Source organism: Pezoporus occidentalis, unplaced genomic scaffold (genome assembly GCF_034315485.1).
Source record: "Pezoporus occidentalis ecotype Australia unplaced genomic scaffold, CSIRO_AGI_Poc_V1 ctg6, whole genome shotgun sequence".
Taxonomy (NCBI): Eukaryota; Metazoa; Chordata; class Aves; order Psittaciformes; family Psittacidae; genus Pezoporus; species Pezoporus occidentalis.
In genome coordinates this window covers 1,366,980-1,439,068 of record NW_026915943.1, presented here as the reverse complement: position 1 = coordinate 1,439,068, position 72,089 = coordinate 1,366,980, and the positions used below count along the sequence as shown (strand labels likewise).

At 42.9% G+C, this 72,089-nt stretch overlaps 2 protein-coding genes and 1 long non-coding RNA gene across 16 annotated transcripts in view; 1 reads left to right on the top strand and 2 right to left on the bottom strand.

Annotated features, from left to right (window-relative positions):
* Window positions 1-13,372: 13,372 nt before the first annotated feature.
* Window positions 13,373-52,554, bottom strand: EMSY (EMSY transcriptional repressor, BRCA2 interacting). 14 transcript variants are annotated; one of them, XM_062639079.1, is made up of 21 exons: window positions 52,457-52,554; window positions 51,348-51,461; window positions 47,741-47,840; window positions 47,071-47,145; window positions 44,990-45,165; window positions 43,674-43,826; window positions 39,332-39,591; window positions 34,717-34,993; window positions 32,226-32,507; window positions 30,081-30,230; window positions 28,438-28,611; window positions 26,112-26,248; window positions 24,481-24,654; window positions 23,408-23,606; window positions 22,020-22,184; window positions 21,612-21,770; window positions 19,636-19,695; window positions 18,174-18,328; window positions 16,914-17,477; window positions 15,504-16,016; window positions 13,373-14,028 (listed from the first exon to the last, which is right to left on the bottom strand). In XM_062639079.1, exons 2-21 carry the CDS (start codon window positions 51,376-51,378, stop codon window positions 13,834-13,836), a joined length of 3,999 nt encoding a protein of 1,332 aa, XP_062495063.1. In that variant the 5' UTR covers window positions 51,379-51,461; window positions 52,457-52,554; the 3' UTR covers window positions 13,373-13,833. The 14 variants fall into 14 exon arrangements, with proteins under 14 accessions (XP_062495063.1, XP_062495060.1, XP_062495062.1 ...); XM_062639076.1 differs by having other exon boundaries at window positions 51,353-51,461; XM_062639078.1 differs by lacking the exon at window positions 52,457-52,554 and adding an exon at window positions 51,594-51,877.
* A 9,553-nt stretch (window positions 52,555-62,107) lies between these two features.
* LOC134174326 (uncharacterized) lies at window positions 62,108-63,969 on the bottom strand. Its single transcript, XR_009968600.1, has 2 exons — window positions 63,800-63,969; window positions 62,108-63,083 (listed from the first exon to the last, which is right to left on the bottom strand). It is a non-coding gene; the product is annotated as an uncharacterized LOC134174326 (long non-coding RNA).
* Window positions 63,323-72,089, top strand: part of THAP12 (THAP domain containing 12) — a 15,196-nt gene continuing 6,429 nt past the window's right edge. Inside the window, exons 1-2 of the mRNA XM_062639139.1 lie at window positions 63,323-63,628; window positions 71,435-71,555. Of these exons, the coding sequence (XP_062495123.1) occupies window positions 63,540-63,628; window positions 71,435-71,555 (210 nt within the window). The 5' untranslated portion in view covers window positions 63,323-63,539. The remainder of the gene's footprint in view (window positions 63,629-71,434; window positions 71,556-72,089) is intronic.

Below are 72,089 nucleotides of genomic sequence, written 5' to 3'. Positions count from 1 at the left end.
GGTAGGTAGGTAGGTAGATAGAGAGATAGAGAGAGATAGAGAGAGATAGAGAGAGAGAGAGAGAGAGAGAGAGAGAGAGAGAGAGAGATAGATAGATAGATAGATAGAGAGAGAGAGAGAGAGAGAGAGAGATAGATAGATAGATAGATAGATAGATAGATAATCCTGAGATACATATAGGTACCATATAACCTAATAGCAAAATAAGGCTAAAAATAAGCACTGCCCATTATCGACTGCATCGGCTTCCTCCAAGGAGCAGATGGCGAGGGGAAAGCCCTGGAAGAGGACATCAGTCATGGGTTTATTGTTCAGGCATCACCCGGGGATGGCGCAGTGAACGGAGGAATCGTGCTGGAGGAAGAGGATGATTTGCCAATTAAAAGCTTCCAATTAGGGAGAGAAATTGCAGGGCCCTGCGGGGAGATGCTGATTGAGGACACCAGACAAGCAGCAGCTCGGGATGGCAAATGGGCCTGAGGAAAGACACAGCAGTTGGTTAATTACATGAGGAGGGGCCGGAGAGCAGAGGGACGAGTCTAGAAGATGCATTGGTCTATTTATCTATTTTCTGCTTAGCCCTAAGCACACACAGTATCCAAGCAACTCACAAGCACAAGTGGATTTTATCCTTGCGCTACCCTGTGGAGCAGGGAGATGGCCAAAAGCTCCGGGAGCCAAAGCAAAGAGCAGAGCAAGTGATTTATTTGCCTGAGGTCACAGGGACTGTCTAACCCAGATGATGTGAGCCCTAGCTTGGTGGCTTCACCACAAAGGCATGCTTTTCCCAAAGGAGGGAAGCTGGTCAGCAACCTGCTGGTACTTATTTAAGGAGAAAGGCCTGAGGATAAGAAAAATGCTAATAGAGGAGAGAAATTTCGTACATACCACAAGAAAAAGCCCCAAATCATCTTCTTATTATGAAAGTTTTCCAGTGGACAAAAAATACATTATATCTAGAATAGGAGCACTGTTGGGTTAGCTCATGGAGAGAGCAGTGGGATGGGTCCTAACAATAGGCAAGATGTTGGTCACTATGGCTACCCATGGTTTTTCCCATAGGCTGCATGAAAAGGAGCTCTGCATCCTTCCTGATCTGGAAGTCACAGGTTTCCCAGCTGTGATTTCCACCATCTGAATGGATTGGTGAGGGTAATGCATTGTCATCAACAGAGAAGCAGCTCTTTGTGGGTTTTAGACCGGCTGCTTAGCACCAAGACAAAGTCAACAAAGTCAATTCTAATCACTGGATGATGTCCTGCACACTTGGATCCAGTCTGGTCTTCCTTGCTTCAGCAAAAGGCTTTCATCCTTACAAGCTCTCTTACGAATGTCCAGCTGAAAAGGCAGAGTAGGGGAGATGCTGCAGTGATAGGACAAGGGGTAACAGATGACGGGTTCAAACTGAAACAGGGGAAGTTTAGATTGAATATAAGGCAGAAGTTCTTTACTGTGAGGGTGCTGAGGCACTGGAATGGGTTGCCCAGGGAGGCTGTGAATGCTCCATCCCTGGCAGTGTTCAAGGCCAGGTTGGACAGAGCCTTGGGTGAGATGGTTTAGTGTGAGGTGTCCCTGCCCACGGCAGGGGGGTTGGAACTGGATGATCTTAAGGTCCTTTCCAACCCAAACCATTCTACGATTCTATGATTCTATGCAACATCTATGCAAGAGCCAAAACTCATTCTCCTTGGCTATGGGTGTTCATTGCCACTTCTCCTGAATGAGAAGCTTTTAATCTTTCTCTTTTACATCATCTTCTGAAATGTAAGCTGGATGGCAACCTTGGAAACATTATAGACACCAAGACACTAACAGTGGCATCTGCATAACTCACAGCAAGTTCGTGCTTGGTTCCTTACAGGACACCCCATGGTTTTGCTCTGCCCAGGAGTCTTCATTATGGTTTCCACCACCTGCCCTTAGAGACAATTAGAATATAACAGAAAGTGCATTGGGCTAAGTAACGAGAAATATTATCTTTGCTCAGTTCCATCTCTCACAAAACCCCTGTGATGCTCACCACAGGAGATGCCATCCAAAACAAAGGTAACTGTATGCATGCAGGCAAGAAATAAATCATGATTTCCCTGTTCACATTCCCTCCGATACTGATTTCTTTCATTCACAGTCTCTTCAGTGGTTAGCATAAGTGCTCTATTCCATCACAGGAAACTACCATCCTTCCTCCTTCTCATATGGAGAAATAACAGGATTTTCCACACGTATTTTAAGCAGGGAACTCAATTCCATTGATTTTGGAAAACAATTTATTCAAGATGCTTCTGAAAAGAGTAAGAACAGGTTTTCTATCCCTATGTGTATCTATCCCTATGTGGATCACTTACAACATGTCACGCTTTAAGAGCTGCAAAACAAAACCCAAATATATGGAGAACTGAACTGGACTTTAACCAGAAGCTGGCTTTGTTCACTCTTGGTCACCACTTCAACTGGCAAGGCATGAACAGCGGAGTAAGAAACTAAATGCAGACTGGTAAAGAGCATCATTTCTCTCCTCAAGTTGAGTCTGGGAATCACAGAATGGTTTGGGTTGAAGGGACCTTGAAGCCCATTCAGTTCCAACCCCTGCCACGGGCAGGGACCCCTTCCACTAGAGCAGCTTGCTCCAAGCCCCTGTGTCCAACCTGGCCTTGAACACTGCCAGGGATGGGGCAGCCACAGCTTCTCTGGGCACCCTGTGCCAGCGCCTCAGCACCCTCATGGGGAAGAAGAAAGTGAAGAACCCAGATTGATGACATCATGGTTCATGGCGTGACCAGATTAAAGAATTTTGGGTATTTTCTGGTAGCAATTCGATGTTTTCCAGCTCTTTCCTTTGTCATGGAGGAGACCAACCTGCCGCCAACCTCAAACCACGACATGAAAGAGTGATTAAGTATTATTGCTCTTCACAGGAAGCTGTGTTTCCAGCGGGATGCAGTTTGTGCTGTTCCCATTCGGGATTGCTCTGGAACATCTGCATAGGGCTGTTTATACTCCTGTAAATCCAGAGCAAGCCTCCAGCACTGCTGCAGGAGCCTGGCTTCATTCCTAAAGAGCTTCATGCAGGTGGCATCCGATAAAGACACCTGACCCTTTGCTTTGCCTTTTACATCAATAGGTACAGGGCTTTGAGGAAGAGAAGGGGAAATCATGGGTTTAAATCAAAGCTCACGTATGTTTTCTGCCAGCTCAGTCCTTTGTCAGCCACAAAGGAAAAGCACAAACATACAACATCATGGACTCGTGCTTCAGAAATGAAGCATTAAGCAGCCTTTCCTGAATATTATAATCATTGATATTATATATATAAATATTCTAATCAAGTTCTATTATTTTGACTAAACATATATATTTTCTTAATGAAACAACAAATTCTCAGTAATTGAACCTAAAAGCAAGCAGAACTCGAAGCTGTGACAGAAATCAATTCAAATCCAAAGTAATGGTGGCCTTTAGTTTCTTGGTTTAACCCATTCATGCTCCGTGCAGCCATGAGCTCTTCATTGTCTTCAGTGCATTAGAAATCCCAGGGACCTCTTGCTTTTCCATTGCCACAAACCAGCAGCATCCCACATAGTTCAGAAGAGACTCGGACCACCTAAATAGAAATGGAAAACTAAAACTGTGTGCTAATACAAGACTGTAGGGAAGAGGAGCTGCAGGAGCTGAGTCCAGGGTTTCTTTCCCAAGCAACCTCCATGGTGACTCCTCTCCGGTCGGAAGAGGATGGATCAGCACAAGGCATTAAGAGGAAACATCTCAAACCCAGATGCTTTATGGAAGAACAGGATGAATCTGAGCACACCGCAACAGCAAAGTGGGAACGTCGCTGCCACAGGCTCGGAGGAACAAGACCGTAGCCAAGACACCGCTCAGCATGGAGCATGTTGTGTCAACACAACAGCGAGGCTGGGTCCCTGCCAAGCCAACCAGAAGGTATCTCCATTAAGCGCTCTTGGGCTGGATTATTTACGTTTTGGTGTTGAAATCTGACAAATAAACTGCACAATATTTATGGCGAGACTCCAAGAGTGGCAATAGCGAGCGTTACGCTAACGGCAGCTGCTGTTTACCACACCGCAGTACACAGCACGTCAGGGTGAGGGAAGCAGAAGGCAAGGCTGCTGGACGAGTGACACCGGACAGCACGGGCTGCAGAAGTGAGACTGCTCTGTTTCATTGGGCTTCTCTTAGTGGTTTGGTGGCAACGAGAGATGGATGTTCTCCATAAAGAGCGTGGTGAACGCAGACAAAGAGTACGGGTGGAATACAATAAACAGAGGGCTCAAATCAAATGCATTGGAATTCTGATAAAGCAGGAAAAAGTTAGGAACAGAACAAAGGAATCTTAATTCTGGAGGAGAAACAATCATCGTTTGCCACAGGACCAAAAGGAGGATGGAGCCAGGAGGGGCTGGGCTCTGCTCCCAAGGAACAAGGGATGGGACAAGAGGAAACGGCCTCAAGCTGCACCAGGGCAGGTTTAGATGGAGCTGAGGAACAATTTCTGCCCCAGAGGGTGCTCAGGCATTGGAACAGGCTGCCCAGGGCAGGGCTGCAGTCACCGTCCCTGCAAGGGTTCACACCCCATGGAGACGAGGCCTCAGTGCCATGGGGCAGTGGTGGGCTCAGCAGTGCTGGGAATGGTTGGACTGGGTGAGCTTAAAGGGCTTTTCCAACCTAAATGATTCTGTGATTCTATGAAATCCAGGCTATCCAAGTGCATCCTGACATTCCCACTGCCTGTGATCTTCCAGGAATAACAAGTGAGCTCAGAAACCTGTGCAGGAGCTGTCATTACTTCAAGGGACATTGCCATAGGCTGTTGTAGTAAATGGGGTGTCTGGGAAATCTTTTTGCAGTGTGGACTCACTTACTTGCAGAGAACAGAATAGTATCACCAAAGAGCCAGAACACGAGGAGAAGGATGAAGCCACATCAGATTCCTTTCAGGAAACTCTATGGGTTTGGGAGGTTTCAATCATCACTATCATAACGCAAAACTTCACCACATCTAGGACTCTTTGCACATCCCATGGGACAATGGTAGTGATTGCATGCTTAATGTCATCACACCTCTTGTTGGCATGATTGACAACCTGAAGTCTCCTGTGTCAATTCACCTGTAGATCCCACCGGCCCTAGGCTACAGAAGAGGTCCTCTTCCTTCCTTCCTGCTTCTCAATGGCCCCATGGGCTTCATCTGCCTGTGGGGTAGCTCATGTGTCTCCAAAGACAATGGACACATGCAATCCAACATCAACATCTTGATTCATCCCATGTAGACAGCACGCCACAAGCACTCCCAAACATCCCTCTCCCACCTCTCTTCTTTGTGGTGGTCTTCAAGACATGGGAATCCAGATCTTCTAGATCCATGGTGAGGGAATGGCCTGATGCTTTTCCAAGGCTGTCCTAACAAAGGAATTTCATGGGGATTTCCAAAGGAAACTTAAGATTTGACCTGAAAACCTCCATTCATTACATTACAGCCATCCCACTGTTCTCTGTGCTGTGGAGATCACTGCAGCATGACCACAAAGCCCAGGAGGAACAGGACAGAGGAGGGAAAGGAAAACCATGAAGTCCTTTGGCATCCACACAAAGGACATCCCTTCTGCCAGAACCAAGAGCAAGGGTGTGATTTGTGATGAAAACAAAGCTCACTCCCATAAGAAAGTTGTCAGACAGGAAAAGTGGGTTTCACTAACTAAGCATGAAGTTGGGGAATTCACCTTCTCGGGGTGGAAAGGGAGGAGGTAATGGGGTGATGAGTTTACTGTAGGAACTTGCTAACTTCGGTTTACTCCGAGAGCCTTTGTAAGCTTCCCAAACAAGCGTGACACCACCAAATCAAACACCTGGGTGCAAAGCAGGGCTAACCATGTCCCACAGGAACAGGAGCTGCAGCTCTCAGCAGGGGATTCCTGTAGTTCCCCCCTCCAGCTGTCCTGCTGGATCTGAAGTGATGAATGCCCCATCCCTGGCAGTGTTCAAGGCCAGGTTAGATGGGGCTTGGAGCGACCTGCTCTAGTGGAAGATGTCCCTGCCTGTGGCAGTGGGTTGGAACTGGATAAGCTTGAAGGTCCTTTCCATTCCAAACCATTCTATGACTTCCCATGTCTCACGCACCATCCGTAGATACCACACACATCCAAGTCAAGCAACTTCTCAGATCAATACTTCTGCTCAACTCTTGCAAGGAAACTCAAGCTCTAGGACCAGAGTTGTCCTCGTGTCTTCCTGCACCCTGACTGAGAGAATTGAATTGATGCAGGTTACATTTACCCTCAAATTCTAAGTTTTCGACCCCTCCTTCCCAACCCCTTTCAGCTTAAGACTCCTATTTCCAAAGATGGCCACAACAGTCTTCCATGAAGCACCTATGCTTATCAGCACAGTAACTAACCCAACAGCAGCTCCAAGCCCCATGGGACACTCAGAGCAGCTGACCAGACCAGGCAATCACTCACCGAGTCCATGTACTAGTATTAGTCTAACTGCATAACAACTATTTGCAATACAGCCCTATCCCATGCGCTCTGTACTCAGCCAGCTCTGGGTTGCAGCATCTTCCTGGGTCCTTTATGTTCAAATGCTTTAATAGATCTTTATTGTTATTTTGGTCTCCCCAGTCCCATCTATTGCAGAACTCATGCATCCCTCAGGACGAATTCAGAGGGAGGCACTGAAGCGGTATCAGCAGCCAAATGAGTTTGGGTGTCCTCAAGGCAAAGCTAGCTGGGCTCCATCCTGGCCAAAATCACTGTTGGGCAGTGAAGGCAGCCCTCCAGTTCTCAAGTTAGCCCTTCTGGGCTAGCATATTGCACATTTACATCACAGGTGTGAGCAGAAGCCATAAATCAGAGCTAAAGCTGTGCTGTGGTCATCTATGGATCAGTATTACATGTTTTCATGCAAAAAAAAGGGAGTTTGCAGAGCGCTCACTGCCAGCTTTTCCATCCAACCATAGATTGGTGCAGCGGAAAACAGACTTCTGAGCACCCACACCCTTCTCCAGGCACTTTCAGCATTAAGAAACACTAGAAAGTGGGAGGTCCCCGCAGTGCTTTGTTCACACCTTGCATCATCCCGCTCCGAATGCGGCTGCAGGGAGATCATACGAGTGAAAATCCGGAGAGGAAAACAAATATTCCTATTTCTGGGAACACCGCAGCTACAAGAGCTTTGTTCCCACTCGTGCTGCTTCCTACTTCGTGTGGTTTGTTCTCATGCTGGTTTTAACCTCTTCTCAGACCAATGCAGTGTTTGTGTGTCACGTCCAAAACAAACCAAGGAAGAAACAGAAAACACAGCATAAACTAGATGAGAAGAACATGCAGGTGGTCAAGCACTGGAGCAGGTTGTTGAGTTTCCATCATAGACTTCCAAAACCCACCTGGACATGGTGCTGAGCAGCCTGCCCAAGGTGATCCTGCTTTGAGCAAGAGGATGAGATGATCTCCAGAGGCTCCTGCCAACCTCATTGACCACACGAATGCATGAAGAACCCTTTGCTCTATTCAGGTCTTGGGCACTAAGAAGGTTCTTGCAAGGAAGTGATGCAAGCATTCCCATTCTGTCCATGGAAATCATGGAAGTCAGCTTTATCTTCTTGTAAGAAGAATGAGAGCAAGAAGAGATTACAGGTTGGAACTAAATTTAGGGGGAGAGCAGCTTCCTAGGAACAAAGAGGATTAGGAAAGCAAAGACCTGAAGCAGACACCAAACAAACGGTACCCTACACATTGACTTGCTTTGCTTTTAAATGAAAGGCTGAAATACCCATTCCAGTGCCTCACCACCCTCACAGTAAAGAACTTCTTCCTTATATCCAATCTAAACTTCCCCTGTTTCAGTTTGAACCCATCACCCCTTGTCCTATCACTACAGTCCCTAATGAAGAGTCCCTCCCCAGCATCCTTGTAGCCCCCTTCACACACTGGAAGCTGCTCTGAGGTCTCCACGCAGCTTCTCTTCTCCAGGCTCAACAGCCCCAACTTTCTCAGCCTGGCTCCATACAGGAGCTGCTCCAGCCCCTGATCATCCTCGTGGCCTCCTCTGGACTTGTTCCAACAGCTCCATGTCCTTTTTATGTTGAGGACACCATCATCTCTAGAGACAACCAGCCTGTTACATGCTCCTTATATACACACACACACACACACGCACACATATATATATAAAAGCAGCATCTTTAACAGCAATAGAAGCATGTGCAAAGTGACTTCCAGAGTCTTTAGTTGGCCTTTGGTAAAGACTGATGTGAAGGAAGTCCAAAATTCCTGGAGTCCTACAAGCTGTGAAAAGCCGGATTTGTTACCATAAACCCCATCGATTCCTGAACAGCATTTGCTCTAGTAAATTAGACAGGCTCTCACACCAAGAGCTTTCAACATTTCAGCTACAGCTCCATCATACTTCATGCTGAGTAGTGTAGGCATTCAAATGACCTAATTAGATGATCTTTAAAGGTCCCTTCAAACCCAAACCATTCTATGGAGTCTAAATCCCACACATAGGCCATGAAAGACCAGCTGATGTGCCTACCACCCTATGAAGGGTTGAGGGATAAACCAAAGAGCCCATGGCCCTAACTACCCATTCCATTAGGTGATATGAGTATCCTTATGGTAAAATCCAGTCAATAAAGGCAGCTCCAGAAAACAGGATCCCAGAAAATCATAGAACTTACTGAGAGATGGAAAGCTGAGAAAAACATCAAAATATCAGCACAAAACATTCTGGGTTTCAGAAGCAGCCAAATACTGTGCAAAACCAGTACCATATGATGTTTTGAATAGGGCCTGAGCTGGAGTAGTGTCTATTGGACCTGGACTCCAAAAATGATTCAGGGCCAGGGCCATGCTGTTACACTTCAGTTCCCAATGCTTAGGAACCTCTTAATATCTTTCCTGTCCCAAAGAATTCAAAGACCCTTTTCTCTAGAAATGATGAAGTTCCCAGGTACTCTTCATCCTATTTACATCACTTCAGCTTTTCACCTAAATACAGTGAAAAACGAGCAACCACCACCACAAAATCATCAGTCACCTGCATTTGCCAGTCACAGCTCTACCTGCCTCAAGGTACCAGCATTTAGTCCATTTTCCTATCTTTTTATAGCTTAAAGCCTTAGCTTAACCATGCAACCATCTTTTACGGGCAACTATATGAGATACGAGCTCACTCTATGAGCCTTTGTGCCCATTGGAGAGAAAAGACTCCAAATGACCGAAAACACAACATTCCTTGATAATCCTATTTAATTATCCTCAATCTGTCTATGGAAATTCGTCAAGTTTCCACCCCTCTGCCTCTATACCAGGCTAAAAGCCCCTGAAGACAATTTCTTCTTGCATCGGAACCCACAAATAACATCTTAAGGTACTTTTTGCCTAACTTCCTCTTTGATAAGCTATGTGAAGCTCTGAATTTATTATAGGATAGGTGTTGTGTTTCCACTGGAAGACACCAGTTTCACAGATTTTCAGGATAGACTTTGGGTAGAGGGGAAACTCAAAGCCCCATCAGCATGGAAGGAAGCTCTGCACCAGCTAATGTAGGCACAGGATTGATGTAAAGGTACAGCAAAATCTGCACATTTACATCAAACTCAGGGAAAGGAGCAAGGTCTGACCCAACAGAGACACACAGGCACTAAACACACGATTTTCCAATACAGGTTAACCTTCAATCAGCATGATTTTTCTAGTTCATTATCTTAAATTATGATCAGACTTCTCTGATTGCCAAGATGAACTCATCTGCCTTTGCAGCATACCTATGGGGTAAACCCCTTAGACTTCAGGAACTATTTACACGCTAGAGACAAGAGCATTGAAGCTAAAGTTCCCCTGACTTTTGATGTTTTTAAAGGTCTTAGGTGGCTTGCTTCTTTTTAAATCCCATCTATTTAGTCACGCACTCTGTTCAAAGGGCCTTCCATATGCAAGATGACACAACTGGAAGTAGCTTCTGTTTAGCTATTTAACCCTGAAATCTCAACAGCTCATTTCGTCGGTGAAAGACTGAGGCTGAGAACACCTTTATCCCTTGTTTCAGTCATTCCTCTTACTTCAGTTCACTACTTCAGCATCCTGATTTGAAAACTCATGGATGTACTATCGCAGTACCCGAGCACATTTGTTACAACACTGAATTCAAAGCGACTCTTTAATGGTGTTTTACTTGCTCTGCAGTTCATCCACAGCTTACTGCTAAGTTACAAGCCTAGCACCCATTAATTCCCAGTATTGGGAACCCATTGTCGCCACAGTTCACCTTTCTTCTATTCCAAGGAGGGTCTTCAAATTAACTTCAGGAAGGAAGATGCAGCTCATTAGGGAGAAGGGATATGCAAATGTCATCTTACACACTAATGGTTTATTTTTAGCAGCTCAGTGATATTTATAAGGCTGCGAGGAGTGGATACAGGGCTGCAGTGAGATAAAGTAAGCATCCCAGGGGTAGGGCAGGGAACAGGCAGCGCTGCCTGGAAAAGGGGGGAGATGGGCAAATGCTCCGAGTGTGTCTTCTTAGAGTTGTTCTCAAAAATCAAGGAATTAGGGGAAAGAAAATAACATCTTAACCCTGAGTTTTAGCTTATCCTGTGTAGTTTTTACTGCTAAAGGTATTTATATGGTGAAGGGCTGGAACAGACAAACTAAATAAGAGAATCTGCAAAAACCAAGCTCCATTTGGGATAGCAACGAGAAGAGTTTCAAGAATGCATTGATTACAAAAGTCCCTTCTCTAAATTCCTTACAGGACCCCTAAAGGCCCCCACCATGTGCTACAGTTTTGCCAGTCTGAAAACAATTACATCTCATAGCAACAGAGAAAGCTTTCACCTTTTTAAAGGAGATTTGCTGCCTTCAAGGAACTGTCAAACAGTTCACTGTACACGTTCACATCTTTGCTGTGAAGTCATCACTAAAGATGCAAACAAGTGTCTTGTATCATCCCTGGTGGTGCTCAAGGCCAGGCTGGACAGAGCCTTGGGTGCCATGGTTTAGTGTGAGGTGTCCCTGCCCATGGCATGGGGGTTGGAACTGGATGATCTTAAGGTCCTTTCCAAGCCAAACCATTCTGTGATTCTATATAAAGCATCGGACTAAACTGAAACAGAATTCAACAATGTACATCATGCATTAGGAGTGTCAAAATCACCTTATGCCATTTCTTAGCATCCCCTTTTGCCTGGAGAATGTACACATTCACCTAATCCTGAACCTGTAATTTAAGGCAAAGTTTTGGGCAAAAGAGCTTAAGAAAAATCTTGCTCTACTTTATATCCTCAGGGCCTTCCAGACATGTCAGACACACTCAAAACCATATAATCATAGAATGGTTTCTGTTGGAAGGGACCTTAAAGCTCATCCAGTTCCAACCCCTGCCACGGGCAGGGACCCCTTCCACTAGAGCAGCTTGCTCCAAGCCCCTGTGTCCAACCTGGCCTTGAACACTGCCAGGGATGGGGCAGCCACAGCTTCTCTGGGCACCCTGTGCCAGTGCCTCAGCACCCTCACAGGGAAGAGCTTGTGCCTAAGAGCTCATCTCAATCATGTTGTGCATTTGCAAAGCAGGATTCTCTTCTCCAGGCTGAACAACCCCATACGGTTGTTCATACACAGCAGGACCCCAGATGACAATGAAAGCTTGATGTAAGCCAGAAGAACTGTGTGTCATCTGTTCCGGGCTTCTCACAACTGTGTATGGAAAACTACAGCTGATGCCGTAAGCTGGCATCTGCAAAGCACAACACTACCCAACCCTGCTGGCAGTAATATCTGAATTCAACTGCTTTTTGACATTCTGCAGCAGTGTGGAACTTTCAGGACTTTGGTCAGAATTTGGTCACCATTATTTGATTTAATCAAGGGTCAGAGCTTCAAAACAACTATCAACACCTAAACTGGCATACTGATAGGGTTATTCCTTTTTTACTATAGAAAGAGATAGGCTAAGCTTCATTTTGTATGTTCCCTTCTATCCAGAGCACTAAGTGCTGCAGAAACCAAACCAATACTTACTCCAACATAAAGGTAACACAAAAGTAATTAGGATTGTAACCCACTATATTCTGGCATTTGCACATTACCAGCACGCTTCTCCACTATAACAAGCCATGTTAATTTGGAACTAATGCTGATGGAAAAGAAAACAGAAGGGGGAAAAAAAGTGTATGAAAATCATAGGGACTTCGTTTAGAAACGACTGAAGTTAGATGAAAAAACAGCACCATCTAGGGGGTACTGCACATTCTTACACAGCGGATACTCAGGACAAGTAAGATAAGTTGGTTTTGAGGTTTTGTATTTCTTAGTTTTGAGTTCTTCTAGTTGGAATTTAATCTTAGCTACAATATCAACAGTAAAATCACAGCTTAAAAAAAAGACTGACGCAAAAAAGCTGTATTAGACTTTGGATGAAATCTACTTACAGTAGTACTTCAGCACCAAAAAGTGGGCAGTTAGGCTCATAGATGTATATACAATTAAATGATATGTCAAAAGTCTTAAAATGCGTAGTTATTTATAATGAAATCTATACAAAACAGGTAAAAACGTGGGTTTTATATACATTTGGAGGGAAAAAAAAAAGTATTGTCTTCATTAGCAGACTGTATTAAAACTGGTTCTCTCCTCCCACCTGAACCCAAACCTTTCTCTGTGGCTTGTAACTATCACAAAAACCCAATGTATTGCTTCAACAAGCCGAGTCATAAGGCTAATTTCTGAAACCTAACACTGTATACTGATTTAAGCTTTTAAACTGCCAAAAAATGGTCACTTTAAAAACAGCATGTAAGAGTAAAATACAGGTTTTTTACAAGCCTTGAAGCACATTTCACAGGTTCAACTTGGAAAGATGCTGAACCACATATCCCCGATTTTGAAAAACTGATTTGTAGCAAAATACATCCCCCCCCCATACACACACCATGGTTTTCGTATCAGAATTAACAGACCTGCCTGTTTCACAGGAACTTCTTCAACAACTTGGCCTCACTTTAGATTTCACATTTCAATAAATAATCCAAAGATTAACCAGAGCAGATGGAGCATTTCGTGTGCTTACGGCACGAAGAAACGCCCCACACGCCGTCGTCATTCGGCTTGTTGTAAAGCACTAGCAAATCCACTTTGCTACCAGTTAGTGATTTTGCTTACTTCCAAACATTCAGCAATGAGAATTTAAATCAATATAAAACTCAATATAAAACTCTATTTTTAGGCTAACAAACAAAAAAGAAACCAACCCCAAAAACCTTTACTCTAAGTGAGCACAAGTGCAAGAAAGCGAACCAATTCCAAAATTCCTGGGGCTTTTCCAGCACTGTCAGAGACACTTTTTCTCTCCCATGCTATTTAAAAATACAAATTTTTATTAAACATTCTTTTTTTCTCTTCTGATGGTGTTTTGCTCAACAGCTAACAAAAAAGAATAAACCACAGCAAAGTAACAAATCCCTTTTTACTGAAGGCTGTTTCAGTATCTGGGGCTTCAATAGCACGAGCTGTAGAATTCGCTGCAGATCTGCTTTTTAACAGGAGTACATTCCACTGTCACAGGTTTACTGAATCTCAGTGACTACATCATGGTTTTTCTTCCTTTTTTTTTTTTTGTTTTTTGTTCTTTTCCTTTTTGGAAACAATTTGTAAGATGCAGCTTTTGCAATACCGTCTTGTTAAAACACACTGATGCTTCAAGGGTCCAATGAACAACTCTAATAGGCAAAGTGCTCTAAGACATCACAATACAAGGGCATCTTGGATACTCAAAAATCCCAAGATATTATAAAGTGCACTCCAGTGTCCCAATTCCTTAGGATTGTTCAGCAGAACTTCGAGAGGGGCTGGGCTCAGTGCCGTCCTCAGTGCTACTGTCCACATCTTGCTCCATCGCTGTCTCCTCATCATCGAGGCGCTGACTGGTGAAGTTGTTGAGCTCCAGAAGCCCGCTGGGTTCCACTACCACATTGGAGCTGGAGTGACAAGGGATGGAATAGTGAGGGATGGCCTGAAAGAAAGAAAAGATTTCAGTTTTAACATGTGGGGTTTTGGCAGGTAAAGACATCTATGCAAGCGCTGGATACTTGGTTTCCAAGAGCAGTCTTCTCTAGCTGAGGCCCACTGCATGTTACATTAGCTAATGCTTCAAAGCACCCTTTCACCAGATTAGGTTGTAAAAGATAAGATTTGAATAATCTTACTCTTAGGGCATTCATCCTGGCTTTAGATCTTCACTAAAGCTCTGCAACAGCACAACCAACAGCTACACCAGTGCTCACCATCCATCATTCCTCAAATGCAAAGCACAGATAATACTTTCCTCGGCCTTATCTTGTTCAGACAAGACATTCAAATGTAAGGACTAGCTATGGTTTCTGTATACAACACAACACAAGCTCTGGCCCTGCTGACAGCTGCAGCAACACAGACGCTGAGGAAGCACAACACATCTAAGCTATTTATTTCTACTTTGGCTTTCATGGGGTGTAAAAGCTAAATCTACAACTCTATACAACTAAAATCCTGAGCAGTATTTCACTGTAGAAACAGCTCGTGCATGCCACAATGCTAAATAATACAGATTTCCAAAATACACAGATTTGAAGTAAAACAGAAATCCGCCTTTGTCTATTTAGGGAAATGAGGACTAAAAATGAGTACAAAACTGATGATTTCTACAAAAGCCAAGTTCACTGCAATGAAGGTTTTACAAAGTAGCATGAAAACTTTGAACGCTCTGCACACAAATTTCCCACATTAGAGGCATTTCCACTGTAACACAAATATGAGACAGAATAAAACCATTTCAATCCACGCTGCCATTCCTGTGAACATCCAACTTGTCTATGACGATTCACGTTATACCTCTACAAGCCCTCGGATGACTTAAATACTTGCTTGGTTGACATTCAGACCACGTATTCCATCATAAAACATCATATTTAAGGCAGCAGAAGCAATGAAAGTATCAATCATTAGTCAGGCAATGACTCAAAGCATCAGGCTGAAGATCAACAGCCATTTTATCTCAGAAGTGGCAAGAATGGCTCTAAGTTAACAAGTTTTCTTCTGAATCCAGATCTTATTTGGTAAACTTTCCAGGTAAGTAGAACCTCACTGTATTTTTAATGATAACATTTAACAGATGCTATAAAAACCTCTAGATCCATAACAAGTATTGAAGGTCACATTCTTAAGCATGTCAAATAAAAGTACTTTGTAAAATGAGACGAGCTTGGGTTGTTTTCTTAACAGAAAAGTAAGACACTGACCACACAGTAAATACAGGGATTGAGAAACTCGAGCTCCATTTCAGAGCTACACACTGATGTAGCAACTATTACAAGCATTAAGAATAGAAAAAGAACCAAAAACTGCAGAAGGAAAACAAAAATAACCCAGCATCTTTCGGTTGTTATCATCACAGTAGATACGAGTTTGCTCTGCTCAACCTTTGCGTTATTTGCTCTGGTCCTCTCTTACCTGGATAACGATTTCTGATGAAGTCTCTTCAGCTTTCTTTTGTGATATATTCTGAATGTGTATAAACTGGTTTGTTGGAGGCATTCCTTGTGCATCGAGTTTCCTCTCTGTTACAGTGGGACCAACAGCAGGAGGACTTGAGCTGGATTCTGTACGCGTCTGTTGCTCGGGGATGGAAGTTGCCGTCATCCCCACTGCAGTGACCCTCGGCCCCTGGGTACAAGGTGACGACTCTCCTTCGCTAGCGAGTTTACTAGTGGACATGGCCTTGTTTGGGGGATCCACTACCGTCTGTTCTATGTCTGTATCAATCTGAGCTTCCACCATAGACACTCTCACAATATCTGTTACTGCTGTCTTCTCGGATGCCTGCATGGGAAATAGGTTGGTAACCGGCAACGCCAGTTTGGGCACAGAACTGCCACCTGCTACCTTTGAAACAGAAGGAGGCTGATGCCCCTCAAAAGTTATCTTTGGAACAGTGGATCCTTGCGTTATAATTGGATGCTGCACCTGAAAATCAAATTTTGGTTGTGCATGTTACAGCTAATTTAGATTTTTAAGTATTATCATCGAAAATAATCTAATCAATATTCCAAAGGACAGTATGGCACAAACAACATACTTGCTATTAGGAAGACAGTTGAAACTCAGTGTTTTAACAAAGGAATTAGCAATGATATGGTAACAGTTAATTGAAGCCTGGGGGGACAAAAAGCAGCTTTTTAGGCTGCCAGGTAAGGATTGTAGCAGTATAATACCACAGCAGCTTCGTTTTCCTTTGGGATTTACATCCCCATGTGTTTGTTAACCCTCTTGGTTCACATGTATTCCTGAAAGGGCCAAGAAAAAAAAATAACCACTTTTCTAGAGTTAAAATATGTGTTTTTATCCTCTACTTTTCTCAGTCTTTACATTTTCCCTTCCCAAAGAAAAACCAAATTACTCCTGTAAATGAAAGCCACTTCACGTCACTTCAGGAAGATGTAAACTACAAAGGAAGACGTACAATGGAGAGCCTTTGGAGACTGCAGTGTGTCCACCTTTATTTCCAGAGAAATAAAAAGTGCTACGGGAATGGAAATTTAACGTGTCAAGATCTTAAAAATTCAAAGGAAATAACTTAGGGACAAATTCCATGCACCAATGGTGGCAGAAATCCATCAAAACTGTCCAACAAAACACTTTTTGTGAGCTCTACGGATTTTTTGGTTTCCCCTAGAACATGTGCTTCTCTTTCCTAGTGTCAACCTTCTGATGGGGTCATTAACACCAGCGGAATGAGGAGTTCTCTCTCTTTGCCAGGACAAAAACACTGCTACAGCGACAGGGTTGGTGTTTTTTGGTGGGTTTGGTTTTTTTGCCTTGAACAGTGACGTGTATTTTTGCATGCTATCAATATTCCGTTACCTGGCTTGCTGGCTGTTTCTCTGAAGAGGCAGGTAGCTGCATTTGACTCTGGGGGGGCTGGGGTTGCACGTAGATTTTTTGTGCCGTTGGTGCCTGTTGCAGTTTGGGCAGTTGCTGTGTGGTTTTTACTGCCAGCACCTGTACTACAGTTTGCTGTGGCTGGGCCACTAAGGTAGGGAGTTGCCTTTCTTTGGCCATCATGTGGTGGGGGGGGTGCTGTGCATCTGGTTTGGTCTGTGCTTGCTCTTGCTGCAGGGGGGTTAGCTTTTGATGCCTTATAGAAAGCTGGGGCATTTGTGGGAGTTTGTGCTGGATGGGATCGGCCTGCAGGTGGATTGTCTGCTTCTGCTTAGTCTGGAAACACTGCAGGGTTTTCACTTGCAGTTGAGTCTGTTCCAGCTGTGGCTGACTCAGTTTTTGCTGGTTTTGTGTCTGCGATTGTGTCAGGGCAGATCTGTAAAACAGGCCAGTCTGAGGATCTAAGGTGTCCATCTCTTCCACTTCTCCTTCCTCAGTTCCAAGTTGTTCACTGTGTTTGGTAAATGCAGTGTGACTGCTTAAGGCCTGAAGAAGAAGTTAAGAGCAAGTTAGTAAAGACAAATATAATAATACATAAAAATCATGCTTAGTGTTTCAACTGGACTACTTCACCTTATTTTACCATTAGACCCCCAATTCATGTATAAAAAGATGCCCTTACATGGAGATTCTACAATTCAGAAGCAACCGATAGCCATTTTTATCATGTTAAAGTGTGGTACGTCTCTGCATAACTAATCCTCAGTGGAGATTATGAAGCCCTCACACGTGCCAGACTAAGGTTCAAAGCCCCTAATGTTGCATGCAGTTGGATATGAAACAAGAGAAACCTAAATCTCCCCTGTTTAAGTTTGATCCCATCACCCCTTGTCCTGTCACTACAGGTCCGGATGAAGAGTCCCTCTCCAGGATCCTTGTAGCCCCCTTCAGATACTGGAAGCTGCTATGAGGTCTCCATGTAGCTTCTCTTCTCTAGGCTGAACAGCCCCAGTGTCCACAGCCTGTTGACTTAATGGTCTCAGTCTCATTAACTGCTTCCCTTTTACCCCACAACCCTCACCATAAAAACAAGCAATATTAAAATGAAGTTATTAATTCACCCATCCAGTTAGCATTTTCAGTGGCAGCAACATGACACATTCATTCAGAACAAGCCCAGATCTATATCATTCACACATGCTACTGCTGCTTATAGAGTGCTGGGAAAAGGAAGGGTACAACCTGCTGCATGATATGGGTAATTGCGCCCGTGGAAGATGCAGGGATAGATTTCACCACAACAGAAGTCTGCGTTGCTGTCTGCGACTGAGCCACATGCTGCAGGAGAGTCCTCTGGGGCTGAGATGACTGTTGGTGGGGCTGGGACCGATGGCTGACTGAAAGTAAAGAGGTCAGTGGCACTTCTCCAGAGCTAACTGCTGTAACTTCAATGATTTGCTTTGCATTTAAGCTTCAACTGAAAGCATATGAGTGAAATAAGGATCTGAGCATGAAAACCATCTTTCATTGTATCCTAGCTTCAGCCTTCAAGTGTAGATCTATTCTGAGAAGCATCGTAAAGCAGCAACTCTGAGGCTTTGCTTCTGTCTGTTTCCTAAGTGCCCACATTCGATCCGAACCTTTGGCCTCCCTCTCCCAGCACACTGACTATGCAAGCAGAATGCATACTTGATTTTTCAGTTGGGTTCTTTATACAGCACCAGCATAACTGTGGAGAGCACGAGTTATTCTGTGGTTCGTATGCTGTTAAAAGCACCTGCGCAATTGACTGCGATAAAGAACAGCAAGCCTTGCTCACTGGATTTCTATCACTGATAAACTGCAAGAAAGACTCTCCAGAGCACAGGCTGAATTGGAATGATTAGCAATTGGGAAATATTTGGATCTTGTGAAAGTCAGTGAGGTTTGTCACAAATCACAGACCAAAAAATTGAGACCTTGCCATGGGTCTATGGCACCTTTTAGAACAGATCATAGAACCACAGAATTGTTTGGGTTGGAAAGGACCCTAAGCTCATCCAGTTCCAGCCCCTTGCCATGGGCAGGGACACCTCTCACTAAACCATGGCACCCAAGGCTCTCTCCAGCCTGGCCTTGAACACTGCCAGGGATGGAGCATTCACAACTTTCCTGGGCAACCCATTCCAGTGCCTCAGCACCCTCACAGTAAAGAACTTCTTCCTTATATTCAACCTAAACTTCCCCTGTTTCAGTTTGAACCCAGCATGAGTTACGGAGCTGTGGTGATGGCTCTGTAGTTAAATAGTGGATTGACAGAGAAGTGATCTTCTGCTGAGGAAAAAACCAACCCAACACCACAACATGGATATTGATAATTGATATTACAGTCACTGATAAGACATGAATCCAAATACTTGATGCCTGTCCATACTAGGATGGAGATATTTGCTTTAAGTTTTTAGTGACAAAATAGTAACTGCAGGAGAACAAGCAAAGTTTAAATTCAATTGTAACACACTTAAAGTTAAAAAGCTTCCAGTGACCTTTCTGGAAATTAGAAGAAAGGTCATATTTTGAATTAAGATGGTAATTTTACTATGCCACTCCCTAAAGGAGGTGGATTAGATCAGCACCGGCCTGCATGCTGTGCCAGATCAGTTACGGATATCCCCCAACAGCTCCTGCACAATTAAAACCTTCATTTAAAAGTAAAGTTTCTAACCTATATGGTTGTGTAGATACTCTTCCGAATGTGAACCAATACAGTGTTGTCTTCCTGAGTCTGTAGACAGAAAATGGTGACACTAAGATGTGGGAAGTGCTTCCTTCATCTCACAAGGAAGCACATGCTGAATCCCAGCTCCCATAGAGATTAAAGGGTGTCTCATCCTTCAGTTGAGGTGCATGCAGATTTCATGACAGATTATAGACTGTTGGCTATGTTACTACTCAACCTTTAGCAGAAAATACAGCTACATGGATTACTGAATCCTTAGAAGCACGAATTAAAGCAAAGAGAAACACTGAGTTACCTGCAGCGTGCACAGAAACTGGGGGAAGAGACAAAATTAAGAGCAAACCAACCAGTTTTATGGTGTAGAAGGAACTGCTGCAAGTCAAATCACAGCAGCCTGAGTTTCCTTAGTAGCATCTTGTAGATCAAGTCAAGGTTTATAAAAATCCCAGTATTGAAAGGAGTAACCACAGCTCCAGGCAATTCTCAGCTTCTGTACTTTGTACAGCTTCTAAGCTGCAGAAAAGGACTCAAGTCTACACGGACACCAAATGTCATTTCCCATCCTCCCTGCAAAGGGCCCTATTTTACACCAGCAGCAAAAACTGGAACCTTGAACAGCAGCTCAGTGCACAGTATCTGCGTCAGGGAAGGTAACTGTTAACTGGAGATTGCTTTAACACTCCTTATTGTCCTTTTCAGTTTGTTTTAAATGAGATCCCAGGGAGCACAACCCAAACATTGAAAACTGAAGATACAGTAAGTGTTATTTAGAAGAATAACAATAACATCCTCTCACGCTCCAATTTCACACAAATTTAGACCATACAAGGGATGGAAACGAGCGGAGGAGGCAAACAAAGAGTGTAAATATCAGACTAGACATTTACCACAAAACCTCTGGAATTACGGATCTGTACTTATGCAATTTAACGCTATCAAGTTTTATTGCTCTCTGCCAGTGTGCATATTCAACACACTTTTGCTTTCATTTTCCAAATAAAGTAGGGCAAACAATAACACGGACTTAAGAAATGAAAATGGAGAACAGGAAGTTTAACCCTCTCATCTGTGTATGGGAAGTGGCTCACCTCATGTTCTGGGGTAGCAGGGAACAACATAGCCAAGAGTCAAGTTAAGAGCTGAATCTCACCTGTAATTTCAACTTCAATAATTACTTGCTTAAAGAGTGCAAATTTATCAGTTCAAAGTCTTCTGGCAAATAATGGAGTCAGAGACTGGTTTGGGTTGGAAGGGACCTTAAAGCTCATCCAGTTCCAACCCCTGCCACAGGCAGGGACCCCTTCCACTAGAGCAGCTTGCTCCAAGCCCCTGTGTCCAACCTGGCCTTGAACACTGCCAGGGATGGGGCAGCCACAGCTTCTCTGGGCACCCTGTGCCAGCGCCTCAGCACCCTCACAGGGAAGAGCTTCTGCCTGAGATCTAACCTAAACCTCCCGTTTCAGTTTGACCCCATTATCCTTTGTCCTATCTTCACAATGAAGAAACTGGGGACTACATTAGCATGCTAAATGCACACTTGTTTGAAAAACTCAGTCATGGTAAGCAAGTAACAATTTGCAAGCATGGGTTAAACTAACCCAAAGCCTGACTCCTTGATATGTACGGAAAACAGCATACAGTTACTGTAACTGCATTTTCTACTTTTTCCTTACTAGGCATTTTCCTTAAGGACAAGTGGGACAGCCTCTCCTCTCCATCTGATCATGGGACACAACTGGGATACCCTTAACTGAAACAACCTTTTGTTTCAGTTAGAAGCATTCTCCACAATATCCCTGAGCAGATGCAAGCTCAGTCCCCTGCACAGGGTCTCAAAAGTAGAAGAAAAGATTCATGTCCTCTACAGCAAATCACAGCAAAAATGAAACTCATTGTAAGAAAACTCCCAAATTAAGTGCCCACACTTCAACTGCAAACCCACCACCACCTTAGTCACTTACCAGTTGTGATATATTCAGCAACTAATTCCGATTCTACTACAGCAATTGAAGGGCTTTCTGGAGAATGCCTCTTTTCTTGGGACATCTGGATTGGGACAGCCATTTGGCTCAAGTCAATGGTAGGCTGCCTTGGCTTCGATTCTATCTTTTCCTTCACTGCTTTGGAAGAAAACATATAATAAACCTCCAATATACAAACCCCCATAAATAACCCTCCAATATAAATGTGAAATCTCAATTAAATAGATGGTGAATGTTATACTAGATTCAAACTGTTACAGCATAAGAAGAAAGGAATCAAGCTGACTCAAGATAGGTGCTTTTCAATTACAAAACCTATTACAAACTGCTGCTTAAACAAGTAATAAGCTTTGGAGTTATCCTAAACAACCACATGGGTTTTCACACCTGTGGTCTGCTGAAGTTCCAGTAATGCTTTTATTGTGGAAGTAGCTGACTGAGATTCACTGGATACATCCTGGTAGATGATTGTAGGGCTTGTGTCCACAGCAATTTCATGTTCCGACCAATCTTGACTTCTTGAAGCAATCACATGGACAACAGGCTGAGAATCTGTTTGCGAAAGAACAAAGGCATGTCAAGTCATCACAGAATCATTTTAGATTGGAGGTCTCCTGTCCAGCATCTTGATATGAAGTAGGGCTATAGGTCAAAATTAGACCAAGTTACTCATTATCCATAGGAGTTTGAACACTGCCAAGGATGCATACACTCATTATGCAACACTTTAGCTTATTACAATTGACTTGAAGTAAAATACTGCTCATGTTATGAACAAAGAAGAAAAGAGATCCTATATCCTTATTGTTTGTAAAAGCTTTGCCTTGAACAACCAAAGTTCAGCAGGTTTCTTTGTACATTGAATTTGCCTTGGATTGAACTCTTACACAGACTGTTTTCTGAATTCTGAATTAACAGCTCCTCAATTTTGATAAGTTTGTTCAATCTTCAATTTTTCTCTTTAATTTACTTAAAATAGCATTATAGACCAATATCACAGAATTATACAGAAAAGCTGACTGAAAGGCATGTAAGTACACGCATTTCACAGAGACATTTGCTTTTAGCTGATGCAGTGATACACCCTATGGTCACTCCCGAGCAAAGGCTGGGTGTTATTTATGTCCTCTTATTTATGCTTCTCTATCACACAAAGAGCTACATCTGTACTATGGCTTGCAGCTACGGCAGCATCCCCGCCAGGATTGCATGTCTGATACATGTCATGATGCACATATATGTGCCTATAAAAGGACCACAGTTTACGTTGGTTCACATGACAGCTTTCAGTCATTAAGTGGAGAGATGCTTCCATACACTTAGGAAAGAGGTGGCTGCCAAAACCCAAACCATAACCTCTACACTGCCTGCTTCTGGCAGACTCCCCAGAAAGAGGGAACAGGCTGCAGGTCACAAGCATTGTAACAGCCCTGCAAGACACCATCATCTTCACTTTTCACATATGAAAGGGAGGCATTTAGTAAGTAGCTCATAAGAGACAAATAAAGCCATAAGGGAAATGACACCCACTGGTAACAGACTGAGTGAAAACCTATGTTAAAAGGAGACAGGGTGAGGAATTACCTTAGATTTCCACCTTCATTTAAAAATTAAATAGGGATGTTTAAATTCCACCTAGGCTAATGGAAGGTGTCCCTGCCTATAGCAGAGGGTTGGAACTGATATCTTTAAGGTCCCTTCCAACCCAAACCACTCACTATATGAAAGTAGCTAGGATGCTTGGGAGACAGTCCATTAGTGACACTAATACACACCTTGGGAGCTCTGGGAGGACTCTGTAGAGGAAGAGCTGCTCTCAGTGTAGGTTTGTGGTTCTTCTTTTACTTCTGGGAGAGAGGAGTTTCCTGTCTCTGCCACCCTTGATGCCTGTTGTAACGTTTCTGTCACCAACTGCCTAGTTTGTTCGCTCACCACTGTTGCTTGAAACGTCACTGGCTTTGGTTTTATGAGAACCTAATCAGAAAGACAAGCTTTGTGTATGGTAACAGCACTCAAGAAAACAGATCTGAGCAATCACAGTACGTATAAGACCTACGTAATATTACCCAATTTACTGAAAGGGTCTACCTGTAAATTCAGCAGCTCTGATTACTAAGCCACAAAGCCCAAATAAATGGCAATGCACAAGAACTTACTTCTCATTCAGTATTTTGGAGTACTTAACACAATAAACCACCAAGCAGGTGGATACAACTACGGCATGACAGGAGAAAGCTACACAAGTGAGCTGGAACATGCATTGCACTAGTAAGGACAAGCACCTCTTCTGCAGCCCACAGTAAAGAGAGTCTTGAACAACCAAGACACGCAAAGTATTATAACTGATAAGTTTAGTTCTTTTAAATACTAAGTGCAACCAGAGAACAAGCTGAAACTGAAAGCATCCAGAAATAAGACAGATTCCCTACATACAGCCCCAGCAATGACACAGGGTTGCAGGGTAAACCTGAACATATATTAAATAGAAAATAACTTCAATAAAACCTCAGCTTTTATGGATGATCTATGTCCAGACTCTGTGTCTTTATTTCTCACCATCTAGCCATTAGCTGTAAGTCTTAAACAGGCACCTAGAGCCATGACCTGACAGTTTCAGCTACGTAAAAGTCTTAGTGACTCCTTCTAGCTTGCTCTAGGCCTCCAGAAAAAGCTAACAAATGCAAACGCTATGCTCAAGTATCAAGGCCACCTCATTACACCCCTAAATCTCATTCCCCATAGACACATATTAATCCTGTAACATTATGTGGCAACACAATGAAAAAATATTTACTTCCCATTAAATTTTAGGGGTACATTTCAAGACAGAAATGGGTCCTCACTGTACCTGCGTTTTCCCTTGCTGACCATAAACAATTTTAGTTGGGATGATTTTGGTGGCTGGCTGGACCGTGGACCCTATTCCTTTTGGCTGTGTAACAATCATTTTTGTGATGGGTCTTGTGGCAGTGATGATAGCAGGTTTTGCTCCTGCTGGCACTGCCTGAATAGTTTTTTCCCCCTGTAGAGAAGTCAAAGTTTACAGGTTAACTTAGTGAAATTCTTCAGAGAGACCCACTGCTCTAAGAAATACAGTTATAGGTGAGTGTGTGCACCATGACATCAACCTGCTGCTGCCTATATATATAACCTTACAGCTTTGAATGGAAAAAGCTACCAAAATCCCCTTTTCCATTACTTTACTTTTTGAGCAGCTCTGAAGGGGCGAACAAAAAGTGGTAACTAAAAGACATTGACAAGCGTTTTGAAGTCGCTTCAAAGAATTCAACGTAAGTTGGAACTTCCCTCAAATCCTTGTCAAATAAACCTCTTACTTCTATTAACACTAACTTTGTTAAGACATCTACAAAACTTGAATTGAGATTCTGAAAAGAAGTTCTTTAAATATAGATCTTTGTCTTATTGTCATGGACTTTATTTTCCAGCTAAAAAGTTCATTTAAAAGATAGAGATTTACAACTGTTTCACAGGAAACATTTGGCTTTAGAATAGTGCTGACTATGAGTAGGCTCCTGATAGCTTAAGAGCAGCAAAGACATCGAGCATGCTTGGTTTTAGTTCTGCACAGTAACAACCCAGATGAGGAACAACATTAGTTGCCAGTTCTCCCACTACTCCTTCAAATTCCCATCAGGTAGCTGGAAATGCCAAGAACCATACTTGTTCCAGCAATACCAGCGCATTGTGGGGGATTCTTACTGTGTAACATCACAGGGTTTCCACTTGTGTGAAAACACAGCTTTAAGTTTTGTACACAGGGAAGTTTAAAGTCTTCTAAAAGAATCCCAAAAGGTTTAAAAGAACCCTCTCTATTCAGCTCTGCTACAAGGAGACTAAAAAATTGCATGATTATTGCATTAAGCCTCACACTTATATCTAGGAGCATAAAGGACATTCATCATCTTTATTTACTAACATAGGTAAACCCAGTTGAAGCTGGAAACTTGATTTTGTTCTTAGTATACACCAGGTTATCAAATATATCCTTTAACAGTACATAATACTCAGGTAGAGAGTGTTAAACACCACAGAAATTGAAAGGTGGTACTGTGAAGGGACAGTTTATTTCTGCTCTTTACATCCCAAATACAAATGATTGGAGATGCAAGTTTATAACACAGAAGACCATGGCTCTCACTAGAGCACAAACAGGGTAAGATTCTAGTGATTTTCTTCCACTTAATCCTTTCAGCATTACAAAACCTTTTAACCATGGAAAAAGGGCAAATTTGAGAAAGTTGTTTTCCTTTAGGAACATTTCCAGTTTGCTTTAAGCATCTTTCAGATCCTGCAAAACATACTTGCTTTCCAAACATCCCTGACATCAAGGCATGCTGTATCTGGTAAGGAGCTCATGCACAGTTTGCTTTTAATAAGGACTTTAGCAGAATGAATGCAGCAGCCACCACACAGCCTGTCACTTAGCTTTCAATCTGAGACTTGAAACTCTTAACTTACCCCAGCATTCAACAGCGTTGTGACAACATTTTTGCCTGGAAGCCCTTGAATTGTAGTTCCTTTGCCAGTAGTCTTTTGCACAACGATCACATTGGGCTTGGATGTCATTGGAATTGTAGTGATTTTGGTTGTAGTTCCTAAAGTTTTGTGGAGATAAAAACCAACGCTCAATTTATCACATATACATTTCCTCCCACTGTAGGGGTTGATGAGTTATATAGGAATCGTATTTAAATCTGACAGCACAACAAAAAAAGGGCATTATCTGAAAAGGGAATTTATGTCACCCAACTCAATATATAAGGATGAGATACCCACTCTACAAGTCCTTCACCTACAGTAAAAACAGGCATGCCCAGGACAGAGTAATTCATTCTGCATAAGGACAGTCAGCCCCTTCTCACAAATTACAGAGCAAACTAACATGTCTAACTTCTCAAAGGCTAGAGTTAGGAGGGGGGATAAGGACACCACTAATACTCAACTCAAGGTCCTATTTGCACAGACAAATATTCTTCTACAGATAACCTCTGTAGAAGAATCTACGTACCAAGAACGTATCTTGTAGTCAAGAGAGATACCAGCTCTTTCTGGCACTGAACTGCTGTAATACAAGTGATAAGTAGCAGATTGAAAGAAGGAAAAAGAAGAAAAATATGCTATTTGTTTACAATCAATTCTTAAAAGCTGAATTTAGAAGTGGGGGGATTTTGGTTTTGAAGAGCTGTGTTGGCTGCTTCTGTGCCTCTCCCAGTATTTCATTAGTTCCATTCCCTGTATCAGGTTTTTATTTACTTGCAGTGACAGGTAATTTGGTCAGCTCTCCTACAAGGGTACCTACACTGATATGTAAGTCATCGGTGTTATCAAACTGCCATTTCAGTATCTATTCAAACAGCTTCTCATCCACACTTTCCACTTCCTCCTTCAAGAAAGTACCACTCGCTTATAGCAGAGCTGCAAACCCAATGTCTCCCTTCACTATCTCCCACCCATTAGTCATGCCTGTAGGTACTTCACTACGTATTTCAGATTAATAATGCTACTAATTCTGGGAAAAGGAAGACATGCTGAGATGAGATTATGATTTACTTTATTCTAGTGACTTCAGAGGTATCTAAAGACTGCTCCTTTAGCAAAAAATAACTCCAAAGCAAAAGAAAGATAAAAAAAAAAACAACACCCCCCACCCCCCCAAAACCAACCACAAAGCAACAACAAAAAGGCATTCTTTTAAAACTGGTAATGGCTTAGAACAATCATTATTATCCTTATCAGGACCCATTATGGGTTTCCCTGCATTAGCTGCTGGTTAGGAGAATACTACTTGTATTTGTGTTTAAACTCACTAGTAGATCTAGAAATCTTCTTAGTAACTCATCACAGCCTCAACAGGCTAAAAAAGTCACTTGTTCCCAAAGAAGCTACTGCATCAGCCCTAAATATCATTGTACAGGAATCGACACCTGAAAAACTGATTTTCTTCTACCAGTCTACACCCCAGAGTGGGTTTACTGGACACCTTCTAGTGACAGGAGCTGGATGCTATCATGTCTTTGCTAAATGCCAACAATAGGATCTTCGAGTAATTTAAAGATACTACTAGACAGGATGAACAGACCCAGCAGATCTTGCTGTATATGTGTACCTTGATAGGAAATGCAGCATTAGGTCTGCTTTAACTCTGCTGATGTTCAAGACAGATACTAAGAAACTGTGACTGATGCAGGTGTGCTTACTCCTGGTCCTAAAGAGACCCTATGTTTAGAGGTTATACTCACAGAGAGCATCAAGGCTGGCCATCAGACTAACAAAGATAAGCAGCAGGGTCTGAATGAGGCCTGGAGTTTAAAGTTAGAACAGGCTGACACTGATAGAAGATCAAGGCGAGGTGAAGACTGCACAGCAGAATTTAACATACACAGGTCACTTTTATTCTGCCTCTTTGGATGTGCAGCGGAGTAGAAAAGGGCAGAATCCAGACTATAAAATGCTTTAAACTGGGGCAAGCATGCTTTCTGCCTAATAACAGAAGGCAATATAATAGTTCCCCTTCCCCACATTTCCCTTTTCCTCCCAGGCTTCCCTCACATTAGATGTTTACTTCTTAAACACAAAAAATACTGCAATCTTTAAGAACACTTCACCTCTGTAACTTCTACCCATTATCTTCTTCATCCTCAGCCATTTGTCTTCTGAACTAACTTCTTCTCCAGTAAAGGTCCTAATAATTATTTAAGCAAATAACTCACAGAAAAGCCCTGAACAATAAGAGCAAGTCTAAAGGTACTGTTGAAGTAAGTCTTAATATCAAAGTATGACCTACCAGAAACAATATTACTGCTGATAATCTTCCCTCCCAGCGTAGCCAGTGATTTTGGCACTACAGTAATGATGCTGCCACTTGTAGTTTTCACATAAGTAGCAGCCCCTGGAGTTCCAGCCATCCGAGCCCCTATCGAGGGGCTAACTGCTGGCCGTGTATATGTTCCTTGAGTTCCTGTTTTGAAGAGAGAACAAGGAAGATCACCGTTAGAACATGATGATGATGATAGAACATGATCTACTAGTATTTGTGGAAAAGTTAGTCAGTCTGCGGCAAAGTAAATTAGCTGAGAGACAAAAAAGCATCAGATTTTATTCAAAGAAACCCCACACTGCAATTTATAACTAGTCTTTACAGTTCTAGTATTTTTTAAACCTATCTTTTCCCAAATGTTCCACGACTGCCATATTTTAATTCACATCCTTATGCCTAAGATTTCAGCTTGCAGCAGGCATTTAGATTCTGCCTGTATGTTTGCCACTTGCTCCCTTAGGCGCTCAAGAGTTTGGTATCTGATGACAGTACCAGAACTGATCCCTCCCTCTTTTCAAAGACACCTTTACTCTCATTTCTCCTATATGACAAATCCGTTTTATAAAGAGCACCACCAGTAACTGGTCTAAATATCACTCTAGAAGAAACTTATTATTTACAACGATAATGCAGTTATATAGATTTAACCTTTAGCAGTACAAAAGAAACCTCCTGACATGTTATAAATGCTGGGTTTTCAGACCTACTCCTTCTCAGAAGGAAAACAGAAATGGGTTCATACAGAAAACTTGCTCAGAATAAAACAAGTCAACAACTACAAGAAGACTAATTCCATTCTGCTTGTACTACTGCAGGTAGCGCACTATAGACCTTGATGGCTAAAGTACACAGAACAAACTGGTTTGTTACAACAAGAAAGCCATCTGCTCAAATGGAACGGAGCACAGTACAGTTTTACCAGCGAAATGAACTGCAAAGCTGCTGTGTTTTTCATGCACTTAATGTTTTTGTGAAGTACCTCAAAAGTTTAAATGGAAAAGCATTAGTTACTATTCCCAACCCATGCTAAAAGATCAGGAAGGTAGTTTTCTGAAACTAGGATAAAGTCGCTTTTCAAGCCGTCCTCATACAAGTCTGCATTATTTCTGACCTTTAATCAGTAAGAAAACACAAATACAATTAGATCTACATTAAAAACACTGGGAGTTTCAAATTCAATTTACTGGCCTTTTTATAAGGTCACTGCAGGTCTATGAGCAAGTCACCTGTCTGTTAAAGTCCATCTGTGTAAAGCAGCAATGATGCTGTCTGCTTGAGGTACGTAAAAAATGCAAATCAACTACATAAAGTGCTACACAAGTGCAAAGTATCAGTGTAAGTCACAAGAAAACTTCCTTTAAAACAAACCCAGTGGGGAAGGAATGATCATGTTTTTGTGTACTAATTCAAAAGTATCCTAAAAGGAATAAAAGAGCCTTCAGTGCAAAAATCCTACTCTAGAATAAATCCTAACAGGATTGTGAATGTGCTATTGTGCTCCCTGTTTACAACAGAGAAGAGCTTTATGTTTTATTTACTCTAATAAACCATGTCTGATGACCTGTATGCCTGGGTTAACCCTCCCTTCCCTTCTCAGAGCCATAACTTACCAGTGGGAGTAGTGACCAGTTTAGTTGTCATGACAGTCCCATTACTGCTAACCACCATAATAGGTGAATTGCTACTGCTGGGCAAGGTCGCTGTAACTGGTTTGGGAAGGATTTTACTGGGCTGCACCTGCTGAGTGATTATTTTAACACCTAGGAAAGGAGAAAGGTCACTGTTAAAATACAGGCACGAAAAGTTACTTTCTGAAATGCTTTCTCAGACCAAGCCCAAGAGGGCAAGAAGCCTCACAAGGCTTTTATTCTGAGCCCACGTATTCTTGATGCTGAAAGAAAATACTTATTTTGTTTGGGTTGGGGCTTTTTTTGCTTGGTTTTTGTTTTGCAAATAAAAAATCATCTTTATCTTTCAATCTTTCAGGTGCCTGTTTCAATTTCTACCTACTCCCACAGAAGTGCAGGATTCCATTCCATTAATGATTTGCTGTAATGATTTTAACCTTTTCTGATCCATGATTCAATACATAGAATGTTTCCCAGGAAACAACAGGTTACAACCAATACTGAAATGGTTCATATACAATGAACCATCTAAAAGTGGAATGATTCTTCATCAGTTTAGTCTAAATTCTAATGTTTCTTAAGGAGCCTAGCTCAATTTCATCCCTTTGGCTAAACTAATACAAGCTTTCTGCACAGAGTATTAGTGGGTGTAAGGAAGCAACTGTGACACTGGTTAGGGAAGACTGCTTTAAATAAACTGCTCTCTCTCCTCTTGATATATCTGTAATGTTGAAGACACAAGGGAATTGGGCTGAAACAAGCTATGAGTAGATTCAGCAAGAACAAAGGATGAGGACACTAATACAGCAAGGATCCTGCTCCCTCTCTTTCCATTTGTGCAGTGTGGAATGGGACCTCTGCAAGATTCACTTCTCAGTTGCAAACAGGAGATTCACACCATCTGTTCAAAAGTATATCTGAGGATACTTGCAACTTACAGTCTGTTCCATGATAAGGAAAACGTACTGCATTGTGCTGGTTAAATGCCATGAAACACCCAGCCTGATTTGATCCAATCTAAATGTAGGCACTACGTTAGTGCACAAATATTTCCAGGGGAATGTTTTTGTCCACTCAGGATGTGAAACATCTTCCTGAGATGTTTTCTTCTTTCTACATTGACTATAAAAGCAAGATGGAGCAAGCTAGCTCCAAACTTAAATAATGAAGTTAGGAAAGAGAAATTGAAGCCTTTGTGGCATCCAGACACAAAACTGGATAAAAACCAAAGTCTCTGTAAAAACTGATTCACACCTTCCAGAAAAAAATCAGATAGTCTTTCTGAAGAGACTTAAAAAGCACACTGAACCTAAACCCATGGTAGAAGACAAGGAATGAAGTTCCTATTGATCAAATACTGTTCACTCACTGGAGGTCTCTTATCTGTCTTCATTAATAGATATTTTTCCTTAGGCAACAGTCCTAGGACCATTCCAAAAGGAAGTTTATCAAAGGACAGGAGCAGGGCTGTTTATATTTCATTCAGTGGTGTATTTTAATTCTCTGATCTAAATAGTATGAATATAAAGTAATAATTTAACTGACATGAATAAGATTAATATAAAATATGGACATAAAAATACTTTGCACTTTTATAGCACTTCTTTTAGAATTAGGTAACTTTGCAAGCACTACTTCTTACTGCATCTTATGGAGATAAGAACTGTATTCTACAGCAGAGATAGATGACAAGACTTGCCCAAAGTCAACTGAATGAAACAATACTACAAAAAGAATGCAGTCCAACTTCCAGTCTTAGATCTAATTGTATGTGTTTTGACAAAGTACCTCAAAAGTAGGTTTTGATTTCTGGATCCCCCCGAAAAAAAAAACAGTTAAAAGATGGATTAACTTATTTTTTCACTTGATAAGTTGACCTCTTGGATCTTCATAAAATTGGCATCTTCCAGGTTGCTATCGTGTTAGTTTTGAAGATATTTACATATATTTGACCTCTAAAGGTAAAACATTTATCCCTAAAACATGGTCTGCAATATCTGTACCAAACATCATGTACCCAAGTAATCACAGCTCCCCATGCACATTTTGGGACAGAATTCTGCCCTCTCCCAGGCCGTGGTTAGACTTCATCAATCAGTGATATGACCCAAGACTAACTCCAACTACCTGATTCCTGTTTGATCTGAATGGTGGGCTTGATGCCAGGTGGCAACTGAGATTGCTGTGGCTGCTGCTGAGCTGCAGAGGACTGCACCAGTTGTTGCTGCTGTTGCTGCTGCTGCTGCTGTTGTTGCTGTTGCTGAGCCTGTTGTATTTGTTGCAGCTGCTGTTTGGGGGACTGCTGATGCTGTTTGGGAAACTGTGCTAAGATCTGTGTTGGGTTCCCAACCAGACCTTTTGGGGAAGGTAGCCTGGTAGAGGCAACTTTAATTGCTGACGTAGACACACCTGTGAAAGAGTAAATGGTTTAAGACGAGACAGTGCAACACAAATATTACAATTTTGAAAGTCATTTTGCATTTCAACTACGTTTCCTAGTGAAAAATGCATAGATACACAAGGGAAGAAAGCTCCCACATAGGAGACATTCTCTAATCAGAGACAACAGAGCTTTATACAGATTTGCAATGTGGCAGCAGAATAGCAGCTAACGGAATGACCACGATGGCAGTTTACCTCCTGCACCTTTTCTAGTGCAATTAATTCACAAACATTTTCAAAGTCTGATTATTTTAGGTTTCAAGAAATTGAAGTATTTATAGTGAAAATCATGGCTACAAAAAGTGAGGGATATGAGGATGTCAAACATCAAACCCATCAACATTAGAAGGGAGTATCTCCTAGTGAATACAGTATTGGTTTAAAAAAATCAAGTACTTTTACGTAATTTAGAAAACAATGGAACACATTTTTGTGCTGATAGGTTAGATGATCTTACAAGTAACAAAGTGATTAAAACAAGTTTGCAGTAAGATGGAAAGATGAAGTTCCCAAATAAATAATACTTAATACTTCTGTCATTCCCTTACATAGCTGTCATAACATTTCCAGCAAAATTTGGTTTCATCTATAACCCTAAACTGCACATCCATAAGCACCAGCAAACACAAAGTCCATGTCTCATAAAGGCAGTTTTAAACCAAGTCCCAGTTGTACCGGAACATACAAAGAAAATCATTCGTATTTTGCTACCCTTACAGATGGCAGTGACAATGATAGAAATCGTAATAAAAAGTAATTCTGGCAATCTAAATAACCCTTTTCTCACTGCATCATCTAAGATGGTTTCCCCATTTTCTTGGTCATTTGTTTTCATTTATGAATAGAACTTCCTTCGCATTTGGAGTGATTACTACTTTACGTCACAGAACGTTTCACTAGCACCTTCTGCAATGACACTGATAGTCTTGAAAAACAAACAGCTGTTCAAGAGATAATGCATCTCCTGTGTTTTAGAAGTAAAATCTCTCCTGTGACCAAACATAACTAAAAACCCACAGTTCAAATGATACGAAATTCTGCTGTAAGCCCTTGTGTTCTATAGGTTACTAACTTGGGTGTTATTGTAATGACAGGACAAGACGAAAACTTAAACAGGGGAAGTTTAGATTGGCAGTGCTTGGGTTAAAAGCTGGACTTGATGATCTTAAAGGTGTTTTCCAACCTGGTTGATTTTATGATTCGATAAGGAAGAAGTTCCTTACCGTGAGGGCGGTGAGGCCCTGGCACAGGTGGCCCAGAGAAGTGATAAATGCTCCATCCCTGACAGTGTTCAAGGCCAGGTTGGACAGAGCCTTGAGCAACATGGTCTAGGGTGAGGCAGCCCTGCCCATGGCAGGGGGGCTGGAAGCAGATGATCTTAAGGTCCTTTCCAACCCAAACCATTCTATCATTGTGTGATCTTCAGGATCTGATTAATAGCAGCGCTATGAAAGGCAAAATACCTCCTCAGCCTTGGTATGGTTGCCCAGTATTTTGTGGAATGAAACAAGAACGGAAAATACAGACAAGGAAAAATTGCAATGTGACACCTGTCATTGGCAGGCACAGTTATTTGTCAAGGGCTGCTCGCTAAGGCACTTTCATTCACCCAGAGCTTCTCTTCCAAATGTTACCTAGTGGCTGTGGAGTTGAAACAGTCATGCTAGTACATACTTGGACCTGGAAACCAGAAACCTAGGAATTTTAATCCAGGCCCAATCAGGTCTTAAACTGAAGGACATGAAAACTGACATGCTGATAAAATACACAGATAAAAAGGTGTAAACACCTCTCTACTTTTCAGAATTGTCACTGAGATTAATTACCACAAGAAATATTCTAAAGACCGAGCATGTCAAGCGTGGTTCTATTTATTTGATGTTAACTTTGCATACCTTTGTAAATGAGGCTTTAAGAGAAGCAATCATCTTTAAATAATAGGAACATCCATATTCCATGCATCAAATAGTTTTGAAAGCGAGGCATTTTGAGGGTGTAGTGTTTTACTGCTGCAAGTGAAATCTTTTCAAGACCAAAAGCTATTTCTTTCACATCTCCTGTGCTTTACTCATCATATGTAAACAAACAAGTGCATCTCCCCTATGCTATTCTCAAAACAAGAGTCCAATTCACCACTGAAAGAGCATCTTTTATAAGCATAATGTTATTGCCATACCTTGTGCTACTGTTGACATAACCACTGATGGTGTTGATGATACTACAGCAGTCACAGCAATAGTATTTGCAGTACAGGAAGGAGTGGAACAGCTGCTGCTGGTGCTGCTGCTACTGACCAAAGAGGACTGAGAAGCAGTTATGACCACTGGCTGCTTCTGAGTAGTTGAGGCAATGACTGACGTTGGGACAAGTTTCGTGACTGCTGCATAGTTGTGGGACTTTGAAAGGATGTTGGGTACAAAAGTTGAGCTTGGAGAGGTGGTTACTATGATCACCTGAAAGAAGAAAAAGAACAAGAAATTCATTTGTTCTTTGCTTTTATCTAAAAGCATAAAATTGCAGTAATGCATCTGTCTGTGTATTTAGTTTTAGGGATACATGCTTATTAAGACTGTTTAAGACTCATCATCTCATTTGCTGGCAACAAAAACACTCAATTAGTTTGAAGAAATAGTGATAAACATTTCCTTAAAATTAGAAAGGTCTGGGATTGAGAAAAACAATTACTATCTAATTAAAGCAGAATTATCTCATGTCTGAAGGCAAACAGACAGGAATGAACCGCTTGGCTTCATTAAACTGGCCTGAAAAATCATTTTAAATGGAAGTAAAGGCATTTCCAACAAGTTTGAAACACCATTCTCCCAAACCTTGCACATACATCAAGAAATGGCAGTGAGAGAATAGATGATTCCTTTTTTCTCTTCAGCAATGAACAAGCAGTTGCCGAGTCAGTAATGGGGAACATTTTTGATGCACAAAGCTGTAAACAGTATTTCTTCAATGCAAAAGACGTGATTTAGGTTTGAAACAATTTCTGCTTTAATTTGTGCTCTCAATAACAAGAAATCCTTTCTTATCTTCTGAAAGCCACTTCTCTAAAGAGAATAAACATTACCCCTGGTGCGAGTTACAATTACACCACCATTAATCTGATCTGACACAGGGAAAATACAGAATTCATTCTAACACTGGAAGAGGTCTGTTCTTACACAACTGACCTAGAAAGCTAGCATTTCTTATGTGTTGAACATGGGGACTGTTAATGTAAAGAGATTCCTCTTATTCTGCTTCTATGTACCTCCTTTTACTTGCACACGATTAAAACGGAAACACACAGCACAGAAATGCAATGTATTTTCACTTTACCATGCAAGAATATTGAGTTGTTTTAATTATGCAATTGTCCACATAATTTCATTTATTAAAACCTTGAAAATTAAAACTTATTAATGTACCCAAAGCAGACAGAAAAAGGTATAGAAGGAGCAAAGAAAACCTGGGTCAGCTCAAACCAAAAAGTCTTATACTACAACCCGAGGAATAGTGAAACCTGATACAGAAAAGAAATAGCATGATAATGGCATCAGAAACAGACTTAAGTGACAGATCAAGCAGTAAGAGATTAAGAGTTTATAGAATAAAATAAAGATAACCACATGGATGGAATAAAAGCAGCGAATTTCACCCCAATGGCTGCCTCTGCCTCTCCTTTTGCCCCAGTGTTTGATTTTTGTGATCCCCGCTACTTAGCTAAGCCTTTAATATCTTGATCTGAGGAAAACCAAAGACTTACTACACAAGCTTGTCCACAACTGACCAACGCCTGAAGAACATCTGCTGCTCTAACACTTTATTGCATTCTCCACGGAAGAACATTTTCTCTGTTACACTCTTAGTTTTCCCCTCTACCTAACCTTGATTCAATCAAAACACCCTCCTGAAATTGCTCTGAGGCTACAACCATGAAGATGCGCTGAGTATGACACAGCTTGATTCTGGTAGGAGGTGAAAAGATCCTACAATATCCTGTTTCTTAGTTGGTTAACACTAGAAATACTTCTCAAGTGTTTCAGTTTTATGGCCAGCTCCATTCTACTCATTTAGGAATACAGTCAAAGGACATTATTCACATTAAACTTCCTGTATAATCCATAGTGCAACAGGGCAAGTTCAGCATCTTAACTAAGTACAGACCTATAGGATGAACCTGGGCATAATCACAACTCCTGAAAACTGCTGTTCTTCATTCAAAGGCAGAGATAAAGCCATCAGTCCAAGATTATCACTTAATAGTGCTTTTAATCACACAAGGAAATAAAGCTTGTAAAAAATTATAGTTCAATAATGATTGCTGGCCTGTGACTAAGCAGATTTGGGTCTCTTTTCTTCTCTCAAGATTAACAGAGCAGAACAAAGTTTAGTGATCTTCATGTATGAAGTATATCCAGAAAACAGAATTTTCAGGTAAAAGCTTAGAGGGATTAAAGCTCAAATCACAGTCATATTTCTTGCGATGCTATTTTTCTCATGTATGTTGAAATTAAAGTAACCTTATCATGGGTACTAAAACTGCATGATGTATTTTACAGCAGAAAGACTGCTTGATTTAAAATCTAAAATAAAAGCAAATTGCTCTTTTTTTCTTATTATGGTAAAAAATAATTTCTAATCTACATTAAAATTAGTCCTATCAGGTCTATTTTGAGAGACATCAAACCTTGCTCCTGACGAAACAAAGGCATTAACTGCCAAAAGCTTCACTAGCCTGATTCCTTCTGTGTCCCAGACAGAGGACTTTCTAATAAGAGAATCCACAAATTGGAGCTGTGACATTATTAGTCCTTAAATATAATCTTCCTCCAACCTACTAAAATGTCAAAGCAATTCAGAAAGCTGGCATGCAGGAATGAAGAATTTCATTCATATCCAACAACTTCAGCCATCTCTACCAGAACTTGTTTAAAAGAGTACACTTCCCATTTAAGTGTAACAAGTCTGGCATTTCATTTCAAACTTCAAAAAGGGATCTCTCTTACCAAAATGATCCACAGTTATGTATTTTGGCATATCCAAATCCAACAAAAGAGGGCAGTGTGACAAGTTCAGGTACAAACGCTACTATGGCTCCCTAATGAAACAAGCGATGGCCTTCCTATCATAGCAGATTAGAAAGAGAGTCAAATAATGCCATGCAAAGCAAAACCTAAAATTTCTATGTCAGAACAAGCAGAAGCACAACTGCAGGAAAGACCTCACCAACAGTCTATTCTCTTCCTTTTGGAGATTTAATACACTCCATCTTTAATTACCAGCACATGAAACTCTCAATACAAGACTACAGATGTTTAAGGCAGAAAAATTCTTCCTGCTGTAAAGATGAGCCTAACAAGAGCAACAGGATGCCCTATACTAGCTGTGAAGTTGCTGCATTGAACACAGGACATTTTACTTTATGGTTTATGCTCACTCACAACTTTCTACTCCTGTATTCAGAGACGAAATTTGATTCAGGACACTGTTAAAGAACAGTGAATCAAACGAAAGCATCAAAGAGCTCTGAAGAGGGAAAAGGCCAGAAAGCAAGATCTTTATTGCATATTGCTTCAGTTAATCTTCCTTTGTTTCCAAAAGAGTCAGGACATGGGAACTCTGCTAATCCAAATAGAGTCATAAAACAATTAAGACGACAAATAGAACAAATACCCTGTGAGGGTTTGAGCTCAAGTCAAACTCCCACAGTTGGAATAAAAAATGCTTGTTAGTGGGCAGCCTCCCACCAATCTGTTGGTATCAGGGCCAAATTAATCCCACAGACACCCCCCACTCCTAAATCTGCCTTAATAAATAACCACACCAAGAATGAGCTTGGTCTGAGCCATTAATCTTTCTTACATCTTAAGAACAAAACAGTAGACATATCCAAAATGCTTCCTAAGGCCATGGGAAAACAGTTATGCCATAGATGTGGCACGTTAAGAGCCTGAGTCCAATACAAAACTTCAACACAGAAAACCTTTTCCACACACTGCATTCCGGTGATAGCTGGGCACACTCAGCTGAAATAATGCAACTGATTTTGACCACTAGAACACTGTTAATGTAGAATGAGAAATGGCACACTAGTACTGAAAGGAAAATAAAGCCCCCCCCAGTCTTTGATCAGCTCCGAGGATAAGCTTTGTAGACCCCAAAAAAACCTAGTCTCTAGACAAAAGGCTTGGCAACGGAAAGCCCATGCCACCTCTGCTGGAATTCTACTACTGCAAAGAATAACCGTCAATAAGGAAAATAGAAATAAGAAAGATTACCTTTGACCAATAGTTGTTACCATCTGAAGGCTGTTCAGTGGCCTATGTGATCCAGTTCTCAGTGGACTAGTGTCCATATCACAAAACCCAACACCACAAATGGTACTAACTGGCAACCTTGTTGGCAGTCTCACCAGAGAGGCCAAGAATTGAATGAGCATGGAGACTGAATCCCCTCTCATCCCTAGAAGTGGTCCCTTCAGGTCAGGGTTGAGGCACATTGGTGGGGCAGTCTGGGGGAAGCTTGCACTCCCGCTGCCTGTGCTGTACCTGTTCTGTGGATAAAAAGAGGGCTTCAGTCTCCACGGCTGTCAATCCAGGTCCTTTCACACACAGGTGAACTAAATTCATACAAGAGTTTGGTTTTTTTCTCTTCGTTCGTTTTAAAGAGGGATTACCTTATCCCAAGTGCAATCCTTAAGAAAACAGCCAGACAGTTCACAGCAAGGAAGAGTCAAACATCACATCTTACTCATTGATAAAACCAGAATAAAGTAACATTTGGCAGCTTCCCCCACATACCTTCTGCGTTGTCGTGTTTGTTGTCTGTGTTGAGGGCTTAGTGAAGGTTATTTTCACAGGCGACATGTGTGGTGGTAAGGAGTTGGCAATGCTCTGCATTATATTACTCATCTTGGGGCTGCCACTTACAGGCACTGTGATAGTTTTAGTGACAGGAGTCACTGCCTTCGGGACTTCTTTCAGGAGAACAGGGGAAGAACTTGAGGAATTCGTTCGCCGTCTTTTGCGGGGCTTTTCATCATCATCTGAGCAGCTGACGCCTGCAAAAGAAGTACTTTATCTCAGTTATACTTTCCCCTATCTGCAGCTCTAAGTGCTTTCTAAAACACTACAAACTTGCTGAGCCTTGTATGCACTTTCAAATAAGGTAAGAAGAACTAGAGTATAAATTACATCTTATGGTCACAACCAACCTGTATCACACCACAGAGTCCTTGATACAGACCACCATAAAGCAAGCAAACCCACAACCTACTCAGTTACTGTGTTACTTCACTCAGTTTACGAGATTTAAAGAACCTAAGAGCCTATAGAGGGATTTCATTCTGTCTCAAGAAGCTTGACTAATGAGATTACACACACAAGGGGGTTGGGATAACATCATGCACATTTGGCATGGTTTAAGCACAGCGGTAACTCAGAACCAGGCAGTTTCTCCCTCTCTCCCTCCCTTGCCCTCTCCTAGAGGGATGGGGAGGAGAATCCAAAGAATGTAACTCCCATGGGTTGAGATAAGAACAGTGCAGTAACTAAGGTATAACACAAACCACTGCTGCTACCACCAATAATAATGATAAGGGAAATAACAAGGGAAGAGAATACAACTGCTCACCACCCGCCAACCGATACCCAGCCCGACCGAGCAGTGATCCAGCCCTGCCAGGTAACTGCCCCATCCTGATCATGACGTGCTGCGTTATGGAATACCTCTTCAGCTAGTTTGGGTCAGGTGTCCTGTCTCTGCATCCTCCCAGCTTCCCCTCCTCCCTGGCAGAGCATGAGACTCACAAAGTCCTTGGTCAGAGTAAACATTCTGATCAGCAACTAAAAGCATTGGTGTTATCAGCGCTGTTCCCAGGCTGAAAGTCAAAAACACAGTGCTGCACCAGGAGACAAATGATTGCTACTGCTGAACCCAGGACAGCATTTCAGTTTAAAACTACATTACACTGTTCTTGTTGCTGGTTTTGTTTACACCAACTGGACTCCTTCAGTTGATCCTTCTGTAGTCTTCTCTGTTTTCATAGAATCAGATTGGTTTTGGTTGGAAAGGACTTTAAGATCAACTAGTTCCAACCCCCCTGCCATGGGCAGGGACACCGTCCACTAGTCCAGGTTGCTCAGGGCCCTGTCCTGTACCTCTGGGGATGAGGCATCCATAACTTTCTTGGGCAGCCTTTGTCAGCGTCTCACCACTCTCACAATAAAGAATTTCTTCCTTATATCTAACCTAAATTTCCCCTGTTTAAGTTTCAACCTCTGTACCTACTATGCCATGCATATCATCATAGCAAACCTTCTCCCTATCACCTCAGCATGGCATCTTGATATCCTTTATTTTATGACATACTTTTAACTACAAAGGTCAAACCTCACTTTACCAGCTTCTGCCTTGTCTGGTGCATTTTGTGCAACACACATAAAGTGGCACCAAACGGGCAATCATGAACAACAGAAGTCTGGCCTCAAAGAATTTTGCTCTTCCTCACAATCCTCTACTGCACACATAGAGCAAAGATCTGCAATACTCAGCTGAGCAAAGGCTGACAGCGTGATTAATGCATCTTAAATCCATGTGAAACTTTCCAAAGTAGGCAATAAGTTCATAAATTGGCATACATTACAGAAAGATGTGGTTTAATAACCTTGAAAATCTCTTACAGCTAACAGGTGGCATTTATGTTTATCAAATTAGCCAGTGTTAAGCAAACCAAAGATAAGCCAAAAAGACACAATCGCCCCTATGCAGAACAAGGCTGAAGATCTTGTTTCGTATGCCTGGGGGTTAAAGACAAAGAACACTGTCATGGCACAATGCAGCTTTGCCAGTAAGGCAAGCAGACTTGGTTGGCAGTCTATCTCTAATTAGGGTCAAGAGCTAATTACTATCTCCAATAAAATAACTAAGTATTCTGGCACTTGAAAAGTGAAGATGTAGGAATTAACACGGACAAGGAAGTGCCCTGTAGCACAGCAAGTGATTTCTGGAATATGGGATTCTCTCCTCATACAAGTCCCAGCTCATTCGCAGGTGCACTTCAAACAATTTTACCCACACAAAGATGTGGAAATCCACTTCTGTAGAAGCTGAACCAGAGACGAAAAGCAAAGGCTTTAAGTTTGCTTTGAACTCTAAAAAATACATTTTAGCTGGCTGTAGCTGTACAGATGAAGCATATATCTACAAGTGGATTTCAAAGCTCTAATCAACACTTTACAGCCCTGAACAAGCCTAGAGGTGATCTCCATCTATAAAGCAGAGATTCGGTTACATGACTTTAAACTCTAATATGAACAGGGTTTTAAGTATTACTGTGAGTGCACAATGCAAACTTACAGCTGTGAGGATGTTAACCACACTGAAAATGTTCTGGAATTTCAGAATTCATTTGAATCAAAACTCCATATGCAGCTAGGATGTTAGGACAGTGCTGTTTTCTTGGTGGGCCACCAAGAAATACTTCGGAGAAGCCATCTGTAGTCCTTATGCATCAAAAAAACCCAACAAAGAACAATACAAAAATAAGAAAGCAAGAGTAAACTAACAGAATGTTATTTTTTGTAAGCAGAGCTCATTTCACCTCCTGTTTTCACTGCTGGGGGTCTGCAAAGACATTGTTTCTATGATTTCATGTTAGAAACTGCATTGGCACAAAGTTTTCCCCCAGCATTTAGCTAAAAGGTAATACAGCTTGAGTGTAACTCACACCTGACAAGCAAGGAAGCAGAGGCAGGGAGAGGTTAATGGCTCAATCAGACTGTGACTCGGATGAGGTCACGCAACAGATCAGTGGCAAAGTCACCACTATAACTCAGGCCTCCTGAGCTTGCTCTTCAGCAGGTTTGTTAAAACTAAGGTGACTGATACAACACAGACTGAAAGACACACAATTCCTTAGAAAAAGGGAACAAAATGAAGCACGCGGGGGGGGGGGGGGGGGGTGTAAAAAATGCAATCTAGGGATGGACAGAATAAAAATGAGAACGTTTCATCTCTCTACTGTGTGTCTAGACTGGTTTTACACTCATTATCATGTAATAATTCATGCATTACCATGTAATAATTCATTAGAGGGCTAAATTAAATTTTTAAGAGGTTAAGAACATTTTTCCCCTGAATCTTTAAACTAAAACAGAGTGATTAGTGCACTAAATCAGAGAAATGAAAAATCTTCATGTAATGGGTTCTGTGGGTTGATTCAGCCCTTGAGGGCAGCAGTTTGCAGGTAACATTATGTACAATGTGGCATTTCTGGCTAGCTAGAAGTTTATACAAACATCCACATATTGCATAAAGATTGTCTTTAAAATGTGAAAGGGATCCACAGCAAGCATAAAAACAGCACTTATTCACTTCACTGTTAATCTTTGTCACCTGCATTTTGATATCGACACCAAGTAAGGACAGAAGGAAACAGCTTTAATTAGTTAAGTAAAGCTACCTTTGATGAGCTGGGTGTCCATGTGATGGACATATTCTGCTTTTAAAACTAGCTGATCTATTAGCCAAAGAAAGAAGGAAGAGGGGGTTAGAAAAAAGACTGATTGTGGATGTTATATCCTGGGTACTTCCAAGTTTAAATGCATGAAGATGGGTATCTGGTGGGATTTCACTTGGGAGTTTTCACAGTTGCCAAGTAATGCAAGCCTCACTGAGACTCACTTCCAAATAAATGACAAAATGGCCACAGATAATATGAGCATGTAAATGCTTGCCAGGCTACTGTGCACAAAGAAAGTGGAAAGAAGGGACCTTTTCTAACTCAAGGAAGCGACTACGATGCATTACTTCAGCAGCTGAGCCACCTTAAAGATGAGTTCTGACCAAGCTGGATTAGAAATCCACTGACATACAGCAATTTCTAGGTTTAATTTTGAAACTACCTTTCATTCTTCTTGTCCTTGTCATTACTGCTCCCTGCAGCATTTTACAGCGAGTGGATTTATCCTGAACGTGATTTCTTTGAAAAGGGGAAGCAATAAATTCATCCTTTAGACTAAACGAAGGCATAAAGGCATTAAACGACTTGCCCAAGGTCAAAGTGTTTAACTCAGTCCATGCTTCAGCCACAAGACTGTCCCTTTCTTTCCCTTTTGTTAACCAGTTGCTAGTATCACTTACTTTTGACGTAAACAGTACTTCCACTTGGCAAGACGACTACATTGGAGGCTGGACTGGCAGGTCTGGGGGACTTCACTGTTGCTACACTGCCACTTGGAACAGGGGTAGATGTTGGGGTTGAAGTGGTACTTGTGTAGGAATAGCAAACCACCACTGAAGAGGAGAAAAGACACCTTCCATATAACTGAAGTGCAGAATCCCATTATTCTATCACTATTTTAACAACTGAAATGGAAGCCAAAGACTTATTGGGTCATTATCCATACCTTTGCCTCTGCAATCCTGTGAATTACTCCCCAGTTTGACCTAAGTATGGCCATTGAATTAATGGCTTTCAAAGACAACAGAGAAATCTAACCTCCCATCCTCCCACCCCCAGAAATCTCTGCTGTTCATTCTAGATTTATTTGTATTAACCTGATGGTTTACTTTACAACTTATTATTTTTAATTTTAGCATTAATTTGGTATTTTGATCTTTTTGCTTTACTGTAACTGACCATATCCAGACTGATAACTAATGGAACATAGCTAGTGTCAATCCTCAACAGTACACCAGCTGAAGAAACCAAAATAATCCTTCGGTAATGAACAACTGATTTTTGCTAATCAGCTTTTTTCAACTCTTTCTTGTAAATAATAGCACAATGATCCAGCATTTCTCACACAACCAAAATCAACCAGCTTGTTTCAAGAAGTGTTACATGTTCTCTGGTTGCATGAAGCACAATTCGAGCCTATTCACCTACGCTAGATGGAATGTGTTACCAGCATTATTTAAAAGGCACAGGGAAAGCAGAAAGCAATCTTTAACTTGTTAACTGGGTATGTTTAATCTCAAGCAGGGGGAAAATAATGAAACCAACAAAATTTTCTCCACTTTCACCAAAACCTACTTACATTCTTAAAGTGTTCTGAAACATCAAAGCACAGAATGGTTTGGGTCAGAAGAGACCTTAAACGTCCTTCAGAACTTACAGAACTTGACAAAAGCTTAAGCCATTGGTCCAAGTTTTGAGAGTTTACAGAGCTTAACAAGTTAACCAGTGAAATTCCCCTCTGTTTCCTGGCAATTTAGTTTCCTTAATTTCACTTGCTAGTGTGCTCACTAACACCAAGTATCAGATTTACACTGCAGGTGCTGCAAACACATTTAAGTAAATAAATAATATCATGTTTCTAGGAATATTGTGCAATAAGAAAGATTCAGATTATAATAATAATAATAATCTAACACTTAAAACCTAAGAGAACAATTTCTCCCGTGACATTACTTCTACATTCCCACAGACTGAAGTAGTTAGACCTTTCTCTCACCTTCTTTGTTCCCAGTTTCTGCAGGAACTGGAAGAGATGCGTTGTGCTGAACCGCTGCATTGGCAACAGCATTAGCAGTAACAGTAAAAGCTGTTTGTGGAACAAGCCGTGGCATCAGCGGCACCAGTCGACGACCTTCTATAGACCATTCGGAAGAGCTGTTTGGTCCAGACATACTAAACAGAAATGCACATCCTTGTAAGTATATTGCACAGTTTCCAAACTACCCAGTACTCTTATTCAAGAGGCTTTTTCAACAGTGAAAGTCTAAAAGGAAGTTTCTAAAGACACACGACAGCAATAACCTTCAACTGTCTTCATTTCATGAAAGCCCTTACATTTTTCCCACCTGATGGAGAAATCCTCCCACAGAAATCTTAAGAGTTGCTGCTTCTTTACCTGTTTTGCTTTGAAGAGCCCTTGAGGGGACAGAGGTGTGTGGATGTCACGCTCAAAACCCCCATATGAGATTAGCTACTATTCAGGTACAGTTGGTACCTGAATAGTACATCTACATCTGGATGACAATATCTACCTATCCAACAGATGTGTAAATTGGATGTGTAGGCATTTGCACATCCAGTAAAAGACTACTGGAATTTCACATCTACTGCTACATCACAGGGAAAAACTCTCAGCTTCCAATGCAAATCTTGTTTTACCTGATCAAAAGAGTTTCTCAGACTTATTAAAGTAGTTCCAAACAAAGTCATAGAACCATAGAACATGAAATGATTTAAATACACCCCAAGCACCTTCCTCAACAGGAACCAGCCTGCTGCTCCAGTTTTCTCTTAACCTTAGTGCTTACAAACTGGAATGCTTCCAAAAATTGCTGTTCTTATCAAGATGGGAAAAGTGTTTCTGTTGATGACTTATTATACGAGTCATTTGTCAAATCAGCAAAACCAAAATGGCAAATTATTTTTCAATGCCGTTACGTTCTTCAGCAAATCAACCCACTTTAATGTATTCATATATTCTGAAAACACAACTTCTCACTCGAACTATTGCAAGTTGCAGCAAAAGCTACCACAAATCAGTTTGTAAAATGCAGAGGATCTGCTCTGTTGTTAAATCCTGACACACTTCAGTGTTCTTCAGATACATATTCATATAGTGTAAGCAGAGCTACATCAGCTGAGGTAAAAATATATCTTTCCAACAGAAATTAAGGCTACAACGCACGTAGCAAAGCTAGGGAAGTCCGTTTCCTTAATGAGTTAATTATTCAAGTCAAATACAGTATTACCAACCATCACTTACAAAGAATTACCACAGGGAAAAATAAAGAGATGCAGCACTTCACAATTGTACCTTGTCTGGATTATAATATCACATGCATCTGAAGTTCAGCACCTCAGGACAAACTTTATGCTCATTCTGTAAAATGCTAAAAACAGAACTACTACTTAAAAAGGAAACTTGATTCAAGACGAAACACCTGATTTGATAACTAAATGCTTATCCTTTGGTAGTTTTTTCCCCTTTCTTTAAAGGAGCGTAAGGAAGTTGGTGGGTTTTGCTGGTTGCATACTTCTAACTCTTTAAACTTGAACACTGAAACACTAAAATGTTAAAAAGTCCTTCTGCAGCACTAAAACAGTCTGCTGATTTTGGCAAGCCTTGGATCTATTGTATAACTGCTAACTCAAACTGGCCTGCTATTTGTACAGTTTCCTTTTTTCTCCCCATGACACCTAATCTTACAATAGTCAAAAATCAATGGCTGTAACAGAAAAAGAAGAAAAATACAGACACTTCCAATCCTGCTCCGTTTAAAGACAGTTCTTAATATAAGGCAGCTAAGTAACTATCAAAGATATGACAGCACTTGCCCTCTTGCTCCTCTCCACCTCTCAAAATCATGTGGAGCTTGCAAAAGCAAACACAAAGAGGAACCAGCCCAGTGGATGCCAGCACAGCAGCTGCATCAAGCAGGAAGGGTGGACACTGATGTCACCACTTAACTTGCTGCAGTTTTTTTAACTCAATCTTCAGAATTCTATCTTTCAGTTAAGGCATGATGGATATTCCACAGGGTACCTTTGATATCACATAGAAAATGACCCGTAGCTTACTTGTGTGCAATAGTCGTTAGTCGTTCATCATTTACTGCCCTCCGAACTTCAGCACGATGTCTCTCCGTTGAAATACTATTAAAAACAGCAATATATTTTAGTCAAAGGGAGACAGGAACATTTATCTAAACCTTCTAGCCTGAAATTAAGCTTATGAATAATCTACTCAAGAGACGAAAGGGAACAGGCATTTACATTTAAGAGATTGTCACTTAACTTTTGCCATCACAGGGAGAAAGAATGACTGTATTGTTGCTTGAAAATACTACTGAAGGATAAAAAGAACACTGCTGTTCATAGCAAACAGCGAGAATCCAACCTCCTAATGAGAGCAATAAATTTAAAGCATGTGGCAGACAAATTTGCTCAGAACACACAGCATTCTTTCTTGAAGACGACCTTGAAGTTCTACCTTGATGAAGCCAGCACACACTCATGAGCTACCCGTAAGCTTTTAACACTGTATCTCACAAAGCACCAAAACAGCAAAGCTTCAGCCACACAGGCACGGCTGTTTTCCTTGCTAAAAACTCAAAGCAGAAGATGAATTAAACCTCCACAAGACGGAGAATTTCTCCTCTGAATTCAGATTTGCTTTGTGATCCTAGCACAGGCAATACCTTAAAAGGAAACAGGTCATCGGTTCTGATTTTAAAGAGGTCAGGGTTACCTAAGCACTTTAGAGAGTTCTCCAAGAAGATCCTTCTTCTCTTTCGTAAGGTCTCCCTGTGCACGTAAGGCACTGATGACACCTGCATATGCTTCCAGTTCTGAAGAATTAGAACAAATAGGATTTTATTTAATGCTCACAGCAAAGGGGGGAAGAAATGCTTCTGACAGTATTCTATTAATTTGCAAAATCATTAAGAGGAACATGTCTTTCAATTATTTAGTGCTTCTCAAAGGAGATTGATGATTTAGAACTCTCGCAGTCAATTACTCTGCAGCATATAGCTTTTCTATGAAACAATTCTATCACAGAGGATTATCCAGTTTATAAACCCGACTGAATGTCAAGCTCTGAGCTGACAGTTCAACCAGAAAGCTTGAAGGAACAGACCCCAAATTTGAGAGTAGCTCAGAATTCTTTAGAAGCAGGAGAAGAACATCTTTTAACATATATCTTTGTTAAAATTTCCACAGGAAAGCTTGACTTGAAAAAGAGCTGCACTATCAAAAGAGCAACTGATTTTTCCATAATGCCTTTCCTTAATGAGCGTGGAGAACATTAGCTCTAGTCTGTTAAATAGAATCATCACAACCTTTTACGCCCATTTACTTGATATGCACAACTACTTGAATCTGAAAAGGACACAATACACTGAATTACACCTGCTCAGCACAAAAGAAACAATGCGGCTACTCTTAAATGTAGAGCTACTCGTGTAACTGTAGAACTATCACAAAGATTAAGTCGCCAACATACAACTCTCAGCTAAGGTGAATTTATAATTCCAGGTGATCTATCTAAATGTCATGCCATGAGTGTTTCAATAAAAATCAAACAGTTAAAGGCTACTGAAACGTCTGAATTGTGTCCCCTGAAGCAGGGTGAAAACACACCTAATGAAATAATGGAGTCTGCTGATTTGCCAAAGAATGACTCGTTGTTCTAAGCTTAGCACAGGGTAAGGAAACATCACTGCAACTCCTGCTTTAAACCAGAAACACAAATTCTTTTGACACTTCCATAATTGGCTTTATCACCCCCATTTCAGTGGCCAAGCCAAACCGGCCCCACAACATATCCCGGTTAAGCAAAATAAAAGGGGTATGCTAAAACCTAACACCTCTGATGCTCACTGCAAAAGACTGCTGCTCATCTGAAAAGCTTTCAGTTTAGGATTCCAAAGAGCTAATTTACAAATCAAATCAAGGAATTGTGCTGAAAAGAAGTCCCGCTTTCCTGTCCTGATTAAGCAGACAAAACACAAAGCAGAGTCGCTTTGGTTAACCCTGCAGCCTTGCACAGGAATGTGGAGTGGCCTACAGAAGCACTTACAGCTTCAGTTATAAAACATTTGCTAATTAATGCAATGGTTATTACCAGTATCAGCATTTATTTAGACAAACATGTTACAATATTTAAGATACTAATTATTTTCCTCTGCTAAAAACATGAAGTAATTCTCAGATACAACTGTATCATTATTAGATGTTTGTTTCTTTCTGCATTTTTGATAGAGATCCTTTACATCAGGGCTTTAAAAATGCATTCTGGCCTTTTAGAAGATAGTAAAGATTTCAGAACAGTTGTAAGTAGGTTCCTCACTCTTATTTAGGCCAGGTTGGATGGGGCTTTGAGCAATCTGCTCTAGTGGAAGGTGTCCCTGCCTGTGGCAGGGGTTTGGAACTAGATGAGCTCTAAGGTCCCTTCCAACCCAAACCATTCTGTGACTGTGTGTCTATGAAGCAATCACTAAATGGTGTGCTCTCTCTCCAACAGAAAACACATCAAACGGCTTCACAAAACAGGTTTCACAAACAACTATCATTATTTCGAGTGCGATGTGCTACCATCATGCCTTTATTCAGTTCTAAACCACAAATGCTGCAGAACTATGCACACCTCAGGATGCATTTCAACCTCACCTACACCACCGCATTTCAATCGGGATGGAGCACGATGAATGCTGGGCTGAGAGCTGGAAAAGCAGAACCCTCTAAAGCAGATGAATATTGCTGGATATAACCCTTAGCCAGCTATTCACTCCCACTGCCCGTGCTCCTTCCCCTTCCAGCCCTGCAGTTACAGGGGTTTAAACTCAGAGTTCCTCTTCCCTAGGAAACACAGGGCTCCTACAGGCTCTGACCCTCTGCTACACACGCAGGGCCCCCTTGTAGGGACACAGCCCATGCCAGGAAAGAAAAAACAGGGAAAGGGAAAAAAAAAAAACAGAGAGAGGGTTTTATTATTTATTTCTTTTCCTGTCAGCCTAGGTTATGTCATTGAAGGAGGTGTAGCTGCAGCTCTGTTTGGTTCAGCTGCACCAGCAAGGTTCTGCCAGCAGCTGGGGTGGAAGTTTTCTTTCCATGCTCCCAGCCAGCAGAGCTACGTTAACAAAATTCAGCAGCACGAATCCGGTCCAAATCTTCTGGCATCCTGCACTTTCTCTTAGTTTTTGTACTTCTTGAGCCTCGCTTAAGGCCGAGGGTACTCAACGGGTGTACAGCTTAGTTGGAATGCTGTGTGCAACATCGCTGTTTCAACTGAATGCAGCTCCCACATTCCCAAGAAATTAAATAAACAGGGAAAAGACATCCTCAACTCTCAGAAGATAAAGGGGATGGCTTCCCCATGTACAAGAGCCTTGGCACAGTTAAGAAGCACAACACATCATCTTTCAATGTCCAAGTAAAAGAAGAACGAGAAAAGCTGTGACAGGCACAGGAAGTTAGAGGGAGTCTCAACCTTCTTCCTGACATCATCTCCTACATTATGCTCTGCAGAACAAAGTCTGACAAGAAACCCAAGGGGTTTTTCTTCTCTTCTGACATTATGCATCATTTAAGTGGCAAAAAAAAAAAACTTTAATTAAATTCATCTCTAAGAACCCAGAAATGCCCGCACAAGATCAGATCAATGGTCAAACAAAGGATTGTCTCCTGTGGTAGCACAAAATGGATGTGTGAGGAAAGGACAAACATTGTTATTACCTGCCAAAATACAAAAGCATGTCTCACACATTTACAAGGACAGAGCACCAAAAAGCCTCCCAGTATATATCTATCAGGCAGGGGTCTCAGATACTGAACAATGCAAAAAGCTCCTGTTCTTACGGTAGTTGAGAACACATTGATTTCCCACTTCCCTGACAATCTGTGTAACTGCAGATCACAAACCATCAGATTCATTTTCTACCTTTATTACTCGAACTCACCCCTGCAGTGCAGGTTAAACCAGGGTTTCATGGGGTTTTCTTGGTACAAAAAGGTGCCTAACACAGAACTGAAAATCAAACGAGGACCCTCCTTTCACAGAGTATCCCTTGCATGGTAACGGTCATAAAAAGAACAGCAATGCACCATCGAGGCAGAGATGGACTAGGACATCCATGAGAAACGCGCCCAAACCAACACAATTCTCTATTCATTTTGCTCTGGTGGAGAGCATCTGCCAAACATCATTTGAAGCCAGGGCTGTCAAACCAATGACACATGCAGAATGCAGGAAATGACTTGTAAGTTGCCTGTAGACACGTTAAAGTACTCCATGGAAGCAGCAGGCAGGCAAATCTTAAAAGGGCAAACATACAGACCCACAAATTGCATCTTACTGTACCCAGTTTGCGAAGGATCCTCTTGCATTCATCTCTGCTGAGGTCCAATAGAGTTGGCCACACCACTGGCATCGTGCCCTCCTGTTTGCGCTCCCAGAGAGCTCAGCCTCGCTAGAAAAAGGAATATAAATACAGCAAGAGCAAGTCTGTCACTTATTAACTTCCCAGACTTGATTGATGCAAACTCTCCCGAGCCTGCTCACAACTCCACCGGCACATTCCCTCTCATCCCCACACTCCAACCTTTGTAATGGACCGCTTTGCCATGCAGGAATCCGGCGCTTTCACAAGGGCACGGACCTCCTATATTCCCTAGCTCAGCTCCATCACCCGAGCCTTTTTACCGAGTTTCCCACCTCCTTCTCAAGCCCTTTTTCACGCCGAAACGCTCTCCGAATCGATGCTCCAGTCTCCTCCCTCTCTTTATGCACAGAGCACCTATTATAAGAACTCTTCCACAGCTAACCGCACGCTCCCCCTTCCCCCCGGGGGACGCATTTAGCACCAGCCCATTATATGACAGAACGGCAAAAAAAAAAAAAAAAACCACAGTGAAAAATCGCTTTCCAACACTAACCCCTCCCTCCAGAAACCGACCCCAAACCAAAACACGGGAACAGCCCCTCGCCCCATCGCATCGCGGCGACATCCCGGGGGTGGCGGGGGAAGAAGCCGCATCTCCCCGTCGCAACGAGGATAATAAAGGGGAAAAGAGGAGCCGGAGGCGAGCAGGCTGGGGCAGGGAACGGCACACAGCGAAGAGAGGGGGGGTGGGCACCGGGAACAAAAGCCCCGGCGCGGGGTTAGACGGAGGGAGGATCATCTCTGTACGAGGAGGCAGACGGCGCCTGGAGGCTCCCCGCCCGCCCTTCCCCGGTGCCCCCCATGGCCCTCGGCAGCGGCGCTGGATCCCCCCCGCGCTCGGAAGCCGGGAAGGAGCGAGCGGGCGGGCGGGCGGCGGCCGCGGGAGGGGCAGCGCCAGCGGCCTGCAGGCGGGGGCCGGGGCGCGGGTCCCCGCCGTCGGGGGAAGCGGAGCTGCCCGTCTCCGCTGCCGGGGAGCGCCCCCGGGGCACGGCGAGGAGGAGCTGCCGGGGAGCGGGACCCACCTGCTCGGCCGTACCCGGCACATCGAATGGCTCCTCGGCGGCAAGGCCCCTCCTCCCCTCCCGGTGCCGCGCTCCGGTTTGTTTGGTGGCGGCGGCGGTCCCGGAGCCAAGATGGCGGCGGGAAGCAGGGCGCATGCGTGAGAGCCGCGGAGCACGCCGGGAGTTGTAGTCCCAGCGCTGCCTGCGAGAGAGGAGATGGATGAAACGGTTTGGCAAGATGGCACCGGGAGTGCGCGGAGCGCATGCGCAGCGGCGAGGAGCATGCTGGGAGTTGTAGTCATGGGGGAAGAGGGGATGCGTGTCCCGCCATAGCTCCACCGCGGGTACGGGCGCCGGGAGTGGACAAACGCCCTCCGGCGCGCTCCGCCGCGGTGTGCTCTAAAGACGTCGCACACGCCCCTCAACTGAAGGAATTAAGGGCTTGGCGCCGGTTCTGAGGAGGAACGTGCGGGGTGACATCATCCCTGACGGCATCGGGCTGTTCCCGGCTTTACGGGTTAAGAGCGGCCGTGGTTACGTGCGGGCTGTTGTCAAACACGGTCCGTGCACGCAACACGGTTGTAAAACACGCCCCAAAGCCGCGCGCACACCCGCTCCGGGCTGGGGTCCTCAGCGGTGTGATCCTGTCATCGTCCAGCTTCAGCTGCCGAAAGCCCTGGGCCTCGCGGCTCCTTTGTGTCTAGCTGCGGCTGTAACTTTGTACCGTGAGATAAGCAGCGAATTGCATCTCTTTTAGAGGGCTTAGATCAGATTAGAAACAAATCGGAGCATCTCTGGAGTGCGATGATGAGAAGCAATGGGACAAGGGAGGATGCGTTTAAACTGAAATGGGCAGAAGCTCTTCCCTGGGAGGGTGCTGAGGCGCTGGCACAGGGTGCCCAGAGAAGCTGTGGCTGCCCCATCCCTGGCAGTGTTCAAGGCCAGGTTGGACACAGGGGCTTGGAGCAAGCTGCTCTAGTGGAAGGGGTCCCTGCCCGTGGCAGAGGTTGGAGCTGGAGGAGCTTTAAGGTCCCTTAAATGGGGTGGGGCATCCATATTGCTTGATACAGCAATCCTGTTCTCTGCAAGTGGAAAATGAATACATAAATTAATATAATTTGATAATATAATCTAGAATCATAGAACGGTTTGGGTTGGAAAGGACCTTAAGATCATCCAGTTCCAACCCCCCGCCATGGGCAGGGACACCTCACACTAAACCATGGCACCCAAGGCTCTGTCCAGCCTGGCCTTGAACACTGCCAGGGATGGAGCATTCACAGCCTCCCTGGGCAACCCATTCCAGTGCCTCACCACCCTAACAGGAAAGAATTTCCTCCTTATATCCAATCTAAACTTCCCCTGGTTAAGTTTGAACCCATTACCCCTTGTCCTATCACTACAGTCCCTGATGAAGAGTCCCTCACCAGCATCGTTGTAGCCCCCTTCAGACCCTCAAGCTGCTCTGAGGTCTCCATGCAGCTTCTCTTCTCCAGGCTGAACAGCCCCAACTTTCTCAGCCTATCTTCAATATAATTATAATATAATATAATATAATATAATGTAATAATGCTAGTACAAACCTTGATCTCATTACACAATGTTAGGGAAAGGTCTTCTCATTAGATATATATTGTTCAAGCCATCTTTGAGTCATTTCTTTGTTGAGCCAGTTGAGACTGAGAGTCTTCTTGCATGCCTTTTGATTCTGCAAAGCAAACAGACACCCTGGGGCTGGAGAGTTCAACAAAGAGGAGGGAAACGCTCCTCCTTATTCCACTCTCTCTCAGAAAACCCCGTTATAGTTTGCTTTCGTAACACCAGAACCAGCTGGACATTGGCTGAGGTGAAGCCAAGGCAGATGGATGGGGTGCATCGAATCACAACACCTATTCCCAGATCTGTGAGTGCTGCTATTTCCACCCAACTATAGATAGAAATAGTCCTTCAATGCGATCACTGATGGACACATCCTCACTTGCAGTTTCCCATTGTTCTTCACAGCGGTGTATAGAACTCAAGCACTTGAAAACAATGATGCTGTGGGACAGTTACAACAATTTTCCTTCCTATTTGAATGCCTTCCTAAACAAGAACCAGCTGAAGGCAAATAGCATCGTCTCTGCACTGTACTACTTCATATATGTGCTAAGCTTGGCACAAACCCGAGGATGATGCAGACCAGGTTAGGACCACAAGCTGGAGTCTTCCTTTGCAGACCAAAGACTCCACTGCAAACCCATCTCAAATGTGTCTGTGTGTTGGATTGCTCTGATCAATAGGCACAAGCAGGACTGACCCTGCTGCTCACCAGAATAAAATAGCCATGTTGAGGTTTATTCATCAGTTGTAGCTGATGCTCCAGCAGGGCATCGGTTTTATTGCCTCTGATGGGCTTAACAGCTGGCCCTTATGTTTGTAGAATAAATCATTCCACAAGCAAGAAAACACCAAACCCTCTATTATTAAGCAAATTTATCCACTAAGGTGTAGATTTTAGCTGAGTATTTCAACTTGGTTTGTTTATTAATGCACCCTGTTCTCATACATGCTCCCCAGTGAAATCTCTGCTAACAACACAGCTCAGAGAGAGCACAAATACATTATCTCAGCCTGCTCAGAGCCATATTCATTAAACTTCATTACATCAATTTGGTCCTTTTCTTTAGATCTTTAATTTTTTTATTCCAAACGTGGATGGAATTCACCAACAGGATCCAAAGTTATTATGGGCAGAGTGGCTTGACACACATGCATACATATGTATGTACTCAAGGAAATAGTATACGCTTCATTTCCTTCAGCATGCAGAACAGAAGAGAGATGTAAAAACCAAGCCAGTTATGTATGAAGTGTCTGAAGCTGTGATAGCTGTGATTCTAAAGATGATTTACATGAATACTTCTTGGTTTTATTAAAAAGAAGACCTAGAGCTAGGAACATGCAATAAGTCCAGAAAGTCTGAAGGCCAAATTGTGCTTGTAGTTACGGCAGCAACATCGCAATTTAGCTCAGACTAACCTACAATCAATTCTCCATTACCCATGAATACAGGAGGGCTGGGATACCGTGAGCAAAGGAAAAATCCACCCAAAGCACACAAAAATCAGTTCTGTAAAGCTTAAGTAACCTGAAGCATGGCCAGAGCTCTGCAGTAGTCGATCAACTTGGATGGATCCCTTGCAGAGGAGCAGATGCTGAGATTTGGATTTAGATTTAGATTCAGATTTGAATTTGGATTTAGATCTAGATTTAGATTTAAATTTAGATTTAGATTTGGATTTGGATTTAGATTTAGACTGAGCTGAGCTCTTAGGCAGAAGCTCTTCCCTGGGAGGGTGCTGAGGCGCTGGCACAGGGTGCCCAGAGAAGCTGTGGCTGCCCCATCCCTGGCAGTGTTCAAGGCCAGGTTGGACACAGGGGCTTGGAGCAAGCTGCTCTAGTGGAAGGGGTCCCTGAGTCAAGTTCCTCTGTGCCATAAAAATCACTGCTCTGTTTGATGTACAGCACTAACAAGTCCCAGGGGAAACATTGATCTTTCCGTAAGACTAAATTAAGGTTATCTGGACTCAGAATGACTTCACGCAGCTAGCTTGGATCATCTAGCTTAATCAAGGGAGGTCACCTGAAGGAGCCTGAGACTTAACAGCATTTATTTATGTGTGAGGAACAAAATGTCAAGAGTGTTCCAATTATAGGCTAAAAAAAAACCATGAGAATAAAGCCAATACGGTTTGGTCTTATTTCTTTAATACAGAAATACGGCTGAATTTCCCACATATTCTCAGTAAATTCATATAAAATGAAGGAATTCAGTGTGGATAAAGGAAGAAAACACAGAATAGGCAAATGCCAGCACTTTTTCTAGCCTCAGTTGCCTATTAGGTGCTAATCACTTTCTTAGTTCTCATTACCTGCATCTTCAGTCTCTGAGTCATCACTTAATGAGGCCCAAAATTACAGAGCACTTTCTGACTGTTCACAAAGTAAACCAAGAGACAAACTTCCCAAGAGCTGCAGTGTTTCATGGTCTTTCCTAAGGAGGCAATGCTCAACAGTGTGAAAATCCCATGGAGTCAAAGGAGTTTGTAATAATCCATTTTCTCTGGCAGTCAAGGGGAGCTAAGAAGACAAATAATTAAAACTGAAATCACTGATTTTCTGTACCTTGGTCATATTAGGCTCATATTTTAGATGTAAATGTGTTAACAGCAGCTCACCATTAGCATTCCTATCACAGCCAGCAGAGATGAAACTGGGACTCATCAGGACACAAAGTACTCTTCATCTGATGGTGACTTGGGGAGCAATACTGCATGACTTGTATCACCTCTCCAGGCCTCCATTTTCCACTTATATAAAGCATTTAAAACCTAATGACGGTGATATACAAAAGCCACACATTGTTATTTATAACAGCATACTGCTGGGTGTTTTCCTTAAGGATCATAGAATCCCAGGTTGGACGGGACCTCAAGGATCATCTGGTTTCTAGGCAAAGCATGACCTAGACTGGATGGCCCAGCACCCTGTCCAGGCCAATCTTAACAGTGTCCAACTTTGGGGAATCCAAAATTTGGTCAAATATATGCATTTAAGAAAAATTTCTTCCTCCTTCCAGTAAAGAAATGCAGTGACCATCAAGCACTCCTGCTCTCCTTTATGTTCTCTACAACCTGGCATCCTCAGATCCCCCATCAGCTTAAATAATAGGATTCTCATCAATTACAGACACTGCTCTGATTAATTAAACTTCCTGGGCACTAACAGAAGAATGTGTGTCTCACCACGCTTCCTTCTATCCCCAAAGACAATGGAAAGGGGAAGACAATGAGCTCGGAAGCATGAGATGGCCCAAGGGGGGAGCAGGGAGGTGATTTGTATGCAGCCCAGGTCACCAGGACAAAGCTGCGCCTCTCAGCTCTTCAGGAGCTCATAGGAAATGAGCACAGAAGCCTCGCTGTGGGCTATTAACTGCGTCTCCACTCACATTGCTACAACCTAATTGATACAGGCTCTGACATAATCCTTCCTTTTCAGAGCAGCCTTTCCCAGGTAGAACAGAGGTGCATCACGGAGGTACTATGCACATGGAAACAGTGAGCAGCTACTCTTTGTCTGCTGTAACCGGTGAAGTTTCAGCATCCAAGAGTCCCATTTCTAAAGGAAAATGGGAAAATCAAGGAAAAAAGTTATATTACTTGCCTCAGCCTGTAAGCAATTGAGGAAAGAAGCAAGAAACCCACTATTCTTTTATAGTCAGATGAATGCAGAGTTACAGGTGATTTAAAATTGGAGGGAATTTAAAGATGGTTTAAAGTGTTTTCTGTCTTGCATATGAGGGAAATAGCCTCAATTCTAACAGAAGTTAAAGAAATTACTTGTCTTTTCCTTGGTTTCTGATTTAAAGGCCTAACCAATGGGGTTTCCACTTAAGAGGCTATTCAATCACTCAGTACGTTTTCCTCACATAAGCAACCCTATTTTAATCTCATTCCACTGCCCTCAGACCACTCTCCCTCCTTAAACACTTTCCAATCCCATTTTTAATCCTGGCTAAGGTAAGAGCAGAACCCTCAGCAACTTTCCAGTGCCAGTGGCTTGCCAAAGGAGCCTTTTACACACAGCCTTGTCAGATACAGGCACTGTCACCCAGGACTACTTGTATTCAAATCCAAAGCTATTTCAACTGCTTTCACTGCAAACAGGTTTGTGTTGCAAGTTAACAGGAGATTTTTTTTCCCCTATGATAAGAAATACACATTATATTCAACATACAGAGTTATTTTACAAAACATAAGAGCTTCACTCCTCAAAGTACCTAAAATCAGCAAGGCTTAAATCCATCACTTTACTACACCGAGGCAGTAACTTGATTAAATAACCTCAGATAATGACAAATAAACCTTTATTGTGTCATTTTGTGCCATGACAAAAGGTGAATTAAAGCTGGTACCCTGTGCAATGCAGGGAGGCTGATGCAAACCTCCATCAGTGTGGTTCATTGGTGAAGAACGTGTAAACTTGCTGGGAAGAAAGCACAGCCACTTCTCAGAATAAAAGGGTGGGAATAAGGCAATGTATTACAGTTATCGCTCCGCTGCACGGCTTGTGTGCTTATCTGTGCTCACATACATGTATCAAAAACCACTGTTGATTCCAGCACACTTCTGCAATTCAAAGAACACATCCCAGATTAGCATTTAGCAGAATTTAGCCATGCTGGGATGTGATTTGTGTTGTTTTAGGGATGCTTGTGTGTTCTCCCTCAAGTAGTGCTTTTAACCTGTTAACAGACCATGTATTACTTCTGAGTTCACATCAACTCATCAGTGAATGACTTGCTCCTGATTTTGACTAAATATTTTTAGGTTAGATGTGCTATAGTGCTGGGGAAGCAAGTGAGTCTATCAACTGTGATTTGATTACTCTACAGAGACTGGATAACAAAGGCAGCTCCATAGATAACAGGATGTCCTGGGTTCAGCAGTAGCAGTCATTTTTCTCCTTCTTAGTAGCTGGTGCAGCACTGTGTTATTGACTTTCGGCCTGGGAACAGTGCTGATAACACCGGTGTTTTCAGTTGCTGCTCAGTAATGTTTACTCTGACCAAGGACTTTGTGAGTCTCATGCTCTGCCAGGGAGGAGGGGAAGCCGGGAGGAAGCAGAGACAGGACCTGACCCAAACTAGCCGAAGAGGTATTCCATACCACAGCATGTCATGCCCACTGTATAAACTGGGGGCAGTTACCCTGCAGGGCTAGATCACTGCTCAGTCAGGCTGGGTATCGGTCGGTGGGTGGTGAGCGGTTGCATTCTCTTCCCTTGTTATTCCCCTAATCATTATTATTGGTGATAGCAGCAGTGGTTTGTGTTATACCTTAGTTACTGCACTGTAGCAGTGGTTTGTGTTATACCTTAGTTACTGCACTGTTCCTATCTCAACCTGTGGGAGTTACATTCTTTTGATTCTCCTCCCCATCCCTCTGGGAGCGGGGGGAGGAAGGTGGGGGGGGGGGGGAGTGAGTGAACGGCTGTGTGGTTTTTCTGAATTAGTGACTGGACTTAAACCATGACATAGGATGACAGAATCACCGAAACAGACTGGTTTGTGTTGGAAGGGACCTTAAAGCTCACCCAGCTCCAATCCCTGCCACGGGCAGGGACACCTTCCACTAGAGCAGCTTGCTCCAAGCCCCTGTGTCCAACCTGGCCTTCAACACTGCCAGGGATGGGGCAGCCACAGCTTCTCTGGGCACCCTGTGCCAGCGCCTCAGCACCCTCACAGGGAAGAGCTTCTGCCTAAGAGCTCAGCTCAGTCTCCCCTCGGGCAGGTTAAAGCCATTCCCCTTGGCCTGGCCCCACAGGCCCGTGTCCAAAGCCCGTCTCCAGCTTTCCTGCAGCCCCTTTAGGCACTGGAGCTGCTCTAAGGTCTCTCTTAAGGAGCCCTCTCTTCTCTGGGATGCACAAGCCCAACTTACAGAAAACCACCTAATTTAACTCTGAAGCCCCCATAGGATGCAGAATCCACCCTGCCTTCTAGTTACCTGCTCTAGCACTGATTACTCACCCTGTTGAAAACCTTCTTGCATGCTGAACATTGCTGCCTTCTCTTGCCCCTTCAGGAGCCTTCTCTTCTCCAGGCTGACCCAGCCCAGCTCTCTCAGCCTGGCTCCAGAGCAGAGCTGCTCCAGCCCTCACAGCATCTCCATGGCCTCCTCTGGCCTCGCTCCAACAGCTCCACGTCCCTCTTGTGCTGCTGCCCCAGAGCTGGATCAGGGCTGCAGGGAGGGTCTCCCCAGAGCACAGCAGAGGGGCAGGATCCCCTCCCTGAGCTGCTGCTCATGCTCTGGGGGTGCAGCCCAGCACACGGGGGGCTTCTGGGCTCAAGCACACACTGAAGCCGGGTCATGGGGAGCTTTTCCTCACCCAACACCCCAAGTCCTTCTCCTCAGGCTGCTCCATCTGGTCTCCCCCAGCCTGTGTTTGTGCTGGGATTGCCCCAACCCAGGGGCAGGACCTTGCCCTTGGTCTGGTTGAGCCCATGAAGTTCACACGGTCCCACCTCTCCAACGTGTCCAGGTCCCTCTGGATCCCATCCCTTCTCTCCACTGTCAATGAAGAGTTAGTTCTGCAGAACTGTAGGCAAACCCTGGATAGAAGCATCTTGTTTTTCATCCTGTCATTGTGAATTTCAGCATGTCTGGATACACATTTACTAAAACACCTCCACAGGATTAACCTCATGTCTGTTGAGCTCTTACACACAGGTTAAGCCAACAAAACGGGGCTGTATGACTTGCAAGAGAATGTAATAGTGGTAAGAGTCATGAAAGCATTTCAGACTTCAAATATTCTCTTGCAAATACGTTTTTAATAGCAGGAAACCTGCAAGACTACATAATCATACTTTAACAGTACCATCAAGCCCCAGTGACTTCCACCCTGGGAGAGACGTGCAGCTCAATTCGAGACATACACTAAAGAAGTCATTTTGCAACTGCTATTACGTGATAGGGGATCCTGGATTTAAGATACAGCTGACCTTAAGAGATAGTGAGGGGTGAAAAGGCAATTAAAAATCCATGTGAGCAGGCAAAATTCCTTACATTTATCCAGAGAACACAGATTATACGTACAATGTTACTAACACAATATGCAATCTCCATTCAATGTCAACAGGCAAAGACACACTTGGAAATATGCTGTGAGCAATACTTTAGTCTTAAGTATTATCTAAGACACAAAATCACCAGCATACAGATTATATATATGCACTTCAAAGGCTATTCTGCAAGGAAGAAAAGGGTTTTGGTGATTTCTGTACAGTACAACAGAAGCTAATAATTTCCAACTAAGTAGTAAACTAATTTTCTTTATAGGCAATGGGCTTTTAGTAATTTTGTTGAAAAGAATTAAGCTCATTTTCTTTCCCTTATATAGCAATCACTTGAAAATTAGTCTCCTCAGAAGACCCATCATCCAGGAGACTTCAGGATGCTTTAATTTCATTAGGAAAGTTTATATACAGATATATTCACATTTAGAAGAGCCTTAAACACACTTGTAGAGAAGGGGCTTTAGCACACACATGCTTTTGTTTGGCAATCAATTTGGAGGAGAAAAGGCCCTTCAATCTTGAGCAGAGCATACTCTCAATTTTCATATTATTTAAGGCTAAAGTAGTTTTTCCTACTGAAACAGGTTTTAAAAGTCCCATAACATTACAGAGCCATGCTTCTGAACTATTACTGCAATTTAAAATGATCCTTCTCTTCTTCTTGTCTTGAGTGTGAACATTTATGTATCTGCACAGCATATCACATGGCATTTACCTGAACTAAATGAAACCTAAAGGTAAATGAGTGTATTTAAAAAGGAGTTAGTTTCTGATTAAGTTTCTTACACAGTTCACTGCGTACGAACGCTGGTGATTGCCCAGTAAAGTGAAAGCAGGGAGGTGCACCAAAACTTACCTTTAGCATTGGCTTAAATGACTGCTTAAAACTACTGATAAGGAATTAGCTCCATGCCTAAATTTGAATCCTGGCAAATAATTAACACCAAATAATGTTATGAAAATTATTCCAATGAAATATATTTTGAGACTCCTTGTTTGAAAGGCACTTGATAGCAATGTTTTTCCTACAAAAGACAGCTTTTGCTATATTCATACAGAACAGCTTACAAGTCTTGAAGCCATGCTAAAAGAAACAAGTAAATTTTTTTGGTTTATTTCCCCTTATGCACTTTTTTTAAACAACAAAGACTTTGGCTGCTTCCCATGTTTACATTCTGCTTCCCAAAGCCCAACAGATCTCCATGTCAGGATACTTTTTAATGTGATTTTGAAAATATATAGAAAATATATCACAGCTGAATTCTCACACTGCAGCACTACCATACCTGAAACCATTATCATTTGCCATCAGCATTTATAGATTTTATAGCTACTTCACCTACTTTTGCACAATCTGATCTAGTTGAAGATGTCCCTGCTCATTTCAGGGGGCTGGAACTTGAGGAGATTTAAGGCCCCTTCCAACCCAAACCATTCTGATTCCATGATTCCTCAAACTACTAGCAAGCCATATTTGGTGAATAACTCTTTTTTCTCCTCCAACCATCCAGTCTTCCATCTCCTGGTTCTTTTTCCTAAGCTTGCTTTCACCTCTGACACATGTGACAAAGCCTCCACATCAGGCATACTCCCTGCTTGATTACTTGATTGCTTAACATATTCCTTGTTTGTAGTATGGTTTGCGTTGGAAAGGACCTTAAGATCATCCAGTTCCAAACCCCATGCCATGGGCAGGGACACCTCACACTTGACCATGTCACCCAAGCTCTGTCCAACCTGGCCTTGAACACTGCCAGGGATGGAGCATTTACCACTTCTCTGGGCAACCCATTCCAGTGCCTCAGCACCCCCACAGTAAAGAACTTCTCCTTATATCCAACCTGAACTCCCCCTGTTTCAGTTTGAACCCATCACCCCTTGTCCTATCACTCCAGTCCCTAATGAAGAGTCCCTCCCCAGCATCCTTGTAGCCCCCTTCACACACTGGAAGCTGCTCTGAGGTCCCCATGGAGCTTCACTTCTCCAGCCTTCTCCCATTACCCATGCAGGCTCCAGAGTAACACCTTCCTAAAAAGCAGAACATAACAAAACATCCATCAGAGAGCCAGAACATGTTGTATTCCACATCCCAACTCCATTTTTAAGGTGAATCCACCCAAGGCCGCTCACACACCGCTTCCTACCACTGAGGGACCCAGAGCCCCGTTAGGGGGCGCGCATGCGCACCGCTCATCCGGGCGCCGCCGTCGCAGCGCGGCGCATGGGCACTGCCCGGCGGGTGGCCGCTCGCGGTGCACTGTGGGAAGGAGGCGGCCCTTGTCCCGGCGGAGGGTGGCGGTGAATCCTCCCGGCCGCTCACAGCAGTGTAGAGCCGCTTCTTCCCCCACCCCGGCCCCGTCCTTCCTTCCTTCCTGCCTCCCTCCCTCCCCCCTGTCCTCCTCCTCCTCCCCACATACACCCCCCCCCCCCTTCCCTCCCCTCCCTCCGGCATTTAAAGGGGCAGCGGCGCCAACCCGCGGGACCATGCCGAACTTCTGCGCGGCTCCCAACTGCACCCGCAAGAGCACACAGTCCGACCTCGCCTTCTTCCGCTTCCCCCGGGACCCCGTCAGGTGAGGCCGCACGCGGGCACTGCTGCCGCCTCAGGAAGGCGGCCGGCGATGCAGCGCGTTGAGGGTGCTCGCTTCTCCCCTCAGGCCGCTCTCCCTGAGCACACCCCGCGGCGGGGAGGTGCCTCCCTCCCCTCCTTCCTTCCCTCCTTCCCTCTCCCCGCGCCTCCTCACCTCAGCTCGGGGCTCGCCACTCGCAGCTGCCGCCTTCTCCCGGCGAAGGCCGCTGCTCGCTGTGGTGCCGGCGGGGCGGGACCCCGCGGGCCGCGGCGGGGAGGCGGGCGGCCGCCTGCGCATGCGCTGCTGGGACCTCCGCTTTGCCCACCCCCGGGTGGGGAGGCCCTGTGGGGTTTGAGGGAGCGATGGGGGGAGCGATGGGTCGTGGAGGGAGCGGGGGGTCCGATGGGTCATGGAGGGAGCGGGGGGGGCTGCCTGGCTGTGAGGGGAGTGGGAGGGTATGAGTAGTACGGGAGGGTGTGTGGGGTTGTATGTCTGACAGGTCTGTGGGGCAGCTGGAGGGGTGTGGGAGCAATAGGATGAGGCTGGGGAGCCCAGCATTGGATCAGGGGTGGAAATCTGTCAGTGTGTATTGAGGTGCTGGACGATGAGATACGTGTGTGACAACAGGACATCGGTGTGACAGGCAGTTGTCACAGGATTACAAGGGTGGTGGTTAGTGGTAAACCACCATGAGCAACAGCAGAAGTGATGGGATATTCAAGCTCCCAGTGGGTAAAAAGCAGGGATGGTGCACTGGTAGAGCAAGAAGTGTGTGAGCAAGAGGTTGCAGGAAATAAATCATGCACTTAGACATAGAAACCCTTATGAGAAGGTCATCTTTAAATCTAGATAATGCTCCTAAAATCATTTGACTTGCTCCTCACAGTTTTGGAAGGTGCATAAGTGCTAGAGCAATACCACTTATCTCTTCCCTAAAAGGAGGTAACAAGGGCTGAAATTTCTTGATGTTTTATATATATATATCTATCTCATAGAATAGTTAGGGCTGGAAAGGACCTTAAGATCATCCAGTTCCAACCCCGCTCCCATGGGCAGGGGTGCCTCACACTAAACCATGGCACCCAAGGCTCTGTCTAAACTGTCCTTGAACACCACCAGGGATGGAGCATTCATAGCTTCTTTGGGCAACCCAGTCAAGTGCCTCAGCACCCTCACAGTAAAGAACTTCTTCCTTATATCCAGTCTAAACTTCCCCTGTTTCAGTTTGAACCCATCACCCCTTGTCCTATCACTACAGTCCCTGATGAAGAGTCCCTCCCCAGCATCCTTGTAGCCCCCTTCAGACCCTGGAAGCTGCTCTGAGGTCTCCACGCAGCTTCTCTTCTCCAGGCTCAACAGCCCCAACTTTCTCAGCCTGGCTCCATACAGGAGCTGCTCCAGCCCCTGAGCATCCTCGTGGCCTCCTCTGGACTTGTTCCAACAGTTCCATGTCCTTTTTATGTTGAGGACACCAGAACTGCACACAGTGCTGCAGGTGAGGTCTCACAAGAGCAGAGCAGAGGGGCAGGATCCCCTCCTTTGCCCTGCTGGTCACGCTCCTTTTGATGCAGCCCAGGATACGGTTGCTTTCTGGGCTGTGAGCGCACACTGCAGCCGGCTCATGTTCATTTTCTCATCGACCAACACCCCCAAATCCTTCTCCGAAGGGCTGCTCTGAATCTCTTCTCTGCTCAACCTGTAGCTGTGCCTGGGATTGCTCCAACCTAGGTGTAGAATATATATATATTTACATATATATGCACACACACATACCATATATAGATTGCTTCCTTGAAGCTGCTTGACCTGGTTTCCAGAAAATTGCAAACCCCATGGGAATGGTGGGAATATAGTTATTTCTAAGAAAACAGTTCCCTGTAACTGATTTTGAATGAAGATAGAAAAGCTTGTATTAAGTAGTAGCTGCTGCTTAAAGCTGTGTTTTCAGATGCATCATCAGGCTCTCCTGGGTGAACACGATGCCTGTGTTAAAGCTGGAGTAACAAGACAGCTTTCTGATGGCCAGATGTGCTAGGTTTTACAGTACAAACCCTATTATATATGTTTATGCTTTTAATGAAAACGGAAATAAAAATAGTTGATTACCCACTCTTAATCTTTGATAGAATCCCAGACTGGTTTGGATTGGAAGGGACCTTAAAGCTCAGCCAGTTCCAATCCCTGCCATGGGCAGGGACCCCTTCCACTAGAGCAGCTTGCTCCAAGCCCCTGTGTCCAACCTGGCCTTGAACACTGCCAGGGATGGGGCAGCCACAGCTTCTCTGGACACCCTGTGCCAGTGCCTCAGCACTCTCACAGGGAAGAGCTTCTGCCTAATGTCTAATCTGAATCTACCCTCTCAGTTTAAAACCATTTTCCCTGTCCTATCACTCTCTGTATGTATGTCCTACTTCATTTGCATTATTTGCTCTGAGAATTTTCTCATTCCACTTTCCATCCTGTGAGTTGGAGCAGCAGTTGCAGTTTGTGTGGAATGGAAGAGCTTTGGCGCTCTCTGAACTTAGTCTGATTTGTAAGGAGTCCATGCTGTAAAATCTGAGTCCTGTCGAGTTGGTCAATATGTGAAAATCCATTGTTTCAAGAAAATACCCCTTTCAAATGAAAATTTTTCTGTTGAAAGACGTCTTGAGTGAATGTTTTCATGGTAGCAATACAGTGATGTATTAAAAAGAGTGCAGGTAATTAGTGCACTAATTTTAAAGGTTGGGGTGTTTTTTCCAAACAGCATTTCAGAATTAGAATACTACTACTTTTAACCACCACTTGTGTAAGTTTAGAAATAATTATTATTTGGAAGAAAAACCCAATTTATTTCAACTACAATGCGTTGGAAAAACATAGGTTTATGGATGCTTCATTTGCTAACATTAAAGTGGATCACAGACATGATTCTGTGGTTCTAAGTACTGGGTTGTATTTCTACAGTGTGTGAGTATGATTTTTTCACTTCATAATTCTCTTAAGTAGTTCAGGCTGATACAGCTGATGTTGCTGTAACAGAGTAATAGAAAATAGAGTTAAAATTGACTCTGAAGGATCATCTAGACCTTTCCACTGTCCAAAGAAAGGATAAGCTATACCTAAACTGTTTGTAGAGTCTTAGTTCTGCTCTTAAAAGCATGAAATGACAAAGGTGATACTCTTTAAGTTTTCTACAAGTACTCCCCCGTATCTTACGCCTTTCTCATTTAAACCTATGTTAAAAAGTCCAAAGTTGATCTTACAGTCTAATTTAGCAACAGCATTTAAATATGGATAAATAACTTTATGGCTTTGTAGACTAGAGGGTGTTAGTGGTTTATTCTCCAGCTTGAACTGCAGAAGTCACCTGCAGTTGTAAATGACAATGTGTTGCGTGTGCTGCTCGCAGTCATAGAAACCTTTCACTGTTATAGGTCAAACTGGTCTGGTGAGCAAAGTACTTTGTGACAAAAATGTGTTGTTTGCACTTGGTAACTTCCAGTGAGAAAGTTGAGAATAATGGCATTATTATTTGAATTACAAAATAAATAAATAGTGAGAAACACAGGCCCAGGTAGACTGTCTCTACTACTTTACAGCTTTCAGGTTTTCCACAATAACTGAATAATTGCTTTTATATTTTTCCCAGTTCAGTGCTAAGCAGTTCCAGTTAGGCATTCCAAGCCTGCTCTTTCGAGTGTTAGCATGTCTGAGAGAGCTAACTAGTTATTGAAGACTGTCTTCATTTATTCTTACTACCTGAGATAAAGAGAAGGGGTGCACAGATTAGGCTTTGAAAAACAGAACCAGCTGCATTTAATGGATGGTATGTAGTCTCTTCATATCAAATATTAATGTATAAATAGCCTCCGTTACCTCAAAAAGGATGCATATTTTATGGTTTTGTATGGCCTAGGCAGTGATCCCCTAAGTAAGATGTCTGTCTCTCATCAGTGTTTCTGACTCTGTCGTCATGGTTTGAGTTATGGTGAAGTGTGAGTACAGCAAAATACTTCTTAAGCAAAGAGATACTATTCAGCTGTAGTTGACCTGTATGGAGGGAACACATTGAGGTGTAGATAAACCATTAAAATGCCATTAGAGCTTCAATGAGATGTTGGCATATCTCTGAAAATGTAGAGCTTGTGACTGAAGAAAAGTACCTTAAAAGCTAATGAATGATACCTGAATAGTGGTGTAATATATAACATTGGGATGGTTTTTAATTTGTGCCAGATATTTTGCAACTAAAGCGCTTGTGCAGCAGCCTACAGAGTGCATTAGTTGAATACTAAAAAGCTGGAAAAAGTTTTATACATAATTTTCTTCCAAAGTATTTTTAGTTGCTGCTTGAGTAGCACCGTGCAGAGCTGTGTTGGGTGGTTTCAGGGGTCTGATCTCCTTTTTCTTTGTTCTTCCATTCCTTGTTCCTTGGAGAGTGTTAGATTAGGAGCTAAACTCATAGCAAGACTGAAAGGCTGAATTCAAACACAGGTGGAGTTGGCATACTTGAGTCCAGTCACATAACCTCCACCACCTCCTCCAGCCACCTGAGAGAGAGCATCAACGCTCCAGTCTTTGCCAGTCGAATTTCCTAGCTGTCTAGAGCTCCAGTTGCTAATCCACTGCTCTGATGAGGTGAAGAGCTTGGCACCTGTGTCTGAACAGAGAATACAGAATCGGGTTCTACATGTTAAGGGCTTCTTTTGGCTCATGGGCTCAGGCAGTCTTGACTTCAGTACAAAAGGCAGTGGCTGCAGCTGTAATAGTAGAAGAATTTGGGAAGGGAGAGAAGTACTGGGTGGTTAATTTAATCTTTGGAGACTCATTTCCTGAATGAACCCCCTCTAAAGAGCTCTTCTGCCATCACTCATTAATCTCATCTACTAGTATCTACTTAACTTATTCTCTGGTTGGTAGCCACAGCAGAGGTAAAGGGATTCAGGCCGACTTTTGTCTGTCCATGACAACTGCATGCCAGCTCTAGATTCACCGCTGCTGACACCACTTTGTGGTTGCCAGGAGGTGATTCAGGGGAGTTAGCACAACATGAGGTAACCCAAGATTCCCCCCTTTTTTCTTCACAGTTGCCCTTTATTGCCCTCAGTTGAAGTAGAGATGATGGTGAATCCACTTCCAGCTATTTCCTGGGTCATGACCCATCTTTTTTCTAATTGAGGAATCACAAAGACTATTTCAAGCCTTTTGGTTTTAAGTGGACTGAGAAATTTTTTTTCACTTTCATGAATTTCAGCACTAACTGGGTTGTGGGGAGCTCAACCTTACTTTGCCCTACTGAAATAGCAGGTTCTTCACATAACTTCTCTATATGGGTTCCTGGACATTGCCAACATGCACCAATTAGGATGGAACCCAACAGATCGCTTTAAAAATGAGTCCTTGTTGAAGATTATGTAGCAAAGTGATGGAGAGTGAAGTAAAATAAGTCACTGAGACTGAAGTGGAAGTTCCTTCTTTTTTGCTGTAGAGTTATTGTGATATTACTATAAATCTTTATAATGGAGTTGTCTCTGTTCTTGAGTTTGACTGGAGAAGGATTTATCCTAGGAGGAAGGAGTAACCACCCTGTATAGTTAAATAATGAACAAATAAATCAGTAGTTGTGTTCATGTGAAGGTTTTTACTCATCTGTATTGTATATTATCAACTGTTTACTTATTGCTGTTGTAAAGTGGTGGCTCTGTGATGCCACGAGGTGTAAGGGAGTGCATTATTTTTGCAGGTTTATAGGAATCCCAGGTTGGAAGGGACCTCAGGATCATCTGGTCCAACCTTTCCAGGCACAGCATGACCCAGACTAGATGGCTCAGCACCCTGTCCAGCCTAATCTTAACAGTGCCCAATGCTGGGGGGTCACCACTTCCCTGGGGAGATTATTCCAGTGACTTGTTGCTCTCATTTGGAAAAAAATTCCCTCTTGTGTCCAGTGGGAATCTCCCCAGGAGTAACTTTTGCCCATCACCCCTTGTCTTTTCCATGGGACTCCTTGTAAAAAGGGAGTCTCCATCATCTTTGTAGACACCCTTTAAATACTGGCACATGGGGATAAGGTCTCCCCTGAGTCTTCTCCAGGTTAAACAGTCCCAGTGCTCTCAGCCTTTCCTCAAACACTGCCAGTCCTTGGATCATCTTTGTGGCCCTTCTCTGGCCCCTTTCCAGCCTGTCTGTATCTTTTTTGTGCAGCAGGACCACAGCTGAACACAGTATTCCAGGGGTGGCCTGACAAGCACTGAGTAGAGTGGGACAGGGACATCTTTATCTCTGCTGGTGATGCCCTTGTTGATGTTCCGAAGCAGCCTGTTGGGTTTCTTTGCTGCAGCTGCTCACTGTTCACTCCTATTGAGGAAGGAAATGACTTTTTTTTTTTCAACTTCTAAATAGAGATATCAGTAGCTGCTGGAGTTTTGTGCAGCAAATATATAAATGAACAAATAAGTTTTACTGGAGTAGCTGTGCATAATCAGTCTGTGTGTGTTGTTGCTCAAAAATCCATAGCAAGAAAGTGATTGCATAGATCCTGTTGAGGAAAATAAGAGCTGACTAATGCATTTGTATCAATTGCTGCAAGTGGTTTGCTCACCAGAGGAAACAGTATTTTTCATATCTAAAAAAGTCCCTGTTAGGGAAAATGTGTCATTTGCTTTGTGCTGTATCTCAGAAAACTAATCCAAAGCAAAAGTAAATGTAAAAATACGCATCTAAGGAAAACTACAGGCATGTGAACACTGTCTGTAGAATCACAGAGTGGTTTTGGTTGTAAAGGACCTTAAGATCACCCAGTTCCCACCCCCTGCCATGAGCAGGGACACCTCACACTAAACCATGGCACCCAAGGTTCTGTCCAGCCTGGCCCTGAACACTGCCAGGGATGGAGCATTTACCACTTCTCTGGGCAACCTGTCCCGTGGCTTCACCACCCTCACAGGGAAGAACTTCCTTATATCTAACCTGAACTTCCCCTGTTTCAGTTTGAACCCATTGCCCCTTGTCCTATTGCTACAGTCTCGGATGAAGAGTCCCTTTCCAGCATCGTCCTAGGCCCCTTTCAGATATTGGAAGGGTACTGTGAGGTTTCCATGCAGCCATCTCTTTTATTTTTATTAAAATTTCAAATTTCACTGTTTAAAAATCTACTCTGAACTCCCCAGTGACCACAATAAATGATAAATGCTGTATTTTGGAGGGAGGTGGAGAAGACAACAATTTTAATAGCTGCCTTTGAAAACTTTATGACTTCAGTCTACAAGATCATCTTTCTCTTTTAGCTTTTTCTTTAAGGATTGAATTCGTGAGAATTAAATGGACAGGTTTCATGAACAGTCTGTGTGAGACAAAGGCAGGAATATAGTATCCTAGAATCATAGAATAGTTTGGGTTGGAAGGGACCTTAAGATCATCCAGTTCCAACCCTCCTGCTGTGGGCAGAGATGCCTCGCAATAGACCCTGTCAGCCAAGGTTCTGTCCAGCCTGGCCTTGAACACTGCCAGGGATGGAGCATTCACCACTTCCCTGGGCATCCTGTGCCAGCACCTCACCACCCTCACAGTAAAGAACTTCTCCCTTGTATCTAACCTGAATATCTAGATTAAGGGAAAAGATTCCTTAATTTGCTGGGGTGGCATTAAGTGGTGAGCAAAAGGAGAAAACCAGCTTTCTAATAGATTTGCTGGTATGTTATGACAGAAGGTATACAGAACTGTCCTGTGAAGGGCAGGGTTCACCTCACTCCAGTTCTGAGTACAGTTTGAAGTCGTGGAGGCTTTTGTTTTATCTTAAAACAAGCTAATTCTTTTGCTTACGTGCAGGTGTCAAAGATGGGTAGAGAACTGTCGAAGGGCAGATTTAGAAGATAAAACTCCAGATCAACTCAACAAGCATTACAGGTTGTGTGCTAAACATTTTGAGACTTCTATGATATGCAGAAGTGTAAGTAAAAACAAGCTCTTGTTTGTGGCATCTTGCAAAGTGTGACTGATGATTTTCATCAGAATGCTCATTCTAAACTTTGACTCCCTGAGTAACTGGTCCCTGGGGAGATCAGTCCCTTAGTCTTAACTGGGATCCTTGTCATGGTCCAAGGCACCACACATCCTTTTGTTGGCACAAAGGAAGAGGTGGTATATGAACAGAGAGAAAAGGAGGGCTGCTTCTGCTGTTTTAATATGTTTGTGGGGCACTGGTCTTCACTACAGGTCTTTCTTCATGTTAAGGAGTGCTCATTTTATTACATAAATTTATTATATGTAAGTATCTAAGTTTAGATAACTGGTGTTACTGCAGTGTGTACACAGCGTTTCTTGGTAAAGTTACACTCTGTTGTGGCCAAGAGCTTTAAACATTCTTTACATCTGTCAAGCTTTTGGTTCCTGTTATATTTTATACAGCTAAAATCATGGCACTGTTTCCTGTTGATGAAATTATAGCTTTCAGTTCTTCTTGTTGGTTTCAACAGCTGAATTT

Bases quoted from the DNA above. Each gene is read 5' to 3' on its own strand.
- EMSY (XM_062639076.1), bottom strand. From the start codon at position 51,422: ATGCCAGTGGTGTGGCCAACTCTATTGGACCTCAGCAGAGATGAATGC. The intron at 45,166-47,070 runs GTAAGCTACGGG...ATTTCTGTTTAG, and splicing joins CTAACGACTATTGCACACAA to TATGTCTGGACCAAACAGCT. The intron at 43,827-44,989 runs GTGAGAGAAAGG...TCTCCTCTTCAG, and splicing joins AGAAACTGGGAACAAAGAAG to TGGTGGTTTGCTATTCCTAC.